Source organism: Aplidium turbinatum, chromosome 5, assembly GCF_918807975.1.
Source record: "Aplidium turbinatum chromosome 5, kaAplTurb1.1, whole genome shotgun sequence".
In the NCBI taxonomy this organism is placed as follows: Eukaryota; Metazoa; Chordata; class Ascidiacea; order Aplousobranchia; family Polyclinidae; genus Aplidium; species Aplidium turbinatum.
In genome coordinates this window covers 10329362-10393015 of record NC_137476.1, presented here as the reverse complement: position 1 = coordinate 10393015, position 63654 = coordinate 10329362, and the positions used below count along the sequence as shown (strand labels likewise).

The 63654-nt window shown below is 38.9% G+C and overlaps 2 protein-coding genes across 2 annotated transcripts; one reads left to right on the top strand and one right to left on the bottom strand.

Annotated features, from left to right (window-relative positions):
* Positions 1-5114: 5114 nt before the first annotated feature.
* Positions 5115-30425, bottom strand: LOC145770072 (DNA excision repair protein ERCC-6-like). Its single transcript, XM_082581660.1, has 27 exons — positions 30325-30425; positions 28462-28624; positions 27428-27535; positions 26868-26941; positions 26501-26681; positions 25937-26147; positions 22919-23049; positions 22430-22519; positions 22058-22195; positions 19205-19389; positions 17628-17719; positions 17260-17387; positions 14165-14269; positions 13765-13883; positions 13220-13339; positions 12547-12695; positions 11640-11737; positions 11142-11274; positions 10596-10657; positions 10395-10448; positions 9904-10020; positions 9493-9636; positions 9094-9219; positions 8524-8646; positions 7797-7905; positions 7271-7533; positions 5115-6900 (listed from the first exon to the last, which is right to left on the bottom strand). Exons 1-27 carry the CDS (start codon positions 30357-30359, stop codon positions 6712-6714), a joined length of 3447 nt encoding a protein of 1148 aa, XP_082437786.1. The 5' UTR covers positions 30360-30425; the 3' UTR covers positions 5115-6711.
* Positions 30426-54469: 24044 nt separating this feature from the next.
* Positions 54470-62277, top strand: LOC145770811 (synaptonemal complex protein 3-like). The gene is made up of 7 exons (XM_082582536.1): positions 54470-54606; positions 56311-56413; positions 57160-57295; positions 58185-58295; positions 58920-59020; positions 61514-61616; positions 62013-62277. The coding sequence occupies exons 1-7, from the start codon at positions 54513-54515 to the stop codon at positions 62067-62069; spliced, it is 705 nt and encodes a 234-aa protein (XP_082438662.1). The 5' UTR covers positions 54470-54512; the 3' UTR covers positions 62070-62277.
* Positions 62278-63654: the final 1377 nt, after the last annotated feature.

The following is a 63654-nucleotide window of genomic DNA, read 5'->3' as shown; positions in this document are numbered from 1 at the left end:
GGACAGCCATGGACGCTTACCTGTTTGTATACATGCTTAATTTTTTCTCTAAACACGCTTGTAAATATTTTTCTCTCATGGCTGATTTTACAGTTGCGCCCCAGTATTCAATTTCAGTTTCTGAATCCGCCTTGATCGCTTCACACGTGGCGTAATACAAGATGTACTTCCTGATACCAACAATCTAGTGTCGTTGTCAGCCACCCTTAGTCAGAAGCATTCAACTGGCAATCTCAGTAACGTTACAATATTTTCTCCATCTTTGAACCGTTCTGCTGGGAGTTCCTACCAAATGCCCACCTATTGGTGCACACCCCTGGAAAGGCAACTCAATAGGCTACTGAATCCGATGCATGTACATTGTACAATTTAAGTGGCATATGTTGCGGATTATAGTTTTATTTGAGAGGTGTCAATTATTATGCAAAAATTGCATTATTCTCTTGACTATCGTCAATATATCCTCCATCTTTGGACCGTTCTGCTGGGAGTTCCTACCAAATGCCCACCTATTGGTGCACACCCCTGGAAAGATAATTCAATACTGAATCTGATGCATGTACAATTTAAGTGGCATGTGTTGCGGATTATAGTTTTATTTGAGGTTTATTAGAGAGGTGTCAATTATGCAAAAATTGCATTATTCTCTTGATTATCGTCAATATATTCTCCATCTTTTGACCGTTCTGCTGGGAGTTCCTACCAAATGCCCACCTATTGGTGCACACCCCTGGAAAGGTAATTCAATACTGAATCCGATGCATGTAAAATTTAAGTGGCATATGTTGCGGATTATAGTTTTATTCAAAGATGTTTGGAGAGGTGTCAATTAGGGAACGTTCAAATATTACGTAACGCCTTCGAGGGGGAGGGGGGGGGGGGTTATGCAAAGCGTTACGTTAGCGTCACATCGGGGGGGAGGGGGTTCAAGCAAAACGTTACGTAACGCTTTCGAGTACGGAATGGTATTTTTTTGTGCTGAATTCGTAGTGAAAAAGCGTTACATGGGGGAGGGGGGGATTGGAAAAAGTGTTACGTTGGCGTTACATGGGGGAGGGGGGGTTAAAAATTCGGAAAAAAAGCGTTACGTAATATTTGAACGTTCCCTTATGCAAAAATTGTATTATTTTAATGTCTATCGTAAAAATATTCTCCATTTTTGAACCGTTCTGCTGGGAGTTCCTACCAAATGCCCACCTTTTGGTGCACACCCCTGGAAAGGTAATTCAATACTGAATCCGATGCATGTACAATTTAAGTGGCATATGTTGCGGAATATAGTTTTATTCGAAGATGTTTGGAGAGGTGTCAATTATGCAAAAATCGTATTATTTTAATGTCTATCGTAAATATATTCTCCATCCTTGGACCGTTCGGCTGAGAGTTCCTACCAATTGCCCACCCCTGGAAAGATAATTCAATACTGAATCTGATGCATGTACAATTTAAGTGGCATGTGTTGCGGATTATAGTTTTATTTGAGATTTGTCGAAAGTAGGTCGGGTCGCATTATATACGTCGCACTTATTCACGGATGAATTTTTTAGGCAGAAAGCGGACAAATTATTCTGCCAGAATGAAGGTGGTCCCATTTGCCACTGTGATTAACCAGCGGTGCCAATTGTTTTTCGCATTTCCAGTCTTCTAAATCAAAACTTCACTGAAGTAGGCTATGACGTATCCATACGTGACGAAAATCCTTGTGAACTTACAGTACTGTAGTTTCTAACTAAACCTTTTCTGACATCGTCGCAGCTACACCGTCACGAGAAAGAAAATCGATTTAAAGGGAAACAAAAAAAAGATTTGGTTGATAAGTATATTGTTGGTTGTTGCCCGAGAGAACTAAGGAAGCACGATAGCTCGGTTGGTGAACACCTGAATTTTTGCATTTTTATAAAACTAATGATTTTTAGAAGTAGCCTAGCAGACATAACACAGTACTTCTAGAAATCCCTGATTGACATGTGACAGGCATTTTTGATGGAACACTTCCATTCCATAGCCTGCATGCGAGTTGTAGCCCACAATTATAACTATGTTATTATTCAGCTGTTGAGTAATTTTCTAAGCAATATTGTACTGGTGAGAAAGTAATACAATGTGTGAATGCAGGATAAAGATATAAAATTAAGACATTGGATTCATGGTGCGTTCCAAACCTCATTTTTTGCAAAACAGCTCATTATCAGCTAAGGCTCAGATTGCAAGAAAAGCTATAAAACCTAAGGCAAATTTTTCCTGGGAAGCATGCCCCCAGACCCCCTACACTAGGGTGGTCCCCAAAATCGAATTTTTGAAATTGCTATGTCTTACCCTCTGAAAAGTCTCTAAATGACTTAAAACTAAACCTATAAAAAATTGAGACCCATTGGACTACGTTTAGGGGTGCCACAATGAACTGGAAAATAGAGCTGGGGGGTCGCGGGGAATTTTTGCTCAAATTTACATAACTCCAGAACCAGATGAGATAGAGAACTGTGCTAGGTGTCAAAAGATGCAAAGCAACCATATTCCTATTTGTGCTCAAGAGGAAAGTATGCTCTAACTGCTTTAATTTTTGAGAAAATGCAAATAAACTGAAAATAGGGTTAAAATCAAACTTTTTCGCCCTATGTTGCTTCAGTGAATTATCTATGCTTTACTGCAGGCAGCCTGTATGTGTCTGCCTGTTGCTGTAATTGTATTCATTTATTCAATTGCACCAATGCACATATTAAAGAAGTAGTTTCCTATATACGGGTTAATCTTCCAATCACAGTATGACACAAACATGTGGCTTCTATTCCTCAGCTTTCCATGACTTTATTTAGTATCAATACAAGACATAGCAGTGGCACTTGTTCACTATTTGGCTAAGAAAGTTGGTGTTTTTGTTATCAAACAGATATGTTAAGTTCAATGGGCAGTAGAAATTAGAAAGGGTGTTTCAGAAATGGAAATCATTGCTGAAACAGCCTTTCTAATTTCTACTGCCCATTGTTCACTGGAATGGAAAACTCCTTCCAGATATAACTGGTAACAAAAAAAGTTAAACGGTTACCACTAATTGTCACTGGAATGACTACTAACAAATTGCTTGGAGTGCCAAAGTTGCAGTCTTCATCAGGAAGTGCGCAAGCTACTGGACTAATGGTAGGCCTATGTGTTAAAGATTGAGGTGTTGTTGACAATGTAAGAGCAATGTGTTTTGACACGACATCCAGCAACACTGGTGTTTGGTCTGGTGCCTGTATTTGATTGCAAAAGAATTAAACAAGGACTTGCTCCATTTGGCTTGCTGTCACCATATTCTAGAACTTGTGTTGCAAAGAGCGTTCTCAACATTGGGCCATCATCTGGACAGGATATTCTTGTTTTCAGGTGATTTAAAGCAAAGTGGGATAGCCTAGTTTTGACAAAGATCGTTATGTCACCTTAGAAAATGATGACTTCTGCTGTGCTGATGAGATCATTAGTTTTTGCAAAGACCAGTTGGAAAAAACTCAATTAAGAGATGACCAACAGTTCCTTGAATTATCTATCATAATTCTTAATCGAGCACCACCACATGGCATTCGGTTTTGTTATCCCGGCACCCTTCACCAGACAAGATGGATGGCCACTGCCACTGCTAGTATATATGCATTGAAGATTTGGCTGTTCAGAATGCAGTTTGATTTGACCAATAAGGAGCAATATGGTTTCAAAAAAATTGTCATTTTTGTGTTAAAAGTATACTTCTTTCTTGTATTGCAATGTGCAGACGCATTGCTTATACTTCTAATCTTGGTTTACTGCTTCTCTAACAACGTGCGACCCACGGAATGATCTGCAACCCCAGATAAAAAGACTAAAGGAATATCAGCAACATGATTCAGCGGTAGCCAAAGAAGCAATGAAAACATTCTCAATGCAGTGATGGTACATAAGTGAGGATGCAACCTAATTCGTACCCTGAACCATTCGTACCCTCATTTGGTACCCTGAAAAAATCTAGAAAATAATTTAAAAAAGCCAAAATAGCACACGGATCGGAGTTTCCGCTCAACCCTAACTTTATGTGAAGAACTCATTGGCCTTGTATTTTTTGATGATGGTGTTTCAAGTATTGAAAAAGAAGCTATAGTTTTTGCCTTGACCCATAAAAGTATGAGTAGTCCACCATTGAAGCGTATTTCTTCATTGCCAGATGATGTCTGTTCAAAAGATTTATCAGACTTTGTCACATCCAACACCATGCGATTGTTTCAGATTCTGGATTTGCCATCTGACTTTCTAAAGCTGGAAGTTGTAGCATGGGATTTGGATGAAAGTAATAAGAGAACAAAAAGCGTTGTTAGTTAGTCTTCATGTGATCACCGATTTTGCTGAAAGAGGTGTTGCATTGATGCAAAATTTTAACAATTTGCTGACAAAAGATGAAAATCAAATGCAGTATATTCTGCGTCATCTTCGAAATTGCAATAATAAGAATATTGAGAACCACTTAAAGTCCACAGACTGAATCATATTTGATATACGAGACCTGTAAATGTGTCCACTCTAGGTGGGTGCGCTTATAAACAACTTATAAACATATTTAGCATATCATTACAGTATATTTTATAGCCCATTACAGACTGGAGTAGTTGCTACTGCCGGATTTAGCAAGATTGTTGCCTATTTTTCTTCATTTGTGTCTGCACTCTGCAGTGCATTGTATATTGCTGAGGTGTTGTTTTTAAGACATTTATTTAGGCGGTTTACCTATTTTGACAAAATTTTCGTATTTTTGTCATTTTTCACTGGTCATGTGGCACCTCTAAACCTTTATCAAAATACTTCAAACTTTTAGTGAACTGTTTTTTAGTGAAATGGAACCAAATGAGAGGGTAAGAACCAAACTTTTCAAACTTTAAAATTTTACCATACATTTGAGGACCACCCTACCCTACACTGGCTATGATCCTCCCCATTTTTTGCCTAGGGAAATCAACCAGAAAGCGCCACTACAGAACAGTTACATTCTTTTTGTTTACAGCTTAACTGGAGTAGGTCACATCAGTCGTTGTAGTTGCAGAGACTCTCCAGCAGTCGACGGCCAATCTCCCGCACTCGACTTAAATGACGATACAATAAACACATATGCAGCTTTTGCGATTTATTGAGAAGAGACACGGAAAGAAATATAAACTAGAACTAGATGAATAGAAAGCAAGAAATTGCACAAAGCAGCAGCGCGGGAAGATGTTTAAAACTCAAACAACGCTTTTGGGACGGGAAGAGGAGCCGGGACGCAGCTTTCCAAAAGGTACCATAAACAAATTCCCTACTTTGAAATTTGACCAATCAGAGCCGCGCTGATCAGTAGGGTAGGTATGTTAACAGTTTAACATTCATTACTTTGAACTTTCAATCAATCAATCATTTTATTTTTCGTCATTAACGCGTCCGGGACGAAAAAGATACTAACTACAAAAATCGATATAAACCTACCAGTACGTTAACTTTGTTTGGTAATTAAATAAGAAAAAACAGCAATAGCAGTGGTGAGAATCAAACCCACATCAATGAAATGACTACCATCGCCCTAACCCTCTACGCCAAGTCAGCCGATGCCAAACCGATGACTTAATTTAGCTGCCATTTGCGGTTTTCCGAAGTTTTAACATAAGAAATTTTTTTATGGTACCTTTTGGAAAGTTGCAGCCGGGACAGGCATACCACCAGAAAAGATTTACGACGGACGCCATGTTGGCACCTCGACGTTGTAGCCTACATGAAGCAGCATAAGACAGTTTCAATCGTGTCATTAACAAAAATCCGCATTTTTCTTGAAATATTTCGTAAGAGTGGGAAAATGTTCACAAACTTCTTCGCCGATCATAGCCTGTTACTGTATTTGCTTTCATCATATCTTTTTAATAAGGTTATTCAATAAATGTTCATCCTAATTTACTGTGTACCCTAAGCCAGTAAGCCTACTGCATCAAAAACAATCTGCATGATAAAGCAACTTTTCGTTGCGCCAACTGCTTCGATCGGCAGTGATTGAAAAAGTCGCAGTAGTCTCATGCTGGAAGCCGCTATGCAGTTTGCATTGTGGAATTTAAAAGATTTCTGCATTTAAGGATTCCAGATGGTGACGATGACGTCAGCAATGACAAACGTCACGTGATTGCAAATACACAAAAGATTGACAATGAAGATAAATACAGATGTAACAAAAAATCCCAAATAGCTTCAAAGTATGCAAAATAGACACCACTGTAGCCTACTACTGCAACAAGCATCGAAAACAACAGTTAAACCAGTGAGCTAAATGTTCCATTAGGTGCGAGTGATAAAAAAGCAATCTTAGAGCCTTCATGTCAAAGATTAACTAATCTTCATAGTTGGTGCAATATCGAAAGCACATGATTTTCGTTTACATGTTCAATGCAAGCGTGAATATGGAAGCTGAAATGGTGCCTTCTTGGGGAAAGAAAAAGTGCCACAGGCTGGTGACAGTTTCTGTTTTTTTGTTGCTGTTGTTGTTGTTGACAATTTAGAAAGTTTCGAGCGCTTGCATATCATCAGCTATTAATTTGCGATTTCTATTGTGTTTGTGACTTGATAACTAATGGCGTAAGGTAAGAAATTCAGTGTGGAAGAAGTTTGGAATGCAACTGACAAGAAAGAGAAGTCAGTTTCAGAAAGAACCTTTTTCACATCTTCAAATGCAAACCACAGGGTATCAGCTGAAACACTTCACAACTCGTCTTCAGAGCTGTCTCCAAGTGACAGCTTGAAACCGGTATTTTCCTGTTCTGTGACGTCAACGCCTGTGTTATCTCTTTCAAAACTGTCGTCGTCAGAAAATCGTGTTTCGTCAAGTGAGTGGTCATCCTCTGTTTCGCTGTTGATGTCGTCCACTTGATGTGATGAGTCGTTTGTCACCTGCAAGGATTGCCAAGCACAAGAAGAATTTTAGCCCAGTCTTTAAAAAGTATATGAAAATACACTTGCAAACTTTTGGATCACTGGATCGGCAGAAGACTGAATTTAAAGTATATCACTGTTCAACACTTTATGAAGACCAAGTTAAACTACGTTCGACCATTTACAATTTTACATACATATTTTGATAATACAGAATGCTATTTTCCATTTACAACAATAAACAAGTGGTACAGAGATTTTCAAACTAGAAGCCTGTGCTAGAAGCAGCGAACAAAGACTCTCGTCTACAGTGTCGCTATATGTTAGCATTGTTTGGAGAATTCAGTAACACAATGCTGAGTTGTTGGCTTCAATATGCGATACTTACAAAGTCATGGTTGCTTCTTTCACTGGCAGAGCTATCGTGGGTACTTGTCACGTCAGAATCCACAAGTTCGCCATTGCTGGCACTTGATTGAGCGTCGTCAGACAAGCGATTGTGGTCGTGTGTTGATCGGTCGTCAGCGCTATCTCGCGAATTCTCAAAGTCCAATGGTAACGCATTGAGCCCGTGAAAGCCTTCGTTGACACTTCGCCGCTTGTGCTTTGCGCTGGCCGATTCATGCAATGAAGGTGGGTGCTGGAGGGCAGCTGGGAGAAACATACAAAAACTTCACAAAAAAACCAAAGCAAAATCCGTCATTTCTATATTGATTCAACGTCTACAAACGTTAAATCAATGCAAAAATGACGGATTTTGTTGTCTGGGAATAAACTACTTTAACATTACGTGATGCAAGGTGCAAAAGTGCTGCGTGTTCTGCTGTGAGGGAAACGCAAAGCAGCCATAAAAACCCATGGCGTGGAAGAAGTTTTTCAAGATTTAAACAAACGTTTGAAAATGAGCAACTCACGTTGAAGCTGGGCCAGTTCCTCATCATCGGAAGAATCGGATTCGATCCTTTGCATCCTCCTGCTACCAGGAACAACAAGAGGAGAATCTTCTTCACAAACAGTCTGCGACTAAAATTTGAAAAGGTGATCGCCTTAAAGTCCTCACCTCAAAGATAGTTTGGGATGAAGATTGAAGACTCATTGAGTCATTGATAATTACACAGCTCACACACATACGCGTTCGGACGTGGGCCGGGGTAAATGCATAGATTGAACTCTCACATACCAAACCTCCATGCAGGTTGAAGGTTTCTAACAATAATCTGACAAGTAAATTTTCAAGTTTTTTTTTCTTTTTTTGGGGGGAGGGGGAGAGTGTGTGTTTGAAGTTTTACTTATTGGTTGTCTTTCTCGGTTTACGACAGTAACTGAAGCTGAAAAACCCATTCGAAAATTTTATCCAATGCATCAGAAAAGTTGGCTATGTGGTCAATCCCAGACAAACAACAGGATGAAGACCGCGTCGGTTTAGCCATCAAACATCAGCAGTGGTAGAGAGGTGAAGTGCCTGCCCTCTTGAGGTCACGTAGTTCATCTTGCCAACACCCAACCGACATAGCAGTGAAGTTGAGAGGTTTTGAGATCAATCGTAAAAACAATCTAACTTAAACTAAATGTTTAAGAAACTTAACGTGTTATATGTGTTACAGAAGACGGAGATCATCGCGCAGACAATGGAGAACTTACTGTAGGTTGGGCCACATTAATGGAAGAGATCGGGGATTCAGCTGAGAAAGCTTCCTTCCATGACTCATCATAGTGCTCCTCATCGCTCCCGCTTTCCGGAAAGAGTGTGAAGGAATCTTGAATCTGGTTACAAAGAAACTCATTGTGACTTGGATGAATACCATGTCGTAAGACGGCGGGGAGAAACCTATACGCTCAAATAGTACTCAGCCAAGAAATCAGCCCCTTTATGTTGATGCAATGTCTGCAAACGTTAAATCAATGTAAAAAAGGTTGAATGTTCGCTGGGGACAATATTGTAATCCATGCTTAATACTTTAACTTCAGATTTTTATAACTTCATGCTTTTGTGTTTTTAAAATAAAATCATAAAAATTTAAACAATAGTTCAAAAAATCAGACAAAGTCAGACAGCAAAAGTTTAAGAATAAAACGGCTGCTGGAAAATCGGCAAACCTGTGTGATGTGGCTCATTAGATAATAAACCAGAAATTTAGCACTTGTAACAGGTGGGTGGGAATATCATATGTAACAACCAAAATATATATCACAAATCAAGTGGTTGCTCACCTCAGAAGGAAGGTCATGACGATCGACCCCGTCCTCGTTCAATGGCTGTCTGTCTAGGTCAGGCAATGGTGAGTCTACGGCCAAGATCAAATTGTCGGCTTCCTCGTCGTTGTAAAAGCTCGAATTCTACAAATATTCACGTTTATTTGCAGCAGTCTACAGCTTCACCGATAGTGGCAGCTAAAGTTTTGACTTTTTTTTATTCTCTACTGATCATTCATTTTCACAGTTTGCAATGAAATAACCTGTTTCACAGTTTAAGTAGGTAACGCAGTCATGTATAATGCATATCAGAGCCACCCTTCTACTTGAGAAAGACATACTTTCCAGTTGATATGTCAAAACGCTATCATAACCGGATAAGATGCTAAGTTTAAGCAAAGCGACACAGTTCCCTACCTCAGTGCGCTGTGGCAGGCTCTCTTCAATGCGTGATTCATGAGAAGCATCGAAGACCCTGGAAGAACTTCTTTCTTCTGGCAAGACGTTGAGAGAGTCTGCAGCAAGCACAGCATCATCCAGTGAAGGGAAGTTTGGCTTATCCTGCGAAAAAAGCTAACGTTAAATTTTCAACTTTCCATGCAGCAAATCTAGGGATGGTAGAAGTAGTCCATTGTATAGTAGAAGTATTCCACTGTCCCTAAGCAAATCAGCCTTAACTACATTGAATCAACGTCTGCAGACGATGCTGGCTGGGTTGTGATGTCTTCAGTTTGGTTGCATTTGAAAAATGTCAAAACATTATGTAAAACTGAAAGCAACTTTGACGTTAAAATATGAAATGTTGATAAAACTGTGCAAGTCACTCACCCATGACGGGGTAGCTGACTTCAACGCAGGGGTATGGGGTGAATAAACCGGCAAAATAGCTTCGTCATCTGAATTATGTACATTCCATCCACCACGAGACGATTCTGCTACATCATTCTATAAATAATGATGACTCAGCAGTTAGCAAAAGAACAAATCGATGAAGGCACCAGCAAGCACAAGTTAAATATTCAGCCAAGCCAACAATTGGTAAAAGTGTTCGCTTTTGCTAGATGGGAACACATAACTCCGGCCGAAGTTTGAATATAGTTTATTACGAAAACTTGTCTACCCAGTACCTACCCTTTTTCAGAGTAGTCTTTATCGAAAGCAGCATACTACTTTTTTTGACATATTAAGCTATTGTAGCCAACACAAATATAAAGAACGATATATTGATAGTTGATAACCAATATCACAAACAATATAAATAACAATGTTTTATGTTGGTTAATGTGGGAAAATTTCAACACCTAAAATTTAGATTGTACCTCTAAGTCTGTGTCGCTCCCAGAGACGTCTTCCATTGGCTCAGGTTTAATTTTCTGAAACCAAGTGAAGTGCAGTTTTACTTAGCACAGCAATGGATAAGAAAGTATATCACAGAAAACAACAGCGGCGGCATGACAATTTCATAAGTCATAGCTATAGCAAACGGGAAAGAATTATTTAAATTGTCAAGCCTTCCTTACTTTGTCATCAGGCAGCGATAGAGCGTCCAAGCGTTGGTTGAGGCCCTCGATAGGGTAGATGGCTGTAAAAAAATAAAGTTATTACACCACACAAACGAATCTATTTTCACACGGGTCAGTTCAATCATAAGCAACTAAAAATCTATTTCGATCAGCTAGATCATCTTCAGTTAAGCTTATTCAAATAGAATCTGGTGTGGGTTTGAAACCTGCCAGAAGATATTTCATTTTCTTGAGTAATTACACGAACGTGACTAACCCACCTTATGAAAAAGATCTGCAGCTAGTACAAAAATAAATTTACATTTGTTAAGTCATAACAATGGAACTGCATAAAGAAACCCGCAAAATTCGTACAGCTCACGTTAGTTCAACTACTATGATAAAATATTTGCTACTGACAATAATGGTATGGTTCATTTATTGCCACTTTACAACGGCTAAGATGTTTTAGCGACAGGATGCTTTGTCAATTATTACCAAACCGCATTGCTTTACGGCCAAAGGGAAGTCACTGTGCCATGGCACACGGTTTGAGCAACTCACGTTCGTTTCTCAAGTTAGTGGGGTTGGCATCCTTGGGTCGTGACTCGTTGAACGCCCCCCACCTCTGTTCAGCCACATCCTGGCCGGTAAACTGGTCGGATTCCACACGCAGCCGGTTCTGGGCCTCTTCAACCTAAAGAAGAACAAGAATACATTGACGCGTTCCTGTCAGTCATGCAAAGATTTTGATCAAGTGGATAGAAAAACAGTGACGGCTCTGATGGCAATTTAGGGGAGGCTGTTTGATTGTTCGAAGACCAAAAGGTCATCATAGAACAGTTTGTTTCTTCATACAAGAAACTATCTATATGTGTAAGCTGAAAGGGTTCAGTTATTACTGTCATTCAATATTACGTCAAATCTTGTGCTTTTGCTTGGTTGCAAATCATGAAGCCAACATTCCATTCATAGCAAACAAAATCCGTTCTTTTTACATTGATGCAACGTCTGTTTTGTGTAAAAAAAAAAAAAAAAAAAACGATTCTGCCAAATGATCACCTTATTATTGAAGCACTGATCTGCCATTTGTTGCTCGTAGTCAAAGTCGTCCGGTTGACGAGTGAACATCAAATCATGATCGCTGATTCCAAACATTTCTGCAAAGTTTTAGCAAAACAACGTTGCAAGAACGTCAGCAGTGACACAGCGATAGAAATTGTAAAACGTCATTACACAAAGGTAGGCAAGATCACTACAAAATTACTTGATTCAAACATAAAAAATTGGCAAAATTAACGTTAAAACAACGTGTAAAGGGGTTTATCGAAGCACAAAGTGTTTCACAACAATCCTTTTCATTCTTCAACTAAAAAACATAAAACGTACACAATACAAATACAACAATGGTCTCAGATGATTGTTTTGAATAAATCTCAGATGATTGTTTTGTCCTAGCTCAGTTGCAAATTCTTGTCTTTTTTTCTAGTTTTTATTTTTAACAGTTTCCTGCCATTTCTTAGCACAAATTCTTTTAAAAAAATCACACTTTCTAATAGGCTGTAAAACTACGTTTCGCTGAGGTCCAACTTTAAAACTTAAATCCAGGCTCATTGTCTCACAACAATCACTCAAGTTTCAAATCATCATCTCAACCAACGCTTCAAGTTCAAGACAACTTTCACTTTACTACGCTGAAGAGATCGGAAGATCGAAACACTGGCCTTTGTCCGTAGTTACTTTTCGTAATGTCTTTTTAGACATTCTTTTTGAGTCAATAATACTTTTAAAGAAATAAAAAAGAGTCAATAGGCATGTAAATTTCACTCTGTGTGGAGCTACATGTACTTGAGAGGTTAACTGTTATTTTTTTATTCACAACAATGGTAACTTGAAAGTTTAAACTTGAAGAAAACAGGACAAGTTTGGGCTGAACCACAAACATACAAACAAACAAGACAGCACTCACTCAGAGTGTGCACAAAGTCAATGTGTTTCTGCAATTTTGCGTCCAAGTTCCGCTGACTCCCGTGCAAGTTTTCCAACTGCTGTTGGGTGGCCGACGTTGTGACGTCATCAAGACTAAACAACTCGGCTAGATCCTGGCGCGTGAAATATCTGGAAAAGCATTAGTGGTACACCATCATTGAATCGTTTACAAAGTCATTTGCCTAAAGCTGTACTCTGTGGTTAGAACTAATTCTTTAGCAAACTCTACCAATCAGAGTTCAACCGTTCACATGTGACTCTGGCAGTCAGCTGATTCAGATTCTTTTACTATTCAACAAGGCAGCAACAACGATACGAAGACACAGATTACCATGAGGTGAGATTACAACAAAATTAGATGGCGAGTGTGGTGCTGGTATTATAACAACAACGATGACCACTGGGTCGAAGATCAGAGTCAATGTCAGCTGCACACACTTGATCAGAGTCACACTCGTATTCGTACACGGGAGCTTTCAAGTGAGTGATGTGCACTTGCTGACTGCCTAAAATCTGAAATATTTACAACAGTACAGTCACAACACAGTTGACTCAAAGTAGTCTGCCAGGTAAGGTCACTGCAGGATAAGATTAGAGATCACGGGAATGCTTTGAAAACAAACCCTTTAATAAGTAATTCTTATCCACCTCACCTGTAAGGATCTTTGCTCTCTCCCGTGCTTTGTTGAATGACAGAGTTTTTGAAGATTTGTCTCCGGTAAATTTTTTCTTCCACAGATCCACAAGTGATTAGTCGGTACACAGCGACATTCCTGGGATACCACAACATCATAAGAATCAAAATTAAATTCTGCAGTGGGGCCTGCTTCACAACGGTAATAGATCGAGTTTTAAGTTTCACAATTTTGTCAAAAAACTGATGTTAAGACTCAAAAAAGTAAGCAAGTAATTGAGGATGAGACGGACCCACATTTTCTAAACCGATACTCCAAGCAAATCTATGTTTCAATGTCGTCGTCAAACTGACAGTCACATTGAACTTGAAAGCTACTGCAATTGTTCTTTCGATCTTAAGTGAAAAATTTGAAACAAACTGGTCAGTAACGTTAATAAACACTAAACAGTTGTACGAGAAGACATGATATTCTTGTATGATTTAATTTAAAGTTATGAAAACAACACATGCATGTGAAACTCCAACAAACAAACTGAGGTCATGAAAACGAAATTATTTTACTTTTTTTGTCCAATCCTGTAGATGCGATCTACCGCTTGAGCGTCGGTGGCCGGGTTCCACGAAGGATCGTATATGACTACCCTATCGGCCCCCGTCAATGTGAGACCCACACCACCAACCTGAGTAAAGGAATAAAAGTCTTTTGTTTGTCAGACCATAACAATAATTCGCATGTCGTTGTTGATTAAAAAAAAACAAAAAAATTGTCTTTTGAGTGGCAAAAAAGCACAAAAAAAGAAGCTACAGTGTTTTTTTCAAATTTAACAAAACTGCATCTAGCCGAACCTAGTTCAATGAAATGAGTAGGCAGAATCTAAAACGTTTGCAATCACAATGTAAATCCACAATCGAGTGACACTTAAGTCTTCACATAAACGGAAATGTTTCCCATCCAGCTCACCTGTGTCGTCAAGAGGAAGATGTTGTACGAGGAGTCTTCTTGGAACAAATTGACCCGTTTTTCTCGCTCGCTTAACTTTGTAACGAGGCCATCCAAGCGCATGATCTAACAAACAATAGCTGGCAACATTAAATAAAAAATATAAAAATATCTGCCTCGTATCTCCAAGCTTGATATCAATAAATTTAGATTTATAATGAACATGAAACCAAATCAAAATTTTTGAATTAAATGAAGTTTTTTTTATCAGTCGCCTCGAATAAACCATCCCTCAGTTACACACAACCAATCGGTCGTGAATTGTAAATTACAGGTGGATAGACAAAATAGTAGAAAATTCAGTTGGGATCTTACTCCAGATCTTAAGAAAGTGAAATTAACAACCGTTGACTTAAACTAGTTTAAAACATGCACAATCAGAAAATATGTAACGGTAATTTTTCTCTGAAATTAAACAGCATCTGCCAGCACTGCTCAAAAGCCATCAAAATTAAATATTTTTCCAAATTTCACAGGTTAATTCCAAAATAGCACTGGTTAATTTCCTAAACTTCATTTTTACAAGCAAAAAAATCACAGGTGCTGTGACAGTGAAAACCATTCGCCACCGGTCAAGACCAACCACAACCGGTCAAGACCAACCACAACCGGTCAAGACCAACCACAACCGGTCAAGACCAACCACAACCGGTCAAGACCAACCACAACCGGTCAAGACCAACCACAACCGGTCAAGACCAACCACAACCGGTCAAGACCAACCACAACCAGTCAAGACCAATCGCAACCGGTTAAGACCAATCGCAACCGGTTAAGACCAACCACAACCGGTCAAAACCAATCGCAACCGGTCAAGACCAATTGCAACCGGTCAAGACCAATTGCAACCGGTCAAGACCAACCACAACCGGTCAAGACCAACCACAACCGGTCAAGACCAACCACAACCGGTCAAGACCAACCACAACCGGTCAAGACCAATCGCAACCGGTCAAGACCAATCGCAACCGGTCAAGACCATAGGCGTCATTTCAGGGGTGCGAAGGGTGCTTGAGCACCCCAAAATGAAAATCTGAGGTAACAACATAAATGCGAGAGCACCCCTGGGCCCTGGTTTGCATACAAAATACACCGATTCAAATGGAAATTTGCATTGCTAAATAACGTTTTTTTTTCTTTCTCGAAAGTCGTTTCACCAAAGTGCAATATTTTCAGTGTTTTACATTTGTGTGTGGCACGCAGCGCCACACATATCAAGGGCAGACATGATTGTACTATTGCGTAACAATTAAGCACAAACACGCGCACTGCGTCAAGAAGTGCCGTTCGAGAGAAAACAATTTGTCTGGCTCGAAGAAAATTGCTGTTTTCTACTCAAACGTCTACAAAAACATTCTGCAAACGGCGTCAGATGTAATCGTTAGCCGTTTCCCTTCTTCATCATACCGAATGGCAGACTTGCTACTAGAGCTGCTAAAGAATCCCACAATGAAAGACGACGAAATTGCTGAAGACGAAATTGCTGTTTTCTACTCAAACGTCTACAAAAACATTCTGCAAACGGCGTCAGATGCAATCGTTAGCCGTTTCCCTTCTTTATCACACCGATTACCGAATGGCAGACTTGCTACGAGAGCTGCTAGAGAATCCCACAATGAAAGAAGCCGATGTTACCAAAATAAGCAAATTTTATGATGGTGACTGGGAACGCAAGGATTTGCTGCGTAAACGCAAACAGTAGTTCGCTTGTTGCAAACGTGACGGTGATGTTGTGACAGTGAATACGCTACGTCAGAAATTCATTGCACAGCCGTCAATGGTCGATATAATGCCAAATATACGCAGCTTTGGTAACTTACATTGTTATGCCGACTTCTTCCTGTGAAGCCGAATGTTCCTTTTCGTTATTACGACGCTTGAAGACCTACTTTCGCAGCACTCAAACGCAACAACGACTGAACAATTTGGCCGTTATAGGTAGTCATCGCGAATTGGCGGAGAAATTAAACATGGAAGAACTTGTCACGGAGTTTGTTTCCAAGACAACGACCCGCATAAACAAATTTTTGGATGTGATTAATTTATAGCAAGCCGCATTATAAGGCAGACGTGAACAAATTAAAGTCGAATATATTTCAATATTCAATGTAAGATCACTTTCGCCTCGCATGTAATACTTGTTTTCATTTCTATCTGATCGTTTGACATACCGCTGCAGTCTATTCGATTACACATATGACAAAATTATCTTCTTTTGTGTTGATTCGACGTTTCATGACGTAGGCTAAACATGGTTGAATTTGCTATTAGATTGAGTCATTTGTTTTAACATTTTCCATCGGTCAGGTTTTCAATTGATTAGCCTATATTGACAATTTTCATAAGATAACTTAGAGCACCCCTAATTTCGACAAATTTTTTAAAAAAATTACGCCAATGGTCAAGACCAATCGCAACCGGTCAAGACCAACCACACCCGGTCAAGACCAACCACAACTGGTCAAGACCAACCACAACTGGTCAAGACAAATCGCAACCGGTCAAGACCAATCGCAACTGGTCAAGACCAATTGCAACCGGTCAGGACCAACCACAACTGGTCAAGAGTCAAGACCAAGCGCAACAGGTCAAGACCAATTGCAACCGGTCAAGACCAACCACAACCGGTCAAGACCAACCACAACCGGTCAAGACCAACCACAACCGGTCAAGACCAACCACAACCGGTCAAGACCAACCGCAACCGGTCAAGACTAACCGCAACCGGTCAAAACCAACCGCAACCGGTCAAGACTAAGCGCAACCGGTTAAGACCAAGCGCAACAGGTCAAGACAGACCGTAACCGCTCAAGACCGATCGCAACAGTCCAACACCAACCACAACTGATCAAGATCAACCGCAACGGGTCAAGACCAAACGCTAACCGGTCAATAATTCTATCATTGTTAAAAAAGTTGTGCCAAACGCTGGAGAACGTAAACTAATGGCATCAACACGCCGCATGAGGAAAGTTACAGTCGACTGTAAAGCTAAACAACACGTCACTAGAAATCTTCGTTTTGATACGGTTATTAAAAATAAGACCAGGTTCTACCTTGAACTTCTTGTTCAAAAGAATCCGTTGAATAATATTGAGCATTTTTCTCGACATTGAAAACACGAGAGTTCTGTGGCCTTCCTCTCGTAACCGGAGAAGTAACTCGATGAGAAATTGAAGCTTTCCTAGACATTAAACGCATTGTGAGCTATCTGAGAGCAAGAAAGAGCAGTTCTCGTGCACTTGTGGAAATCCTTCCACTTGAAATGATATGTTTCTTTGTAACCTCAGAAACTTTCACATTTAACTTTAGAGCAGTTTTGGTGAGAAGGAGAGTCAGACATGTACAAACTGAGGTCGTGGATTTAACGTAAAAAAAATACATGTGGCTTGCTGAGTTGGCGAACAGTGTATTGAAGCCCTACCAGATTCTTCAATCAAGGTCTCGTCAGAGATGCTATCGATACGGTTGGCTGCACAATCTTCAGCGTCATTGCTGTCTTCATCTTTTGAAAATCTATAATACGTCAAAGAGCAATAGGAAAACGTGTAGAACTCTTACAAAATAAATGTTTTAAATTCATAGATTAACAGTACTGCATAAATTATTAAATTTGCTACATGTGATAGTTTTTAGACTTAGCATGAGCCACACGTGGATGCACGGCTTAGTGGGCGGCAAAGCGAGTTACACTTGCAAGACTGAACGTTGGAATTGATTTACTGAAGTGAAGCGTGACATTGCAACTACGCTTAGGAAATTTGCCTTCCTCTATTTCATCGACATGACGAAGAAAAGTAGAAGAAATTCTAGTTGCGCAGAAATACCATTTTAACGGGTCCACGTCTTTTAGGCGCAGACAGTTAGGCGCCGGCCAAATAGGCGCGCACACTGTGACGTCTGGATATTTAGGTGCGGAGCACTGTGGCGCCTGTTCATTTAGGTGCTATTCCTAGTAAAGTCTGCAGATTGTATCAGCTTGGCAGGTAGGGCAATGCTTTTCACACAAAATGTTATATTGAACAAAAAAATATGTTGTTTTGTTAATGCGCGTGTGGAGATGTGCGAGACAACGCTCTACTACTCTTGATATTAGCACATCTCCACAAGACATTTGCTATGCATCCTGAACACAGGTTTCAGCCAGATGAACTTCACTTAATCTGTTATCTTTTGCAATTACTTCTACTCAGGATGGATTGGTCGGGTAGCGAGTACATGAGGCAACGCTCTACTACATGAATTCATTTCTATAAGGCATATGAACCCTGGTTACAAGTTGCAAGCATAAGGTGCGACTTTGCTCGTTATTAACCCTAGTCAAGGTTTTGACGGAAAACTAAGTTACTCTTCACTCAAGCCTACCGCCCGCTTGAATATAGGCTACGGTATATTTTTTACTGATGTTTAGCGTAGTTATTATTTGACTTAACTAAAAGTGAACTCACTCATGTTCGGAAACTTGAATAATTTATTGATGAAGCTTTCGCCGACACAAACCTGGACTAACAACACATAAATGCCGAACACGCGCATTAAAATACAATATATTTTTCTGTTCACTATACCATTTTGTGTGAAAAGCATTGCCGGTTTAAGCAGCTTCACTCACGGAAGCCATGACATATTTTTTTGTTCAATATAACATTTTGTGTGAAAAGCATTGCCCTACCTGCCAAGCTGATACAATCTGCAGACTTTACTAGAAATAGCACCTAAATGAACAGGCGCCACAGTGCTCCGCACCTAAATATCCAGACGCCACAGTGTGCGCGCCTATTTGACCGGCGCCTAAAAGACTTGCTCCCATTTTAACCGACTTGGTAAAATAAAAAACAAGACCACCTTTAATCAAAAGTTACTTTCTATCATTGAAACTGCAGTTTGCACTTGTCATCATAACAACACAACAATTGCATGAGACTGTTCGCCGGGCATTTAACTTTAAAACATAGTAAGTTCTTCTCTAAGTTCTTAAAAAAATCATCTGCTGAAACATACGAATCATTTGACTCCAATCCCAGTTGACGACATGCTTTGTTCGACAGCAAGCGAGGATGGTCACATATTTTTTTTAAGATTGTCAGGTAAACCAACGGTGACCGATGTGATGACAGCAATTCCTTCACGCTGTCAAGTTGGATGAAGTCCTTGTAAATCTTCTGCTGTATCTCCGACAAGTACACCTTCAAATAAATTGATAAATTTTTTGATCTGATAACTCAGTTCTGGTTTTTTTTTTCGGTCATTTGTCGGTCATGGACCGATTTTTTAGCAAAATGTCCGAAAAAAATATAGTCAATTCGGTCAAAATGTCCGAAAAAATATGTAGTCAACGCGTGCAAATCGATTTCAGTGATTGCAAAGAAGCTTCTTGCGCCACTCTACAATTTTTTGTCAATCGGAAATACAAGACATAGACTTAGTCAAATTTCAAATGGCGTAGAATTAGTGTTTGAACGTTGATCCAATGTCTTATTATATGTGATAACGCAAATACAGATTACAGAAGTAACATTTCCCAAACGTGACTTTCCAGTGTGACGCAATGTTGCGTTGCCTTGGAAAGGTCAAACCGCTTGGTAGAGATTGATCGGTCCGTTCTGTCAATCGGGACATTTTCTCAGCATGTTGCATTATCAATTTTTGAGCTAGTGGTCAACCCTTTCGAAATGTTATTAACCAGACCTGGATAAACAACGAAGTATCCCTTTGAACGTTGATCCCCTTTGAACGTTGATCCGCTGCTACTTGGTGCAGAAGTGCCCATACTGACCTTGTCGATGTACCAATCAACAACTGCCTGCGAACTGTCACAGGTTGCCTCCGCCCAACTCCAACTGACTGTTTGCCTGTCCTTGCAAGCATTGAGCCAGCTGCACTACGGCGCCAACGTGCTGTTCTTTCCCTGAGCCGTAAAGCCCTAAACCCTGGCCATCCGCTACACACAACCACGCTGAGATATCCACCAAAGCAGCGGCTAAAATCAAGAAAGCCATTTGTACGCGCTGCACAAGACCTTCTGGCAGCCTCTGGTGGAAGCCCTAGCAAACAGTGGTGCCACGCGGCATGGTGTGAACAATGGTCAAGCAGCACGTCCCCACTTCGCCAAGTATTCAGATCCCCGTCCGAAAACCAGCTGGGGCATGGCCTCTCTAGACTTGCCTCATCAAGGCGTAACCGTTTGCTCACTGGTGTTGGACGCTATGGTGCAGACATGTTGCGCTGGGGCTTGGCAGAGAGTGCTGCTTGTGAGTGTGGCGAAATGCAGACGGCAGCCCACATTATCAAGGATTGCCGGCTATACAGACCACCCCATGGTATGGAAGGCCTAATTTCCATCGATGACGACACCAGGCAGTGGCTAACCAACGAATGCCCTGACATATAGCGACAACACGAGAGAAGAAGAACGTTGATCCAATGTCTCATTGCTTGTGATAAACGCAAACATGAAAGTAACACACTCAAAGACTTCAACTTCCTAGAAATGCCACTGTATTTTCAAATCTTTCCTTCGAGTCGTGGAAAAGATTGATCTGTCAGTCGGGAAGTTATCCCAGCATGTTGCATAATGTTGTTAACTTTTGAGCTAGTGATAACCTCTGTGAAATGTTTGACTCCACATCGATAGATAGTGATTTTGTGTGATGGTTTTTGCAACGTCGTACTCCACTCCATTAAAAATTTTAAATTTGAAGTAATGTGTAATTGCGAACGAGGTGACAATTGGCGGAAAGCTTTAACAATAGCTGCAAAGCGTGGCACAGATTGGCCAAGTTTGGCAGCTAATTGCTAATGCTTTGCTGACTTTTAATGAAGAGAAGTGAACGCAACCGTAGAACGTGGATTCAGTTTGCATTCTCGGTTGCGAACTCCAACAAGACATCGAAGCGAGCACGCTACAACGTGAGCGGTGAAATTGTTGACGAGTTAAATCACTTTGTAAATACGAACCATTAGAGCGTAACGTGTTTTTTTATTTGGTCATTCTTACTTGTTTTTATTCCTTTCCGTTGTGCAATAAAAGATGTCTGCGGTCGGGTGTTGCAAGGTTGAATTTCGCTGATGAACGTTGAAGAAACGTTTGTCTGTTCTAACTTTTCTCAGATATAACACGACAACGTTTCTCAGCGAAACTTCATGTTGTAGCTAGTCAGGAAGTGCAAATTTTGGTTTGTATCAGCTACTTGAAAGGAAATATTTTCATCAGAAAAAATGACCGAAATAAATAAAAAATGACCGAATTTTTTGAAGTCATTTCGGACAAATGACCGAAAAGTCTCAGCGAAAAAAAAAAAACCCAGGCTCAGTTAACCTAATAACCCCATAGATAATCCCAGCATCTGATAACTCCGATAGCTGAGCTCGTTAAGCACCCGACTTTGCAAAAGAAGATATCACACGATCAAGCGGCGCTGGTTCGGCTCTAGGCTAGGGGTGTACGCTTGAGCGACGCATTTTGAGGACTGTTCACCATTCGGTAGCACCTAGTCCAGCAGTTACAATAATTCACAGACAACAAACACAAACTTTACACTGTCAATCTTGGTGACCAGTTCTATACCCTAATGTCAACCATACATTCTACAATCTACAGGCTCGGCCTCGTTGTATACACAGTGTACAGACCATATTAATAACCTCAAAAGTTTTCACACATAATATCATAAACACACATACTATACTTGAAAATCAACGTGGTTGCACTTACAGATTAAACCCTGTGTCATAATAACGAGAATGAAGATATAACCACATCGAATTAACAGGAACATTTAGTTAGGTTAACCTCCTCATGCAGCTGTTAAACAACTTAGGGGTGAGCGGAAAACCACTAGTTAAAATGATTACCCAAACAACAAAGTCATTCTTCGTTGAAAGCTTGGGAAAGGAAGGCTGAGTCTTTAACACGGTCTTGTCTTGAGTTTCATCAACAGCGACTTTCTCTCTTTCAAAACGGTTTTCCTTATTTTCGCACATCAGTTCATCCTGTATAAATGGCAACACTTTTATTGAAAAAAAGAATAAAGTAAGTCCGAGTAACGCTTGATTTTAAAGAAAATCTATTCCAGAATAGATATATAAAGTGGCAACACATACGAAGCCATGACATTGTAGGAACTCCCAAACGCTGCTGTTCTGTATGTGTCATTGGAAGTCTTTCCACGTGACTGTGGGGTTGCTGATCCGACAAACTGCTCTTTATTAATGCATGAATCATACCTTGGTCCTCCGCAAGATGTAAGGACAAGTCAACTTCCTGAGACTCTCAGCCATGTGGTTCCCGAGTTGGATTTCAGCTGCGGAAGCATCCTGAAAAGGGCAACATGGAATGAAGATGAAATAACTAAGTACTATAATAACTAAAAATGTTCTGCCGTTAAGTTGCCAAGTACCTTCTCTAGAGACTAATAGCAACCATATAAAAGCGCTCTTGTGTTAATGTTCTGGAAAGCACAGTTTGTGATGTTTATGGAGTAACAAACCTACTTTTAACCTTTTCAAAGAAAAAATCTAATATACAAGCAGCTTTTAACATGTTAGATTGATTAAAACTGAACTAACAACCTTTTTCAATTCAAGCTTGCTAGTACATCACATAGTAAGGTAAAATTAAAAAAGCTTACATTTTAAATCAAACGCCACATCTCTACATATTCAACTCAACATAATATAAAGGTAGATGTTAGCTTAAGCAAAAATGGTTCTTACCCGTTGGCGAGCTCGTTCTATTGGGAGCTCGTAATCCGATCGAAAAGTTTTCTTGGTGCCTAACAGGCATCCCTGCGTGACCCAATCCAACAGCGCCCACAAGTCTCGTACACGGTTTTGAACGGGCGTACCTAAACAGAACGAACTGAATGCGTGGCCACTTTCAAAGAAAAAAACGATTGGAAAAAAGTTATAGCGAATCTTTGTGGTAAAGTGCAAACCACAAAAAGTTAGATGTAAACAAGAACTGTCAACCTGCGAAACAGCAGGTGTAATGAGACTTTTCAGTAATAAAAAGGACGTGAAAATAGTGAATTTATACAACGCTGTTGCTGATAACAATGTCACGTAAATCAAATATAATCAAACCATGCTCCCAACTGATTATAGCATAAAATAAAAATAATCTATTCTTGCATTCAAGATCTACTTGACCAATACACAAGCTGAAATTAAAAATGCAAAAAGTACTGATCATTTTACCATAAATAGGCCACAGGATTTTACATGTGCACTGTGTACATCAGGGTGGTTCAAAATCAGGGCTAAATTTTTTTTTGAAATTTTTATGGGCTACCGTCTCAAAACCTTCTATTTGTTGAAAAAACACCTTATGTAAACTATTTTTGAAAAATATTAATGTTAAGGAGTGGTCCAAGGCCCTAGAATTTTTGACTTTTTTGACAAAAACTGAAAATTTCAAATGGTCGTATTGTGAAAAATATTGATGTAAACATATTATATACGTGTTGGGACTCAGCATTTTCATCAGCAAAGTGAGCACTGTCGTTTGGTGAAGTCAAGCAATTTAAATTTTATATTTCATGTATTTTCAATATACAGCAGTGGTTCTCAACCTTTTTGTCTTGGTGGACCCCTTTTGGTGCCTTCGAAGCGATCGCGGACCCCTAAAAATTCTACTTGAAATTTTGGTATATTGTGTCTCCTTATGGAATCATAATATTATGTTACTACATAAGCAGTGGCCGAGTGGTTAGCGCGTTGGGATCGCAGTCGAGAGCCTGCATGTTCGACTCCAGCCACCCGCACTTGCTGTTGTTTCTCTGGGCAAGAAACTTTACGATAATTGCCCCTACCCAGTGATCGATTTCGAGTAATGGGTAGTACCAAATTTAAGTCATAAATAGAGTAGACAACCGGAAACAGACATTGCAGTCGGCTGCAGCGTGGGTCAGGTGTACGTCGGAAGGCGTACACCGATGCATAGCACTCAAGTCCGCTTTCCCGCAATGCAGGATAAAGATATGACAAATAAACAAAAAACATAGCCTACTTAGAAGAATTTGCTAAATTCGCAACGCTTTTGACGATTGATGAGATGGACTGATGAGATGGACTTATGTTATGAGCTAGGCTATATGTTGACACACAGAATCAAACATCAGTAATCTGTATACTGATTTAAATGTTTTTTCTATAAATTTTATCAAAAGTTAATAGAATACTTGCGACCGTTACAAAGAATTTTTCCCTTTTTTCATTTGTAATCAATACTAATTCGTTATAATCGCAGTCATTGCAAAACTGTGAGTGGTTATTGACTGCTGACTAACTGTGAGTGGTGATAGAAATGCAAACGTTAGACAGCAGTCTAAGTTAATCATATCAACAACCTGCTGTCTCAAAAGAATTAAGTTGAACATAGCCAACAGAGTATAAAAAAGGTTTAAGTCAGTTAGATGATATTTTTAGTTATAACCAAACCAAACCTTTGTGCCACGTCCTTTGCAATTTCAAACGACGCACCAATGCGTTGCGACTTACAATTTGAGAATCACTGTAGGCTAGTACATAAACAAACCACAAACAATTTTTAAATTTCATAATTTATCAATCATGCCAAAAACTCGGAAACTTTTGCGGACCCCCTGAAATCGCTTCACGGACCCCCAGTTGAGAACCACTGATATACAGTATAAGTAAAACCTTTCAGAGGAGGGTTAAATTCTGAAATTTAAATACTGTAGCTATATTGAAGTGAATCAGCTATTTCCACAATTCACACAAAATTATTTGGGTCACTCCCACTCGTTGTTTCACAGTTTGCAATGTCCGGTCAAACGTGTCCGGTCTGAGCAGCTATCTCGGCGGACAAATTAAGTCTCACGGCGGACACACCAGTTTTAACGTCAATCGTCATGCTTAATTACTTCATCTTGATACTTCTTCGCCATTTGAGAACTATAGCTACAGTTTAGAAGGCTTTTTATAATTTCAGCGAAGTCACTCTGAAAGGTTTTCATCAGACCAACGACGTACGCTTGAAGAGTCAAAGCGCCGTGTATCTGCTTAATACGCCGCATAACTGATTAACTTCCACCGAACGAGGTCGTGTGGTTTCTTGCGTCACAATGCTCTTGTTACGCTGATTCAATATCATCAATCGTTGAAGCAACGTAAAAATAGAAAGTTTTCCTGCTCGAATAGAAGTTAAGGGATACAGTATTCACATTTTCTAGATGCGCGCTAGAATGCGCGGAAAATTCTATTCTCGCAACAATTGTTCGTGCTATGCAGTGACGATTTGTATCGCTAGCTCCTGCGTTGTTTCTCGGCGGACAAATACGACCGATCTAGATGGTACTTCCAGCGGACATCACATGCTGTGACGTCGGACATGTCCGCCGTGAATTTCGAGGCATGCCAACACGTATATGTTTGCATCAATAGTTTTCACAATACGGCCATTTAAAATCTTCAGTTTTTGTCAAAAAAGTCAAAACTTCGGGGGCCTTTGGCCACCCCTAAACATTAATACTTCAAACATATTTCACACAAGATGTTTTTCACTAATTGGAAGGTTTTTGAGGGTAAACATTTCAAAAGTGAAAAACTTGAAATGTGACAACAAAGTAAAATTGTCATTAATTTAATAGAAAATTTTGTAACAGGAAATCAACTGTCTTCTATTATATATTATAGATAGACGATTGTAGACTAATCACTGCTCAAACCTCCATCACTAAACGTACTTCTACCTAAACTTTATTTTATTACCTGTAAGAATGAGCCTATTTTTTGAAGGAATTGAATGCAAACGTTTGGTTGTTTTAGATGGATTTTTAATCCTGTGCCCTTCGTCCAAGATGATATAATCCCAAACAAATTCTCTTCCACTAATTGTTTGGCCCAATGCCTGCCACTGTGTCAGGATCAGACCATAGGTTGTAATGCATACACTTCGCTTGGTCATGGATTGATGCAATGCCTAAATGGTCAATTGAAAATGTTACTGCTTTCAAGCAATATCCAAGGAAAAATTAGAGGATATTATATGTCTAGTTAGAAATAGAAAATTCCTGTAGAGTTGTACATGCAAATAAATGAGACATGTGGCAGAATAAAGTACGACTTCAATGGTTGATAAGTGAGCATTTTAATTGTCTTAAAGTAGTATGGAATGCAAAAAGGTGTAATAAAAATGTAAAAGTAAGAATTCATATAGGTACTATAATAACATCTACAAATGACTGTATAATTATGAACACAACAGCCAGTAGCTACCAGTGACCATTTAAGGTCGCCATTGAGCCACATAGCACCAAGTTCCCTCGTGCGTACCGCTTTTCTTTTAGCTGTTGGTCCGGAGAAGCATTCAACTCTGATACCAGGTGCCCAGTTTTTGAATTCCTCAATCCAGTTTGGAATGACAGACAGTGGTAACACCAAGAGAGCATTTTTGATTTGCTTCATGTCAAACATGGCGGAAATGAATGAGATGATCTGTATCGTCTTGCCAAGACTGAAATGGTGAGATAAATGACTACTTCACAATTTTTTACCAAACACTGTCAGTCAATATTTAGAAGGAAATCCAACTCAAAAGGTTGCTAGTTCAAGAACTACCATAAGCACATGGTTTTGTCTCACAAAATTATTCAGTGATATGCTTGATAAGTAGAAACAAATGAAAAAACCACAAAATTACCCCATGTCGTCTGCAAGAATTCCACCTTTCTTCTTTGCTGTGTATAAATCATATATCCACTTGACTCCTTCAATCTGCACTCCAAAAAAAAGAAAATTGAACATTAAGTTTATTAGTCACACATTTAGTGATGAGACTTTATTTATTTCAAATACTGAATATAACTTTGAGCTACTCACTTTAATTCAAATCCAATGAGAATTAATGCTATTCTTAACAATTTAATTTTGGTAAAAAGGTGATTTTCTTGAACCATTGACAATTTTGCCATAAAGATAGTTTAATTACAGGAACATTTATTCTAAAAAGTTATATATACTTAAAGGCTTAAAGCATTTCTTTTGTTTTAAGAAGCCTGAATTTTTGTTCACCGACATGTTGTTTTGGAAGCCAAACAGCATACAAATGAATCCTTGAGAAACTGAACTTTGTCGTTTTTGACACATTGAATAACTTATTCTACCACTACTCATCATACCTTCGTTAAAGATACAAATTTTAGCATTTAATCAAATATGTTAAAAAATTGACTTCATGTTAGAATGATAGGTGATACACACCTGGTGTGGATACAATCGTTCGACAAGCTTCTTATATATGACCAAGCCATTGTCAAGTTCAATGAAACCAAAATCTTCATCTTCCTCCTCCTCTTGACTGATGGCTTCCTGGAGTAGATATTACACGTGGTTTAAGTTCATACAAATTGTTTTCATTATTTAGTGTGTGTTTTGAATAATAATTTAAAAAATCTGCATCATTTCAACTTGTTTGTTGCAAACAACTATTTTTCAACTTGTTTTTAAACTGACACAACAACACAGTCAAAGTAATATTAATTGGTAAAATATCTTCTAAACTTTATCAACGTAGCAGAAAAAACAGTTACAAAACTACTAGCAAGTGTCAAGTATAGGCAGAACAGGTACATAATTGAATGATGTACGGAACGATTTGGATAATAGATTGTGTATCTGAATACTGTACCTACCAAAATATAAAGCAACAGGAAGCTTACATATATAAACATACCGTATAAAAACAAGGGTCTGCTACTATTTGGTGAGTCCGATTCGGTGAGAGCTTTTTTTGTTGAGAGCCTTTTTTGGTGAGAGCCCTATTCGGTGATTTTTTTGAAAATTATCGGGTACCGTAGCCTAATTATCATTGCCGCTTTTACATCGTTTTAACGTCGCTAAACATTGAAATAAGACCCTAACTCCTACCCTTAACCCCTATCCCTCTAACCCCTATAACGGCAATGATAATTAGGTTAGGGTACCCAATAATTAAAAAATAAATCACCGAATAGGGCTCTCACCGAAAAAGGCTCTCACCGAATAGGGAACTCATCGAATCGGACTCATCGACTCGGACTCACCGAAACGGGCCATTCCGTAAAAACAAACAGGTGAAAAGAAACAGAAGTAGCATACAATTCACTAACTCTGTGCAAGAGGCATGTGCTGGATTTACAGCTTTTTACATTTTTTAATATACAATAATTTTTTAATAACAGATTTGAACTTTTATCTGAATCCAATAAGCTAGCCTAGTAAAAAAGTCATACCAAGTCCTTACTTTAAAACATTACCTCAAGAATTTTTATTCTACTCAAAATTTTTGCTTTTGGAAAAAAATTGTATGCTTTCTTGAAGTACTTCAGGGATCGATGCAGTTCACCTTGACTTGCCAAGAGTTTTCCTTCATCAACAAGCTTTTTGGCTTTTAACTTGTCTACATTGCTAATGTTCTCTCTAAAAGTAAAAACATTGCAAAATCAAACACTTATTAATTTAATAAGTTAAAAAAATCCTTCATCCATAAACAAACTATATACCAAATTAAAACAAAATAAATAATATATTTTATTGATTGAATCTACATCGTCAGACTGGGAAAGTTTCTTTGAGAACTTAATCCTGAGAGTTTTGCATGCTTGTAGAGGCTTTGAACCACTGACCCAGGCCCAGTCACCAAGATTGACAGAGTGAAGTTTCTGATTGTTGAAGTGTTGTTGCCAAGGAATTATTCCATCCATTCTCTCTCATCGGACTACTACCTTAACGTGGTGAGACAGTTTCTGTGATTCAGTGACCTCTAGACATGTACTGGAGGGAGCTAACTGCTCCCAGAAGGGTCATCCATGCCAGGTTGGTCGAAAAGTAGAGGCCACATAAAATGTAGTCCAAAGTATACAAACCCCCAACGGCGGAACAGGCGGATGAAGTCAATCAAGCTCAGCGATTGTGAAGGCGGATGAAGGCTGCAGCATGTCACCAGCTCCAATCGCTTTGGATTGCCATTGGACAAAGCTGATGATCTTGTCAAGTTTATGTGTGCTTGTTGAGTGTACACCATCAAGTTCACATTAATCAACCCACGCAGAAGCGTATTCGCAAGACAAATTTTTATTGCGAAGGCCGAAAACCATCATCCTCGAAGACGAGGGATAGCCATCACATTCCATCTATTAGATGCTGCTGAATGGAGACTTGGAGAGCAGTCCTCAACATGTGTTGCTCAAATGCACACCCTGAGTGTTGAACCAGCGCTGCTTGATCTTGAAGCTTCTTGGTTTACGAAGTCACGCATCAACCAACTGAGCTATCGCCATCAAGAACTTCTACTGTTGATATGTGAACACAGTTGATGCAGTTGTGTTTTTATTTAATCGTGCATAGTTGAAAAAAAAACAACTTGTTAAGAGCTTTCAAACCTCAGCAATTTGATAATTAAGTTATGAACAAGTGTAAGAATTGCACATTTGCAGTAGTGACTCCAGATGATCATTGTTTACTTCGGATCATAACAAATTTTGATGCAAATTATGAAATGACACAATTGGCACATATACCGGTACTGCAATATATTCATGGGATTTGTACAGAGAATATACGTAGTTCAATACCTTACAAAACACAACACCATCACTTATTTTTATACATAAATTCCAATCATTAAATGACTTTTGTTTCCATTTTTAATTCTACATTTGAATTGCAAGCAAATCAAATTAAGCAACCACAGAGCTTAGTTTTATCCAAGTATGATTCAACAAAGTTACCTTTATAGTGAAATTGCTTAACCCTACATTTTTTTATAATAATTTAAATATTACTGACTAACACTAAACCTTGTTGGTGATTACTAGGCCAGTAAAAGTCTTTGGAGTAATAGGTTGCACCCCAGACTTTCTATCCTACAGTAAATCTAAGATCAAGAAGTAATAAAAGAAAAAGGTCCACAAAATGTTTTCAGGTTATCTTCTTACGCCATAGATAAGTTACTCAAATTCAAAAAGAATGTTTAGTGTACAATTTGAGTTTAAATTGTTTGGGTTTACGTTTTAGATTCTTAAGCCATTGCAATCAACTTTATAAGTTGGGCCAAGCCTGAGCACTTCTCATCGCTACTGCATATGTGTTATAAAATTAACAAAATTACTATTACTTACTTGTTGGACAAAACCTTGGATTCTAACTCACTCATTGTTTCGGTGGATTTGTAAATTCAACCTGGCACTCCACAAGATGCTGTAGTTAAATAATGGCAGTGTTATATAACTAGAAGCACTAATCAAACCTCTAAAATCAACAACAATCTTTTACTTAGTGTAAACTGAATTTTAGATAAAAGTAGCCATGTTGCCGTTTAATTACGGTACCAACAGTGATGGGCACTATCGGCGATAATTTACCGGCGATAAATTTTTATCGCCTATCGTTATCACTCAATTGTTGCTTCAATTATCGTTTATCGTTATCGCCAAAGACAATATTTGATTATCGCCGATAAATTTTATTTCGAATCAACACACAAGTGGAAAGACCATGAAAAGTAATCTTTTTACTAGCCACCTAGTTAATGAAACTAAAATTGAATCCAGATTCAATCTAAATACAGTATAACCTTTCTCATTTACCTATGCAACATAGCGTACCTCAATCAAATATTTTTATTCCCACTAATACAGTGCCTATAATTATATTGTAATTCTTATCTCAACAAACAGTGTTCTGCCATTGCTTTAATGATAGTGTTCAGAAAGAAAACAAAAAAAATTATCTGAAATTATCAGTAAATTACGATAACTATGTTATTGTTCTAAAACAAACACGACTAATTTGACAAGCTTGATGGATTTTACAGTATGCACAATTTTACTACCAATAACGCTTAAGATTACTGATAAATTTTCAAGCATTTTGCGTTTTTTGGAATTTTTTCAATTATTGCTTACTTTGCTGTAAACAGCCCTTTAAGCAGAAAGCAAAATACAAAGTTTGGAATTTTTTATGGTATTTTCATTTGATTTAATTATTTTGCCTACTGCACGTAAGCGGCAGCGTAACTCAATTGATAAAAGCATCCAACTGGTATCTGAAGGTATAATTATAAGCACAGCGGTTACCTCAGTGGTTTGATTCTGGATCAAGAGGTTGAAGATTCGATACCCACTGCCGTTGTTGCGACTCTATTCATGCATAACTTGCAAAAAGTATATTACTTTACGCAAGATATTACTTTACGCAAGTATTAGTTTACTTTATGCAAGTATATTACTTTACGCATGACAAAAAATCGAACATAATACCTTTACAGTATATTATGTTCAATTTTTCGACATGTTGATGAAAACAGTTCGTGCTGCATGGGATGGGGCAGCGCTAATCAAAAGAAAAAAAATTATCGTTATCGGACATTATCGGCGATAATTTTATCGTTGATCATTATCGCTTAACTTTTTTTGATTTATTGTTTATCGTTATCGCTTTAGGCATTTATCGATTATCGTTATTGCTTAACTGAAAAATGAGTTATCGCACCCAACACTGGGTACCAATTACACACAGTTATTTTTGAGTTGAGTTTAGTGACTCAGAATTAAAAGCATTTCAAGCAAGTTCATTTCGGCATAGCCCCACATTCATTTCAATATACAACTACAATAGCACAAAACATAACATATTACTTTTATCGCAAAGGCACTGGGCGGTGGGCGCATCCACGTTTGAAAATCTTTCAAAATACACAAACCAAGATTTTGTAAACTTAATAAGAACTATAGGCAATCGATTGTTGTGGAGACTCACGGTCACGGTAGCCAGTGTTGTACGCGTCAATCAAATAAATTGACGGCGTCAGCACGAATTGCTTAAAAACTTTACGGCATAAAGTACTGCGTCAGCTCTTAAAGAAATTGACGGCGTCAGCGCTAATTTCTAGCGCTATTTTAGCCAGGGTCTCACAAAACGGAAGTATTTCAATTAAGTTTAGGCTAACAATAGCTATAAATAAAGAGCAGGTGTTATGTTTTGAGACCGTATTGTAATTAGCTGCTTAGCTTATTAGTTATTTACTTGTAGAAACACAATTAGCATTTCAATACGTTTGTCTGACAATCTGCTGTGTTTGGGACGCATAATGTCTTTTCAAAGTGAAAACATGCGTTCCATAGCAGCGCTGAATGGTATTGGTGTGTTGTATTTCAAAAACAAGTCTTGAAAACTTTTACTCAAGGGACAGAACTTTTTCTAAGTTATTCATGAATAGAATCGCAACAACGGCAGTGGGTATCGAATCTTCAACCTCTTGATCCAGAATCAAACCACTGAGGTAACCGGCGTACCACTGAGGTAACCGCTGTGCTTATAATTATACCTTCAGATACCAGTTGGATGCTTTTATCAATTGAGTTACATTGCCGCTTATGTGCAGTAGGCAAAATAATTAAATCAAATAAAAATGGCAGTGGCTATTTGACCGGCTCCGGTCTTTGAATCTGAAACACTATTTGACCGGTCATGACGTCACTACATAAACGCTTTTTTCTTTTTCTCTTTCAAAGCAACAGACGAGAAGCGCCGATATAAGATATAACTTCAACACGTATTCTTCAACTCAGTCCGTGGCGCGTGCGATACGTCTCCGGCTGCCAATCTAGAGGGGATGAGTTCGATACTATCCGGAAGCATTCTTTTTTTTTATCTAAATTTTGACCCAAAGCGCATTTTTGTGGTCAATTTTTAATTTGAGTAGCCTACAGCCCATTTTTTATGTCTTTTCAAATGTGAGTAATAATGTTAGAGTTTTTTTAATTTGCTGGAATTTGAGAATTTCTCTTGGTAATTTTCCGACCGTCATAAGTGAACGTGTGTTGCCGAACGACCCTACATTTTTCTCTCAAGTTAGTTATATACAATACTTCTTTAAAAAATGGTTTTACCATTATCATTTCTTTTAAAAGAAGTATTGTATATAACTAACTTGAGAACTATTAACTAACTTGGACTGTAGGCTACTCAAATTAAAAATTGACCACATAAATGCGCTTCGGGTCAAAATTTAGATAAAAAAAAAAATGAAAAAAAGAATGCTTCCGGATAGTATCGAACTAATCCCCTCTAGATTGGCAGCCAGAGACGAACCCTGCGCGCCACGGACTGAGTTGAAGAATACGTGTTGAATTTAGAACTTATGTCGGCGCTTCTCGTCTTTTGCTTTGAAAGAGAAAAAGAAAAAAGTGCTTATGCAGTGACGTCATGACCGGTCAAATAGTGTTTCAGATTCAAAGACCGGAGCCGGTCAAATAGCCACTGCCAATAAAAATACCATAAAAAATTCCAAACTTTGTATTTTGCTTTCTGCTTAAAGGGCTGTTTACAGCAAAGTAAGCAATAATTGAAAAAATTTCAAAAAACGCAAAATGCTTGAAAATTTATCAGTAATCTTAAGCGTTATTGGTAGTAAAATTGTGCATACTGTAAAATCCATCAAGCTTGTCAAATTAGTCGTGTTTGTTTTAGAACAATAACATAATTATCGAAATATACTGATAATTTCAGATAATTTTTTTTGTTTTCTTTGTGAACACTATCATTGAAGCAATGGCAGAACACTGTTTGTTGAGATAAGAATTACAATATAGGCACTGTAGCCTATTACTTTAGTGGGAATAAAAATATTTGATTGAGGTACGCTATGTCGCATAGGTAAATGAGAAAGGTTATACTGTATTTAGATTGAATCTGTATTCAACTTTAGTTTCATTAACTAGGTGGCTAGTAAAAATATTACTTTTCATGGTCTTTCCACTTGTGTGTTGATCCTAAATAAAATTTATCGGCGATAATCAAATATTGTCTTTGGCGATAACAATAACTGAAAAAATAATTGAGCGATAACGATAAGCGATAAAAAGGCCGGTAAATTATCGCCGATAATGCCCATCACTGACAGTACCAAAAGTTATTCAATAAAGTTTTAACCAAAAAGTCAAAAACCAAAGAAGATTTGCAATTTCCCGCAAATGGAAAACAAAATACTACTTTAGAGTTTCCATTCATTTTTTAATGAATGATGAATTGAATTGCGCAAGGATATGTGCCCTGATGTGCCAGAGGATAAAAGCTGTGGTCCAGTTTTGATCTTTTTCTTTGGATTGACAAAGCCTTGATAGGTTATTCCTGGTAGTTTTGCATACTTTTTTGACGCAGGGCCGGTTCAGGGATATCTAAAGAAGGGGATACGAAGGCTTTTATTACGTCTGACAATAGAAGGGCTTTAATGTATCGTAAATAATCTCTGTTTATCGTAAAATAACGATTGGCACCGATAATAGTTTAATCAATCTTGTCATGATAACCTGCATTGCGCTATTAGCATCAGGCCTGGAAACCAGGGATATCTATAACTACGGGATTGGAAACTCTATCCAGTGCTATACATCAGTAGGGTCATCACATTACTACGACTACAGAAAGATTAACAAAATAAAATATCGACTAAAAGATATACAAAATTCGATTTTACAATAATAATACAAAATTTACACTCACATTAAAGCTTAATTGATTATAAAAGTACATTTACGCTGCTAGAAAAAAAAATGATGAATCCAAAAAATGAAAGAATGCAACTAGTCCAAAAACCGCCTACTGTTGTTCTTTAGCATTTTGGTTACTGCAAATCGGATCAGAAGTAAACGAGGAGTGTTCAGCAATCAGTGAAATATGCTGTTGTATCATCAATTTGTTCACAGACCAATCCAGTACGAAACCAATCCGTTTACGATGTCATCAGAACTTAAACCAATAGCCATTCTGGAAATTTTTTAAGCACCAAACAAAATACATCATGACTGCACTAATGGAATACAAACAAATAAACAAACCAGGCAAGCGTGGTCCTTACAATTTACTGCATGTGAATTGATTGTTACACTTTTGGTTGTTTGTTAACCTACTACTTGCTGCCCTTTGAGGTCAATTTATGTGATTATTTATCAAAGCAGCGCCCAAAGAAAAGTGACCCTACTGGTGTATAAAATGGTTTTGAGTTCCACATAGTTTCCAATCCCGTAGTTATAGATATCCCTGCTGGAAACTCACTGCATGTTCATGGATACTTGTTATTTCATTTTCCTATAGGCTAGTCATTTACTTGCTATAGCCTACTGTTCCAGACGGTTGTTCGCCTGGTCAAACGTCATATAAAAACCGTTCAAGTCTACTGAATATTACGTCATGGAAATTCCTAAAACATGAGCCAAAATTGCGCCATCGTTCGTAAGACCTGTGTCAAACCTGTTGAAACCTGTTTAAACATGAAATATTGCGTCACACGAACTGCTGATGTGCCTTTGAGTTATCACAAATTTTTCTGATTCATTCTTGAAGTTGTGTGTTGGAAGTCGGTCGCACATTTAACTGGTTTATTTGGTTCTTGTTAGCTGGTAGGCCAAGAAGCACTAGAAGCACACATAAAAAATAAAAGACGAGTTCTTGTTAGCTGGTGGGCCAAGAAGCACTTGAAGGCATAAAAAATAAAAGACGAGTTCTTGTTAGCTGGTGGGCCAAGAAGCACTTGAAGGCATAAAAATAAACGACGAGTTCTTGTTAGCTGGTGGGCCAAGAAGCACTTGAAGGCATAAAAATAAAAGACGATTTTTGTCAGTTGGTAGGTCAAGAAGAAATTAAAGCAAAAAAAAATAAAAGCCGATTTTTGTTAGCGGGTAGACCAAGAAGCACTTGAAGGCATAAAAATAAACGACGTGTTTGTTGTCAGCTAGTGCAGAAGAACTACTTAGAAGTACAAGAAATAATAAAAGAAGATTTGTTGGTTGGTAGTCTACACTCTTACAGAAGCAAAGAAAAGTAAAGACATTTCTTCTCAGTTTGGTACTGAAGAAAAATAACTTTGACATTCATTGGCAAGAAAGAAGATTAAAAGACAATCCATCTGTGCTTGTAGATTCAAGTGGAAGAATCCAAGCAAGTTTTGTGGACTTTAGGACTTCATACTCGTACAGCTACGGTATCGTGCATTTAAATTCTTTTTTGTATTTTTACGGTCTTTGCAGTTAAGTTTTTTATAACTACTGTAGCCTAATAAATTTGTGTGTTTGTGTAACTTAATTTTTGTTTTTTGTTAAATTTAGCCCCAACATTTAATATGTCTACACTCGGTGGCGACAAGGACTCGACCGCCGTAGACTCGACTGAGTTTAATCCTGATGATGTTCTTTGCGGTCGGGCAGGCCATTCTGGGGAGGGACCCAGTAACGATGAGGCTAAGTCAGTTCGAGAGGCCCGGCATCTTAGAAGGGATATTTTGACTGAAATTGGGGAACTTTCTGTAGCCCTAGGTTCTTTGAGTGATAAGCAGGAACTGTTAAATTTTAGATCTAAGTTATCTACTTTAGAAGAGGAATTACGGCATTTCCATGCTCTTTCGACTAAAATCTTTAACTCTGCAATCTTGGCAGAACTTCGTGATAGGGTAGATCCCGAATTTAACTCGTTAAAAAATAACTTTGAACAAAAAGAAAGTGAGTTCTCAGATATGTTGGATGCTGACATACATCCTGAGGATAGCGCCTCAAATGTAAGCACTGGGATGTCTAGGACTTCGTCTCGGATAGTGGCACAAATTAACCTGCAGCTAAGACGAGAGGAGCTCCAGATACAAGCTGAGGCCATTCGAGCTGAGGCTGCCGCGAGAGCTGAGGCCGAAGCGAGAGCTGCTGAGGCTGCCGCGAGAGCTGAGGCCATACGAACTGAGGCTGCCGCGAGAGCTGAGGCCATTCGAGCTGAGGCAGCCGCGAGAGCTGCTGAGTTCGCACTCAAAGACGCTCAGTTGAGGGCTGAACAACGTAAAGAGGTAGTTTTAGCTGAATATCGATCAGAGGTGGGCTCTCGGCGTAGCTTTAAGAAGGGCTCTTCTAGGCATTCCAGAAATGAACATCAATCGCAGTTTAATTTACATAACCTTTTCCAAACGCCCGTTCAACCTGTGAGTGGACCAGGGCAATCCACACGTTTTCCAGCTGTTTCAGGAGGTCTCGGGGCCGCGGCTAAGGGTCTTCCGAATGCTGTAGAGCCAAGGTCTGCGAATTACAACCGAACTCCTCCCCCCAGAGCGTACAGGTCACGGGGCCGCCATTAGTAGTAATGCTTTGCCCCCTTCACAGTTTTCTGCGCCGCTAGGTTTTGATCGCCCAGCTACACGTAATTTGGGTGGTTGTGAGAGGCGTATCGCGTCTCCTGATTTTAACGTGTGTGAGGATCGTGATCGGGCTGTGCACGTGACTGAGCCCACTCAGCCCCTTAAGGGATATAGCTTGTCTTCTCCGCTAAATCGAGTTCTCAACAGCAGGATTGCTTTTTTGAATACCAAAATAGTAGGACCTTTTTCGATAAGGCGGCCTTGATTGGTTACGATGGTAATAATATGCCATTTATCTTCTTTAAAAATCGTGTTACGGCCTTAATGGCAGCTTCGCCCTTTAAGGGGACTCGTTTGACTTTGTTACAAGCAGCTTGTGTTAGGACAGCTGCGCAAACGATTGCTAATTTGGTTTCTGACACCCCTGGCTTGTCAGAGGAAGACAGGATAGAAATGTCGTTAGCTCGCTTGTCCCAGCGTTTTGGGGTTCGTGGAGGTCTTTTTGCAGAACCGGAAATTAGAAAGTATCGCTATGGTAGCAAATTGACTTCGACCTCTTCCAGTGATCTGAAAGAGTTTAAAGATGAATTATCGCAGTGTTTGCTTTACGCGCAAGCTTATGGTCAGCGTGACAAATTGGAAGGACGTTTTGTTTTGGATTTGGCTAAGCGACTGCCGTTTGACGCTAAGCAGCGTTATCTTGACTTTTTAGGTGATCAGTATGGTGGCACTGATGAGCCTACTTTTCAGAGTTTGTTTGAATTTGTAGTACGGGAGGAAACGCGTAAGTCGACTGATTTTAGCATTATGCTAATGGGCGATTCTGGTGAGTCGCAGCAATTTAAAAAGTTTGGCAAAGGAAAATTGCCTTCATGTCCGGTTAGGCAGACGTCCGTAAAACCCCATGATGATGTGATCTCAGGTAGTTCGCAGTACTCGACTGTTGTTGGCGCACCGCGCGGTGGTGAGGCTAGACGTAAAGACCTGCCGGCATGTATTTGTTGTTCGTCACGTGGTCAAGTTGAATATCATTTTTTGTCTAATTGTAAAGAATTTTTGCGCTTGACACCTAAAGATCGGAGAGATGTCATTGTGAAAGCTGGCAAATGCTTGAATTGTTTGCGCCAGCATATGGTTAGGGATTGCGTTCATGCAAATAACTGTCGTAAGTGTGGGCCTAACAACGATAGGAAACACTATTTTCTTCTGCATGATTTTTATGTGACGTCACATGATTCTCTGGATTCTGTTGGGAAAGATGATGCTCGTGCCAGAGTTCCTGTGCGTAATGTTAAGATTGGAAATGTTAAAGCAGCCTTTAACCGCGTTACTGCTGCTCGTGTTTTGAATCCAATGACTGGCAAATCGAAGTTGGTGTATTGTCAGCATGATCCTGGTTCGCAGTTGACGTTTGTTTCGAGTGATTTGGTGTGTGAACTTGATCTTAAACCGTACGATAAAGCGTCGTTTAAAATGGATACCCTGGCTGGTCAGAAAGCTACTTGTGCTGACCTTGTCAAACTCAACATCCAGTCGTTAGAGACAGATGAACTGTTTTGTGATATAACTTCGGTGGTTAACCCAGCTTGGGCTGACGATGTTAAAACTTTACCGCATAAACAAGATTTAAATGGTTTCCGTCATTTTCATGACGTGAATATGTTTCATTTGAATGATTGTAGTACTGTAGATGTACTGATTGGCAACGACAACGCTTATTTGATGTGTGCAAAAAAAGAGCGTGTTGGTGAAAATCGTAGTGAACCACATGCTTTGCTCACTCCTCTCGGTTGGTTGGCTTGTGGTGGTAAGTCACCCTTAGATGAAAGCGTTGCTAAAGTGTGCAGAGTGCAGACGTCTTCAGAGTCGGATGTAATCTCTGGCTTTCAGCATAAAATTGAGTCTCGTGATATGGAAATAGCAGACCTGAATAAAGTCATTCAGGATTTGACGTTGCAAAATGAAACCTGTGAATTGTCTCGCAATGATAAGTTGGCTAGAGAACTTGTTGAACCGAATATTGAGTTGAAAGATGGTCGATTTAAGATACCTGTTCCGTTGAAGGAAGATATTGATCTACCTAACAATTTTGTGTTGGCGTCAGATAGAGTTGCTGCTTTAAGGAAGAAGGCTTTAAAACAACCTGAACTTCGTGATTTCCTTACTGACACCATGAAAGATCTTAAATCAAATGGCTATATTGAGCGTACTGGTGAAGCAGGAAATGTCAAGGGATTTGAATGGTATTTACCATACTTTGTTACGTCACAATTAAAAAAGCGCATTGTTTACGATGGCAAGTCTGAATTTCGAGGAACTTGTGTTAATGATGTAATGTTTTCGGGTCCTGACTTGTTAAACCCTCTGGTAGATGTCTTGGCTAGATTTCGGCTTGGTAGATTTGGTCTCATGGCTGATGTGACTAAATGCTTCTTTCAAATAAAGTTACCTGAGTCGCAAAGGGATTTGTTTCGTATATTGTGGTTTGAAGATGATGACCTTGAAAATGGTAGGATGGTACCATTTCGTTTTTGTGTACACCCTTGGGGAATAAAGAGTAGCCGTATATCGCTTGCTTGGCTATAAAGAAAATGATCGAGCAGAATCCCAGCAGTGCTGGTGAATTGACTCTCTGCAATATTGCAAATAATATGTAGGCCTACATGGATGATTTTATATTTTCGGCTGATAGCTTAGAGGAAGCTCAGCAAATCACTCATGAATCAATTGCTTTGTTTGATAGCCGTAGGTTTAAACTTGGTAAGTGGAGTGCTAACAAGGAGGCTATGATTGTCTTGTCAAATTTGGATAATGAGATGCTTTCACCTTTGATTCGTGACATTGACTTTCAGACTGAAAATATGACTTTGCCATCAGCGAAGACATTGGGTTGTGTGTGGCAAACCGAGTCTGACGAGATGCGTATCGCATGTTCCTTAAAGCCCTTAGCTAAACACACGCGCCGAAGTATGCTCAGTCAGCTTGGACAAAATTTTGATCCGCTAGGCTTTGGAGCGCCATTTTTTCTAAAAGCACGCCTTATACTTCAGCAATTGGCGATAGACAAGTTTGATTGGGACACCGAGGTCCCTGATAGCTTTGTTAAAGAGTGGGAGTCGTGGCTTCGCTCTTTGGACCTGCTTAAGGATTTTTCGTTACCGAGATGGTATTTTGCAAACTCTGGTGTGTGCAGTCCGGATGATATTGTTTCATATCAATTGCATGGGTTTAGTGATGCTTCGAATCAAGCTTTCTCTTCTGTTGTTTACTTACGTAGACTGGTTAACGGAGTTCCGAGTGTGTCTTTCATTCTGGGTAAATCTACCATTGTTGTAAAAAATCAGTTTTCTTGGCCGATAGCTAGGAAAGAGCTTGTTGCCGCTTTGAATACAGCAAGACTCGTGAAGCAGGCCTACGAGGCATTGAAGATGCCCGACTGCCTTAAGTATTTTTGGTGTGATTATCGTACTGTGTTGCAGTGGGTTAAAAACCCTGATTTACGTTTGAATAAGTTTATTACGCGTCGAGTTAAGCATATTTTATTGTTGTCTGGAGCCCAGGATTGGCGTTTTTGCCCTACCGATATGAACCCAGCTGATGTTGGCACAAGGCCAAATCTTATTACAAAGAAAGAATTTCGAGAGTTGTGGTTAAATGGTTCTAGTCTTCTCTACCAGTGTGAGGAAATTCCATCTGTAGAAAATGCCACTCCAGTACCTGTCCATAGCCTATATCTTCGTGACGAAGAGGAGTCGCTTGACGTTGGACAGGGTGGTCTTCACAGATTGATCGAGGCCGCACCTTCTTTGTATGTTATGAAAAAGAGAATCGCTTATTTGGTTGCTTTTGTTGAATTTTTGTGCTGTAAAACGAGAAAGCGTAGCTTTGTGAAGCCAAAACTGGATGCATCTTATCTTAACAGTGCTTCAGAGTTGGCTGTGAAGTTTGTTCAGAAGAGCGTGTATGGCGATGTGGTACATTTAATGACCAAACGATCGCCGGGTGCCCTTGAGGAAGTGATAAAGCGAGGTAGTGTTGGCGCTTCGCAACGTGAGAAGGAACGCTTGAAAGAATTACGTTCACTTAAAAAGTACACACCTTGTGTAGATGACGCTGGTGTAATCCGCATTGAAGGGCGCTTAAGTAATTCTCCCGAGATCTCTCTTGAAGCAAAGCATCCGATTGTTTTGCCTTCGAAGCACCCCTTCACAAGGCTTGTTGTACTGTCGCATCATAATGGAAATGCGCACTGTGGAGTACAGCATACTTTGTTGTCTACGCGACAGAAGTTTTGGATCGCTAATGGTAATGCCTCCGTGAAGAGGTATCTTAATGACTGTGGTGTATGCGCGATTGAGAAAGCTCGACCTATAAGGCAGCTCATGTCTGATTTACCTTTGTCTCGCACAACTGCGCATAGGAAACCCTTTTTTGATTGCGGCTTAGACTATCTTGGACCTTTAACCTTTGTTGAAGGTAGAAGTCACAAAAAAGCTTGGGGACTCTTGTTTACATGTATGGCATCTCGCGCTATTCATGTTGAGCTGGTTACGTCATTGTCGCTGAGTGATTTTTTACTTGCCTTTACAAGGTTTACAGATTTACGTGGGCAGGTTAATGCTATCTATTCCGACAATGGAAGTACCTTTCAGGCAGCATCTAAGAAGTTACCCGAGTTGATAGAATCAGCTGAATTTTACAACGCCCTGAGACAGAGAGAGATAAACTGGGAATTTATACCTCCGTATGCTCCGGCGCAAGGTGGCGCCTGGGAGGCAATGGTTAAACAATTTAAAATTGCATTTTTTCACATTTTGGACTCTTCAAGTCGTAAGCCCAATTTTATTGAACTGCTTACGTACACAGGCAGTGCCGTTCGGATCGTGAACGAACGCCCTTTGGTACCTTTGAGTGACGACCCTAGGGATTTTACTGTCATCACCCCTGCCTCACTTTTGACCCCATACTTAGACCCATACTGTGCTGTTGGGCAACCACATGATCGTGACCAACTAAGAAGGGATTATCGGTTCAATTTGTCACTTTCTCAGCAGTTTTGGAGTAAATGGATCGATTTTTACTTGCCAGGTCTTCAGGGCCGGAAAAAATGGCTAAAAATGGCCGAGAATTTGGAGCCTGGTCAACTTGTAGTGGTAGGTTCTCTCCAGGACATTGGTAAACGTGGGAAGTATCAACTTGGGAGGGTGCATGAGGTAGTTCCACAAATTAGGAAAGGGAAGCCTGTGGTTCGTAGAGCTAAAGTTGCCGTCTGCAACTATGATGAGAGTACGGGGAAAGTGAAAGTAGACTATGTGTTGAGGGATATTTCGTGCCTCGCCCCCGTAAAGAACACCTAAGTGTTAGGGTTTGAGCCTGGTTTTGTCTGCGGTGGCCGACCCTTGTCTGAGCCCGGAACAGTCGGTTATTATCGCAACCATTGTATATAGCATCATTTTTTGCGTGTACCTACTACCTATGGTACCAATTTCATGTATCGTCGTGTTTATTCTTATTGCTGTTCATTCTTTGCATGCCCTTTGTATTTGCGTATTAACTTAAACGTGAGTGATTCAAACAATTTGTGTATCATGTGTTTTTATTCATTGGCTCACAATTGTCGTCAATTCTTTTTTAGTTATGCCATGTCAGACTGTCATAACTAGGGGCCGCTATGTTCCAGACGGTTGTTCGCCTGGTCAAACGTCATATAAAAACCGTTCAAGTCTACTGAATATTACGTCATGGAAATTCCTAAAACATGAGCCAAAATTGCGCCATCGTTCGTAAGACCTGTGTCAAACCTGTTGAAACCTGTTTAAACATGAAATATTGCGTCACACGAACTGCTGATGTGCCTTTGAGTTATCACAAATTTTTCTGATTCATTCTTGAAGTTGTGTGTTGGAAGTCGGTCGCACATTTAACTGGTTTATTTGGTGCTTGCTAGCTGGACACATTCTCCGTCTTTTATCCAAGTAATCTGTATCGTAGTGACAGTTTTTTAGAGGTGTAAGGCATTGCATCTCGATTTCGATAGCCGCGGGCTAATTTTACAGGAATACACTTATTGAATAGACGTTTCAAGAAGTGTTTCTTTCTCGGTCGATACATACAGACGAACGGATTCGGGAATCTTATGTTACAATTTTCCCACGAAGAGATTATGGTTTACCGCTGTGACCACCTACATCTAGCCTACTGCAAAGGCTTTTTTACGAAAAACAGCTTACTGGTAACTTTTCAACCTTCTTTCCAAACAAATATTCCTTAAAAATATGCTTTATGTAACATTTACTAACTGTCTTCTGTAGCTCACTGTATCAGCTGCACGACAAAACTTTCTGCAATTTTAAAAAGAACCGCATGTTTCACGCGCTACAAACTACCGCCCTGGTAGTGTCATAAGAATAAGGAAATTGCTGTGAGCCTTCGCATCTCCTTCTTTAGATATCCCTGGGCCGGTTACCTAAATTGACAGAGTAAAGTTTTCCGATTGTTGAAGTGTTGTTACCGAGGAATTATTCCATCCATTAAATGTCGCTGAATGGAGAGCAGTCCTTAAAATGCTTTTCTCAAGCACACCCATGGAGAGTCGAACCAACGTCCCTTGATGCTTCTTCGTTTACGAAAACACGTTCTAATCAACTGAGCTATCGGGGCGAGCAAACATGACACGGTCAAAGATTTAACAAACAAAAAATATAAGCAGAAAAGAAAAAAACTAATGTGGTTTAAAGGGATAGGTTACTAAAGGAAAAACCTGACTTGGCGATTTTCCACGTTCTTTGTGTTTAACTTGCTACCATAAAACGATTTTCAATAAAATTTTGCCCCATTGCGGTGTGATCAGCATTCCGCGCGTACTTTTGTCAGAGCTTTCAAAACCAGAACAGGCCTGAGCAGCGAAGCGTGCGACTGTACAGTCTACGTCACAAAAGACGAGCAACCAGCTGATCACGCAACAGTTGTTACTGCCGGCGATTTAACTGTAGACTATGTATGTATGTACATCAAAACATCAGATTTAAACATCAAAACATCAGACATTTTGCTCAAAACCTCAGATCTGATGTTAAAACATCAGATGTGGTAACGTGGCTTTTGTTATTGCTGTCTTTTGTGACGTATTCTCGAGCAGTGTTTGTACTTTTTGGTCATTTTGAAAAAAAATGAAACTAAATGAAATATTGGACTTTGGGCCTTGCCAGCGCCATTGAAAACAATTTTTTTTCGGTAATTTTTTTGAAATGTATTCTTGAATGTTCAGTTTACGCATTTTAATGCTTAATTCCGGTTTGAAAATTTCATTTAGTATGCCTTTAAAAAAACAGTAGCCTATACGGCACAAATAAAAACTAACAGTTAAGATTCAGAAAGTGACCTTTTTATTATCTTGTTTCTGTAAACCACATCATTTTCACTCACCGCTTTCGTTTTTCTTTGTTTAACTTGTAAACATGTTAAACTTTCACCGTGGCAGAGAACGAAGACTTAAGTGAAAGTTAAAAAAATAAACAGTTTGTTGTTTGTATTATTTCGTTGTTTTGGATATAGACAGCTTGGTCTGATCTATGGTCTGATGCAAATAAATAATAATAACAATAGCTTATATCAAGAATTGAATTTTTTTGTTTGCTTGAAAATATTGAGGCGACTATTCTGAAGGTAAATAAATTATTAATAAATTTTCTGGACTTTTCGAAAGGTTTATTTTTAAAATGTTTTTAGATATTATTATTATTACTTCAGATATTATTATTAGTTAGTCTATTGTTATTATAGCTATTAAATAAGAGATATTAACCTAATTTGACAGCAACTGACGTCTTATGTAGGCTACATCAGAATGATGAAAAAACACCTCGGTGCTTACATCTAATATATGATTATTATTATTTTACTCTAAAATTTCAAACACTTCCTATAGGCTATAAAAAGTAGCCTATCTTTTGGACAAAAGATTCATTTTTTTAGGTAATTTTTAACCAATGCTCCCATTCGTTTTTGTGGTTGCAAAATTTTCCGACATGGGTTGGTGTTGGATTCGTTAAAAAGTGTAGCTGCAACTGAAGTTTTTCACGACATAGTATCAAATTTACAAAACTTTCACTTCAACAGTGCATACAGCTTAGAAGTGTAGCCTACAGAGTCAGGTTTTTAGAATCCTGCTCTACTCCTTTTACGGACAATTTTTAAATCAAACGTCACATAAAACCGTTCAGGTCTACTGAATCTTGGCGTCTGACGTAATGGACTGGTAGCCACTTTAACAAGTCGAAATTCTGCCACTGAAATTGACTAGAATGCAACCGCCAACCAATCATAAGCTACGGTTTAAGTGACGTAAAAAATGGCGAAAAGAAGATCATAGAAAGCAAATTAGGTGATGGATTTTTTGTCAGCTGGTCGGCTTAGGGGTTAGGGTTAGGGCTAGAAAGTAGTCATTTCATTGACGCGTGTTCGATTCTCACCACTGCTATTGCTCTTTTTCTTCTGTAATTACCAAATAAAGTTCAAAACAAGCATTAACTCTCTGGATGAGTGCTAGAAGGATCACAATTGAACGGTAGCCTCTTATAACACGTTCTGATTGGTTGGCGGTTGCATTGTAATCAATTTCAGTGGCAGAATTTCGACTTGTTAAAGTGGCTACCTAATGGACTAGCCTATTGCTAGAAATTAGCAAAGATTGCATCACTGGTCACACCTGTTGAAACATTACATCATCGTTAAAGTGCCCCTGACAGGTGGGATCCAAGCATAGTAACTTTTTAAAGCATTTCCTAGCGCAGAATTACACTTAGCGAACTTTTAATCTTAACCTCGTAGCTCGACTGGTTAGGGCGTAATTTAATCAAACGACTGCTCCGCAGCGCCACCACAGGCGAAACTCTATATTTCACTGCTCTGGGACGACTTTGGTGGTATTACGTCATCCTAAGTGGACGTCGTTAGCAACGGATGAAACAAACGCTTCCTAGATGTAATTGGTGGATCACAGTTTGGTCGGAGTTGGTACAAGCGGTTGCTTTTTTCGAAGATTTATTGTTTTTTGCAGTTTAATAAAACTGTACTGGATACGTTCCTACAAAACCTAACATATACTTTAAGTGAAAAATGAAGAAATCGTACGAATTATCATTCATATTTAATTCATCATCACTATTCAAAAATAAATAAAAGTTCTCTCTCTCTCTCATAATGTGCCTTCAGTTGGCCATTGAAATCCTGTGTAACGGCCATCTGGATCTGGAAAATTGTTTCGGATTCGCCAAACAATGCATGACGGCATCACAATCCGATTGTTGCTTCCGAGAGCATCACCTTGTAGTATACAATCCAACACATGCCTGTAGGCATTTTTACTTTAGTGGTATTAACAAAATCATCTTCAGTGAAGTGAACATATACGACTAGTTTTGTATGGCCCATCCCACTTTCGAACACTTGAAGAAAACTTTGATCATTTTCTTCTCAGCAGGCTACCTTGTTTTGTGGAAAAGTGGGAAAAGAAAGCACACGGTCTTTGTCACTGACAATTTCACATAAACAGCAATTTGTAGGCATTGCCTCAACCATAAATCAAAGGTGCTGTTTGTGAAATACTGTTGTTACACTGCAAATGGCTATAGCCAGATTAGGACAAATAAAAAAGTATGAAAATTGTAGCCCTATGAAACTGCAATTTCAATTGAATTGAGATGCTGTTTGATAAAAGTAAACTCAACCTATTTGATCGAAACCTGATAGTAATAATAAGTTCACTTTTTCATTTCGGTAATTCTTAATTTGCGCATGCTTTAGATCAGGGGTTCTTAACCTTTTTTCTTTCATTACCCACTTCCGCTACTTAATAAACCTATATTCCCCACATACTTTTAAAACTGACTGAAAAATCAAAATGAATCCTAGTAACCTGTGTGACATATCCCAAAGCACAATGGTATTTAACAAAAAGAACAATTTCAATGAGAAGAATAACATTAAAGATTGTCCATTAATGTCAATGCGATTTTTGTTCTTGGTTGTCAGCGACGATCGAGTCAATGTCAGGCTCTATTTTTGAGATTGCACAACGCAAATCTGATTCCAGATGAATTGTAAAACAATGCACTAGGACTCGGTGTTTGTTAAAAAATATTACTTTTGTGACTAACTAATCAGATTTACTTCCTTGGATATTCGAGTAAAACTTAAAACAATTTCCCACTTCCAGACCAGAAAGAATTTCCCACTGCATGGATATTCAGTAATTTCCCACTGGTGGAAAATTTCCCACCGTTTAAGAACCACTGGAGTACACATAGAACAACAAACCCAACTTCAAATTACCCACTTGAAATCCTCAAATTCCCCACTAGTGGGTAATTACCCACAGGTTAAGAACCCCTGCTTTAGATCAACAGAGCCCCACACATTCACGTTTTGCAGTAGCCGTACCATACTTTACCAAGTCATCACAGAGAAAGAATGTATCCTTCCCGCTTACTGTGACGTCACAGCGGTGTTGCCGTTTTTATTTTCGCAATTGAATGAGTGCCAGATTCGCCGATGTCAACGAAAGTTTGCAAGCGTGTAACTTAGTAGCCTGTTGATATTTTTTACGATTTGCTGGTCAGAAAAGTTTGTTAGTGTCATCTTTTTGGTATCTTAGGTAAATTTAGCGAATTTATTTTCCTGTCAGAGGCACTTTAAATCTTGAATTACGAGATATGGTGTAAGCCAAATTAAGCCAACAGGTGCTGGAATAGCTTCATAATGCTTATCATTATTACGTCACATAAGATGGTTACGTGCGTTTGGAAGATTGCAATCTATTCTCGTCATTTTAAACTTGTTGCTTGAAAGGTTGGTCGCATATTTAACTGTTTTGCTTAGTGCTTGCCAGCTGGACGAAATTTCCGTCTTTATCTCAGTAATTTGTATTGTAGTGACAAGTTTTTAGTGGCGTACGTACGGTGTTGCGTCCCAATTTCGACAGCCTTGAGGCTAATTTTACAGAAATACATTACTTGAATAGACGTTTTCAGAAGAGTGTTTCTTTCGGTCATTACATACAGACGAACGGATCCGGGAACTTTATGTTACAATTTTCCCACGAAGAGATTATGGCTTACCGCTGTGACCAACTCCTGCTTCAAAGTCTGCCTCTCCAAATCCTCAGCTGCTCCGAACATTTTGGGAAGATTGACTCCAAAATCCAATCCGAATCCAAACGTAAAGCAGAAACCACAATTTAGATTTTTTTTTATAACCTACTACGTATAACACTTACGCTTGTAGGCAACCTTCCCTATCTTCTGTCATGAAAAGAAAAGCGTATTTTTAAATAAATGAATCACTGCTTGAAAAATACAACCACCGATACAAGCAAGGCTATTACATAAAATAAAAAGTGCACCAAGCACACTGTAAATATTACCCACAAGACGAGATAGGTAGTAGCGCGCTACTTTTGTAGCGTTGCTACTTGTACGCTACTTTTTTGGTAGCAATATCGGTGCCAAATTTTGTTTAGATGTAGCGGCTGCAATAGCAAGGTTACTTTTTTCCAAAGATAGCGGAGAGGCGAGAGCTTTGTTTCAGTCGAAATTCTGCTACTTTACAATTTAAAGTAGAAAAAAAATCATTTCTAGAAATTTTCAAAGTAGGCCAGTAGTGCGCTACTTTTGAAGCATCGGATGCCCACAAGGTTTACCCACAAGCTTCATAGCAAATGTCTATATATACAAATCTTGAAAATATTTGCTAAAAGTAGGCTAGATGGGCTGATAAAGCTATAATTATAATAATAATCGTGTTTTTATAGCTTGGATATATGTTGTTGTTTTTATTTTTGTTTGTAATTGACACACAACAGCTCACACGTACGTTAAAGTCAGGCGCCCTTTTTTAAACACATTGTAGCGCTACATGAAGATCACTTCGACCTCATGCAGTCATGGAGAGACTGCTGAAAAGCACACTGCGGCCTGATCAGCTTCAAGTTACACCAGACACAAATGTACCACCTGGCTTAGACCTGCCAAGAAAAGAATGGAAAATTTTAAATCGCGTCCGTACTGGTGTTGGTTGGTTCAAGTACAATATGTTTCACTGGGGTTAGTGTGACTCACCAGCCTGCGCTTGTGGCGAATCGCAAACAGTACAGCACATTGGACTATACCAGGGGTTCCCAAACTGGGGTACATGTACCCCCAGGGGTACATTTCGACTTTTCAAGGGGTACATTAGATTAAGTATAAGGATATTCTTTCCATAACTTCTAATCTGCCTTAAAATATTTTTTACACCTGATGATGTTAATAATTTGAAGACCTGACATTAAGAACTCCTTAGTAAATCACATTTTCACCCCAGTAGAAGCTTTAACTACAACTACAGTAACTACCAAGTTCACATGACTTATTTTGTCCAATCATGACTTATTTTGTCCAACTTTTCCATGTTTAGTACTGTAACAGAATTTTTGTGTCAAAATCCCCAATTTGTGATCACAAGGTTCTCGGAATTGGTCACTGAACATTTTATGAAGTTGGAAAAGGAAATTGACGGCTATTTTCCAAGTCTTGGTGAAGTCGAAGTTGCATATCTTAGGAATCCTTTCACCGCGACCGCTCAGACACTGCAGGTTGGGACAGGGATGCAAGAGGAACTGATTAAACTCCAACATGATGGCTTTGCACGCGATGTGTACTCTGAGAGAAATTTAAGTGATTTTTGGTTTACGATGTGCAAGTCGTGCAAAAAGATTGCGGAACCTGCTATTCATGCATTGTTGTTGTTTCCATCAACATGGTTGTGTGAGTCAACATTTTCAGTGCTGCTTGGAATCAAATCAAAAAACAGATCACAGCTCAAAACACCTGAATATGATCTTCGTTGTGCTGTTGCCAATGTTTCACCTCGTATTAATGAGCTTGTTGCTAAAAAGCAGGCTCATTCATCACATTAGCTAAGATTGCTGAGCTTATTCAGCCGATATACTGTTTGTTTGATTGATTGTAGTGTTTGTGTAACCTTGGATTACATTTTTATGAATAACTTTGTGTGCTTTGATTGGTACAAAATATCATGTATGCAGTCTTTTAATGCAGCTCTACTGTTAATTTGTTGCAATATTTAAACTTTCTAAAGCCAAAAATATGAGACAATTTCGGGGGTATCCATGAGCGAATCTATAAATTGACCAAAGGGTACCGATGAACAGAAAGTTTGGGAACTCCTGGACTATACAGTAGGCTACATCACTGTTCAAATTGTCGACCTACAAGACATGTGGACCAAATAGATCCCAATACTGACCAATGCACTTGTTGCAGCAGTTGAAAGATGTTGCTTGAATTACTGTCTCATATGCAAGAAGAAGAAAAAGAATTTTTTTATTCTCTTTTTTATCCTAAATTTTTCTGAAGGTGTTGTAGGCCTACCAATTTTCTTTTAATTTAATTAGGCTACTTATTTCGATTTCAAACACAATATAACGTTCACGTTTTGTCGCTTTTATATTGTTTCTAGACCTTAGCTGTGTTGACGTGTATTGTTTTTGCTGTGATAGTCAAAAATAAAAACAACTAAACTGATTTATACACTAAAGTACTAACTAAAAAAAAATCGGACTCCGGCTCCAATCCGTCTCCTGTTTTTGGAAAGAATCTCATACTCACGCTCTACTCCGCTTACGGCCGAAAATTGAGACTCCGGCGTCAAAATGCTCCAAAATTCCGACTCCTGTACAGTGTAGCCTACAGCTCTGATACAAATCTCCATTTTAATATTGAAACATTGTTTGAAAGCCAACAAAGCAAAATTTTGCAATGGCAGCATTAGGGTGGCTCGTTTTTTGAACTTTTTTTTCAAATTCTCTCGGAGTAGTAGAGAAATGGTGCCAATGAGTAAGAAAACAATCATGATAAAATTTGAAATTCGTGAAAAATTGTCTTCAGCCTCCTCATGGGGCCCAAAAATCGAAAAATGGGGTCAAAAACGCAATTTTTTTCAAAAATGTTTTTAGCAGGGATGGTTTTTAGTTTGGGTAGATACAATATTGTTTAGATATATCTAAATAACCTAAAAAAAAATTGAAGTCATTTGAACTATTCCTTCAGCTTCCTCGCAGCTTCTGAAAATTTTCATTTTGCTGAAAATTTCGCATTTTTGTTAGTGGTTACATAACTACAAACTTCGTCAGTGACGTAAATTCAAATAAAAGACGTCACTTTTTCCTACCAAATTAACCCAATTTCATTAAAAAATGACGCAACAGCTCAGGGCAGGTCTATAAAGAGAAATACAATGACGTTTTATAGTTGGCAAAATGTCTAACGCGATTACGTATCATGTAACCAACCACAAAAATGCAAAATTTTCACCAAAATGGAAATTTCAGAAGCTGTGAGGAAGCTGAAGGAATAGTTCAAATGACTCCAATTTTTTTTCTTAGGCTATTTAGATATATCTAAACAATATTGTATCTACCCAAACTATAAATATATTTTTGAAAAAAAATGCTGTTTTTGACCCCATTTTTCGATTTTTGGGCCCTATGAGGAGGCTGAAGACAATTTTTTACGAATCTCAAATTTTGTCATGAGCGTTTTTTCAATCATTGGCACCATTTCCCCACTACCCCGCGAGAATTAAAAAAAAAAGTTCAAAAACCAGCCGCCCTAGGCAGCATACATTTTTCGTTTTCCCGCCAAAATGTAGCATAACTCAGGCAACTGGATCGATGTCGCATACCGGTACTCGCGTTGCCTCAGGCAATGATGTCATTGTTAGGACATAGCTCTCACCAAGCTGGTCAAAATTCCATGAAGGTTTTCTTCTAGTCGCGACAGATGTGTAATAGCTTTATGACTTGTTTGTGAAGAATGAAAAGTCGATTATGATATGCGATTAGGTTTATCAAATACCATAGGTTTCAAAAATGACTACTGGTACCTTATGATGTTGCAAAGCCAACCTTTTGACTGAGTAGACTAAATGTAGCTTAATTTTGATTGAGCTTGTTCGGAAAAAGGGATTAGTCAGGTCGCAAGGTATTAACAAGATAAAAGGTCATCATCATATAGAGTCCATGAGAGTAATTGAGTCCACTTCACAAATTTGTAAATATTTTGCAATTTAATACAATTTGGGTAGAGAGGTAACTTTTTTAAACCATAAACAGATGTAACCCAGCAACAACACTATCGTACATTAACTTACATGTAGTGTTGTTGCTGGGTTAGCCTACGTCTGTTTATGGTTTAAAATAATTTGACAGAACAAAATTTTCCAGTTTATTTATCAATACTGTTAGTCTATCACAACATGTAAGTTTTATGTTTTTACTCTAACTACATGACTTGTTTTTTGATTTTTAAATAATGTTTTTAGAAAAACTCTTGTTTTTTATAAAACAAATAAAAAATGGCATCCTGACTTTCAAGCACCATGAAAAATAAATAGGCTATGCCATCGAAAAGTGCTTTTATCATGGTTGTATCAGTAGTATGATATTTTTAAAATTCCTCTGTAGCACTAAATCAGAGGCATACGGTGACCATTTGTTCGGGTGTTCACTTTTTCTGGAAATTCATGCTTAATTTGCACAGTGATTCTATACCGGTATATCTTAGACTTAGGTTAACTAGTTATTTTGATATGATCTCAACAGCCATTGAGCAAACTGCAAACCAAGTGTGTGTTTGAAGCCTGCTGAAAAAAAGTGAACACCCAAAGAATGATCACCGTATGCCACTGCAATAAAGTTAAATAACATTTTTGTGAATTTCTTTGGCAAAAGTCCAACTTTCGCTGCTAGGTATGTCATATTTGGTTTTGCATAGCTGTAGTTTCAGCTTAAATTGCATATTCAGATCTATTTTTAAAAATGTCTGAATTTGCAAAAAGCAGCTTTTGCTTGACCCAGGCCTCAAAATTTGTACTTTTTTCCGGCGGTCAATCATGTCCTACCGGACTGGCCCTTTCAGCGGACATTTAATATCTTAACCGGACATATTTTTTGCATGTAGATTTTGCACAAAATCACACTACAGTGTAGTCGTGTTTGTAGAAGAGATTTTTTACAACAGAATAACCCTGCAATAGTTGATGGCTTAATTAACCGACCCTGAAGTATACATACTGAAGCAGATCAATCATGAATAAGATCGCCACATTTGCCTAAGCACGTGCGAAACCCAGCTGAGATTTGCTTCTCCGTGACGTTTCTTTTTAACAATCGATCAATGTAACGCAATAATCCTCATTGTTAAAATTATAATGCACACTTACACATCCTGTCGAAAATTTCAGACAACTTTATTTCAAGGCAACATTGCAAGGCGTTGAAATGATGTAAAAATGGCTACTTTTGCCATCAGTTCGTTAACCACGCCACTCTAATGTGATCTTTAAAGCAATTGCCTGTACTATTATTGTTTCAGCTCTGCATTTGTTTGCGTTAAACAAACAATTGTAACAATTTAAATTTAAAATATATTTTTGCTGCATTAGCTCTATTTTTGTAAAGAATTTTGCGGCGGTCAACTGATTTGTTTCTGCATTTGTGTAGTTTTTCTTCTGTGTCAGCCAGAGTGATAATGTTATCTCTATAGCATTTGTTAGCCTACTCACTGTTGTTGTTTCACACAACTCATTTGCTAGCCTATCTTGTTTATCAGCCTTGCGATGTTCTGCATTCACTCTTCTCCCAATTGTTTAAAATGTTCTGCAGACATTTCATCCGCTCTACTTGAAAGGGGACAGTGGGACACCCACTAAAAATATTATCAGTTTGCTATATGCAGTTGTTCTTGCCATATTATGGTTTCTGCAAAAGAAACTTGTTGATGCAATACCAGCATAAAGCATGCTCATTAATGTTTCTACCCTGTATTGGGTTTTGTGGCCGTACTAACTACAGACATATAGCCTACTACATGATCTACTATTCAGGCACGTTTTAAATCTTTCAAGGTTTTGCCACTTTTTCCTGTTCATTAACGTGCTGGTAGGCCTATATCCACTATTGTAGTTAGTAGTATCTTTTTTGTCCCGGACGCGTTAATGACAAATAACAAAATTATGAATGAATGAATTGTAGCCTACTATGGCAGAACTTTTGTTAAATTTGCATAAAATGATACCTTGCTTTTTTCTTCAATAGATATTTTATTATTTAATATATTGAAAAAATAATTCTCAGTTATGCCTAGAAAGATCAGAGCAAAAAAAGAAACATATCAATCCGATTTTCTTGCTGATGAAAACGATGACAGTCAACCAACTAATAATGAAAATGGTGAGTCACTTCTGTTGAGACAATGTATATAATATTATATTATGCACATTGCACATAGCATATTTTGGCTTGAGGTTAAAAAGCTAACAGGCTCTAAATTTTTTACCAGTACCTGTACATTTGATCTTATGCAGAAGCCCATTGTTTCTTGAATAGAAAATGTTTATTTTCTATAAGAAGGTGCCAGTATTGTGAAGAAGGGGGCGTTCTTCCCGGCTATCAGCACAAGGCTGAGCACTCACTAGTACAGCGAGCAGCTGCGATTCGCCAACCATAACGGTGTAGCTTCCACGCTAGCCATTCAGACCATCCAATCAACAATATGTTTCTCGGCAGCCAATTTGTAGCAAAAATTGACAGCGATAGACACCGTGTTTCGCCCATGAGGCTGGGCTCGTCAGTATTGCACCACTAGTGTTAAACTGTTTTATTTGCATCAACAGCGCACGAGTACAAATAATTGACACGGCAAGAGAGCACAAACAAACATAGCCAGGTCGAAGACTTTAGAAAACCGGCCTGCCACACCCTGCGGCGGCCGGGAGCGGCGTGATTTAGGGGTGACGATGCACCCGGAGGGGTAAGTCCACCAGCTTAGGTCGCGGGGGCCAGGCTGGGGAGTCGAGGTACCTGTGGAGGGAGAGTGTGGATCGAAAACGTTACATGACCCGTCCGCAAATTTAGAATGGCGGAGCGGGCCAGGGAGACAGGCTCTTTCTGCATTGCCCAGAAAGATGGCCTGCGACGGACCGGGCGACCCGTCGCGTGTGGACGCTGGAACCGGCAGTAATTGACCGCCGGGCGGCGCCCACGCGACCTCGGCGCAGGTACTTGACTCTTATACCCGGTCTGCCAGTAGGCAGAGCGGATAAAATTGGGGTCTACCACGAGGAAGAGAGTCAACTATTTAAGGATAATTTGGTTCTCGTGGCAAACAAAATTCAAATAAAAATGTGGAGCAGAGGCTCGATTAATCAATAGAAACAAAAAATATAGGTGGGATTGTAATACATACTCACTGGAGAAGAGTAAGCTTTGATTCGGCGAGCACGGATGTGCACTGGCCAGACGTTGACGCAGGTTCGCCCAGCTGGGTCGGGGAGGCTAGCGATTGAAACTAGAGGCACTGATAGGCTACATTACCAGGAAAAAGTAGAAAATTGGGGTGGAAATTTTGAGGCTGCATCGAGTTGATCAGGGGATCGTGTTGATCAATGCGTTGAAAGCAGAGCGAGGTTGATCCGAGCGGGCAAGAACAGCGTTACAAGGCGAAGGCAGCGTAAGATAATTCGAAACAATTGATTGATTAATACATAGAGACCACCGCTTTACCAGTCAGTTTAACTCTTATCTTTGTGGAAACAAAGAAAGAGCCAACAAAACCAGCAGGCGCCAGGGCAGAGGACATTGTGAAGAAGGGGGCGTTCTTCCCGGCTGTTAAAGGTGCCAGTAGTCGTTAAATTGTAATTAATCATTTAGATTATAAGAAGGGGTGACCTGCAAGTTAAATTTCTTGAATACGATTTCCTGACATGACTACAATATTGACCTTGAATTCAAAACAGCTACTGAATAGTGTTCCATCCTTCAGACTGCAAATATGTACATCCTTAGGATAGTGCTTGTGCATTTAAAATCTTTATAAAGTTACCTACATAACTTTGTCTCATTTTTATTTTATATATTGAACTTTGTTTATCATAGTTCAACCTACAACTGATAAAAGAGCATCAAAAAAGAGATCTAAGGAGTTTCTTTATGAAAAACAGGACAGTGAAGATGATGATGAAGAACAAGAAGATGAACAGTAAGACATTTTTTAGCCACTACTTTTTTAATATTAGTGATTTGTTGAAATACTACTCATTACACATTTGATTTCTTGTATGTATTGTTTATAAATGCTTAAATTAGATGGAAGTTGCATCAATGGTTGAGATATAACCTAGTTCATTTTTGTCCTTGTAGATTTGTAAAGGAGAACAAGAACACGCTTTTTATTTATTAAAAGCTTCTGAAGATATTGTTGTGTTGCTTACCCCTTCACTTGGAAAATAATGACCACCCCTGACACTCTTCTAAAGTTGAAAACCGCTGGTGTAGAGCATCACTCGCAAGATTTGAGTTACCCCATAAGCACATACTAGTACTTGCACTTTTTAATTAAATATAAAATCTTCAACTTTTGTGGAAGTATGTTATGCTTTGGTGAAGGTAGTACGTTAATAAATACTCTGTGGCTGCATGGTCAAGTGGTGAAATCATTTGAGTGATGCATCACAGAATATCTGTTTGATGCTTATCAAAAACACTTGGAAGAGCAAAAGTGACATGCTCGAATGTTTACAGAGTCCCTTTCACATAGAATTTTTAGTAATATTAACCAGTATGTATATTTGTAGCCAGCTTTGTTTCGTTTTCAATGAAAATGAAATGCAGTTTGATAGTAGAAATTGTACATGTACTATAAATACTGTAGAGTGTTTGCTTTATGCAATTGATATTGTTAACCTTACTTTGATATGAACAATCCGGTTTGTACATTTTCTGCAGGCCAGTCACATCTATCATACACCAATTTGGAGCTGAGATTAAAAAAACTATTGTTTCTAAGCGAAGAAAGTTAGAAACCTTTGCCAAACAATGCAATGTTTCTAGAGAAAAGGTTGATGCAGTCATTGAAACTCAGGTTGAGAACTGTAATTTATATCATTTTGTCCTATTGTAAACAAATTCTATTTTGTAAAATACAACTGCCTGCTGTACAGTAGTTGATATACAACTAGCCTATTTAGATTTTCAATCTCTTTAATTGTTTGTTACGGGTTATATGGCTCATTAAAAGCGCACAAAGCGGAAAATTGATTATTATTGTCATAATTGACGTTGTTGTTTTTTTATTTATTTATTACGATGTTTGCGTTTCTTGTAACACAGTTCTGATTACTGAAAAGTTTGGGTGTTCATCAGGACAATTATCGTTTCTAGCACTAGTTGCAACGTTCATCTGATGATATTGAAAGTAAAAGTAACAACAAAGAAGATGGTTTATTGCTTCACTGACGTTTCGCGCACCATGACAATGGGCATCCTCAGAGCGAATAACATACATAATAAAATTTCACAAGGTTATATACTGCAGTGCGATTGAAGTGCGTGTTTTATTTTTTCTTGCCTTCAATCGCACTGCAGTATATAATCTTCATCATCATCATAATCCATCGTCGGTTTGTTCCCCACTAGTGGGGGTGGCCGATTGTTTCCGCGCAGCAATTGTCTTAATCCCTTTTCTCCATTTCACCCTGTCCCTTGCATCTTCCTCCTTCAGTCCGACTTTTTTAAACTCATCCTTCACTTGTTGTTTCCACGTTCTTCTTGGACGACCGCGTTTCCTCTTCCCATCCACCTTTAGATCTAGTTATTCGCTCTGAGGATGCGCATTGTCATGATGCGCGAAACGTCAGTGAAGCAATAAACCATCTTGTTTGTTGTTACTTTTACTTTCAATTTCATCAGATGAACGTTGCAACTAGTGCTAGAAACGATAACACAGTTCTGGTGATTCTATTGTTTAACAGAAAAAGAGTCGACAGCAGCTGTACGAAGAATTTAAGAAGCAAATGTCAATACTTTTGGGTCAGTGGGAAAATGATGTTGAAAGAATAAAAGAAAGTGAAGAAAAGTTGAACGTGAGTACTGAGTATAATGAATGATTTGTGGTGATGCAACAACTTCCGGCTCCCGCCAATCTCCGGTTATTTTTTTTCAACCTTGGCTTTGGACTGGAGGTGATAGTGGCTCCGGCCTAGAGCCGGAGGTGTCCGACGTACGTGCAAGCTTACCACCTTATGTCTACTAACTCTAAAACTGTAAACAATAAAATGGAATATTAAGACTAGTCAGGTATCACTTCATTATCAGTGCTGCCATTTTTTTTCAAATTTCCAACCCAAATGCTAAAATCGAGTCTAATATTTGTATGAGCATTAGGGTAGTCCAAAATCTCGCAAAGACTACATTAGTGAACTACTGCTCAGACTGGCAATTTTGACTGCTATCAAGCGTAGCAGATCGACCACCTGCCAAATTTGAAGCTCGTACGTTGGCATTGCCTGTCTCCAATCTCCATGGTATGTAAGTTACAAAGAAAAAGTGCTATAGCATGTTCAAGCAATTATTGCCAAACAGACTTTGATTAAGAGGATCGTTTTCATGTGCCAGCGTTGTTCGTACTGTATAAAAAACTAACGATTTACTGTAAACTAATCCTGTTCGTAGCGTGAATGGTTTCGTAAATTTTACCTTTTGTGTAGTCTTTATGGAACCAACAGATGAAACTTTTGTCACAAGTTCGTGTTGTGCAATCACAGCGTTACAAGTCTATGAAGCAGCTACATGATCAATATAGTAAAAGGTGAATTGTTACGCATTTTAAGGTTTATTTCAGTTACAGCAGTTTATTTAGCACACTTGTAGTGGTAGTCAGAACACTTTATTTTGAATACTAGTAGACGGAACAAACGTAAAACATATATCGATTAAGGCAGGCATGTGCAACCTTTTTCACTGGAGGGCCAAATACAAAATTTTGAATGATAACGCGGCCACTCGATTTTTTCAGAAAAAAGTACTATCATAAAGCTACTTTCCTTGGAAAGTAGTTTATGTAGTTAAGAAATAGATATAATGCGGTCCACGAAACACTTGTGCGAAGTTTATTGAAAAACTGTGAATAATTGTCGATGGAAGATGAGGAAACTAAATTCAGTCAAGCGTATTTAATCACAGATTAATGTGATTTTTGCTGTTGCAGATCTTTACAAACTTTTGGAATATTTGCTTTCACAGAACTACAAGCAATTCGAAGTTGACTTTTCAAATGTTGGTCCGATAGTTGGCCTCTGCTTTCCTTTGCAATATTTCATTTTAGAGAAAATTGCTCTCAGCAATATGTGCTTCCAAAAAGCGAAATGGTTAGACATGGTCGACAAGATTCTGATGCTTCCCCCTAACATAGTTTTTATAAAAGTTCACCAAATCGTTTTCAACAGTAGACTATCTATGTAACACAAACACTCCATCAAGTATCAACTTCGGTACTGTACAAAGTGTACATTGTACAATGCCACACATTTTTTCTAAGTGGTTATCTCGCATTGCGAAATTATGCAACGCAGTATTCTTGCATCACAAAGCGCAATATTTCTGTGCACAGCGTGCGAAAATTTCCATTGCTTTGATGTAAACTGCATCAAATAGTGATGGCTGGTATGAACTTTTAACATTTTGCTGAGCTCCACGCGGGCCACTGGTTGCACATGTCTGGATTAAGGATTAAGACCTCAAAGGATGTGATAAATTGATTGAAGCTTTGTCTTTGACTTTTATGTGACTATCACACACCACGCTGAAGCAAACTACTCCAATAGTCGCCATAAAACGTCTCACCCTTGGGACTATTGAATGTCCTCGATCAGGTCAATTGTTTTTAAAAAATGTAAGACGACACGTCGACTCAATTTAGATCTACTTTCTCCCGGTTTGTTGTTGGCTATTTCGGCTTGCTCGAATATAGCTTTTCCATCTATGCCAGGGGTTCCCAACCTGTGGTACGCGTACCACTAGTGGTACCGTACGCGAAGGTTTTTCAGGTGGTACGCGGTAGCTTCCGTTTTTTTTTTCACAAAAACCTGGATTCACTACTTTATATTTTGTTTATCTGGTTTTGTTTACAAAAAAAAATTCACCGAAGCCTATTCTTATTGTTACGTAACTATTCGTGTTGTTTCATATCCTTACGATCTTCAAAATACAAGTCATGTCAATTGTCAACAAGGAGCACAGTTGCTTTGAAAAGCCGTACAACGCTGTTGGACAGTGGGCGTTAATTATGTCAAATGATCAGTACTCTTGATAGATATCATCTACTGTTTTATAGCTTAAGCTGCAAATAGCGTTGAATAATGCTAGTTGTAAGCTAAAAATAGATCGGAATAAAATGTTCAACAACAGTTACAAGGAATGTTTTCCAATAAACTTCTGGCTCATTACGGCCTCTTAATATTCAACGTTAGCTTCCTATGCTGTTCCGCAGCTAGCCTACTGATTTTCCCTTCCACGTGGAAATGCGAGCAGGGATTTTCAGTCATGATCAACATCAAGTCAAAAAATCGAAACCGGATAGATGCGCCCGGAAATGACTTTCGTTGCGCTGTTAGCAAATTTACACCGCGCATCGACCAATTGGTGGACAGCAAACAAAAACTAAAATCTCATTAAATTTAGTTGTGGTACTTTAGTGTTATTTTAGTGCGCCAATATTATTCTGCTGAATAAAATATGACTCGATCAAATTAGTTGTTCAGCAAGAAGTGGTACGCTTGGCAGCGGAATGGCCCGTTTCGGTGAGTCCGATTCGGTGAGTTCCCCATTCGGTGAGAGGCTTTTTCGGTGAGAGCCCTATTCGGTGATTTTTTTTTAGTTATTGGGTACCCTAGCCTAATTATCATTGCCGTTATAGGGTTAGGGGTTTGTGGTTAAGGGTTAGGGTTTGGGGTTACGGATTAGGGTTAAGGTCTTATTTCAACGTTTAGCGACGTTAAAACGATATAAAAGCGGCGATGATAATTAGGCTACGGTACCCGATAATTTTCAAAAAAAAAATTCAAAAATATTACTGATTAGGGCTCTCACCGAAAAGGCTCTCACCGAATCGGACTCACCGAATAGTAGCAGACCCGCTTGGCAGTACAGAGCGTCCAAGTGGTACGAGACCATAAAAAGGTTGGGAACCCTGATCTATGCAAAGCAATGTGGTTAAATACTTGATTTTAGTTTGTTAAATTGGTAAAACATTATTATTTTCAAGATTGCCACTCATCTTTGTGTTTCGATTGTTACCTTTCAGTGTCACTGACATTGAAACTTCTCACAAAGAACAACACAAGTCTGTCACCGATGACCTGCATAAGGAGCTGGCAAACTTGCAAAAGAAGTTTTTGATGGATACTGTAAGTTAAAATTGCTTCAAACCAAGCGTTATTTGGTGCTCCAAGGTATTGCCATACTGAATATACTTCTAGTTTTCAAAGAGTCATTGCGGAGGCTATTGTAGCAACATATGGTTGATTGATTTGACCTTTGTCCTCGGACTGGGAAATCTTCTTTGAGAGCTTAATCCTGGCAGTTTCGCATACTTGTAAAGTAGAGGCTTTGAACCACTGAAGCAGGCCTGATCAACGAGATTGACGGAGTGAAGTTTCCAATTGTTGCCGGGTATGAAATATCTTCATGGCAAAAAAATGTTTTTGTTAATGTTTTTGTAGTGCTGTGCATTCAAACTTAGTCATGGGGCTACACCGCTACAGGGTAGTTTAAATTATCTTCTTCTTTTTTTTTATGCGTAGAGAAGCCAAGACATGGCAAACATGAGGAAGTCTCTACATACCATGCTTTATCAATAGGACTTCTTTGATTGTCCAGCAAGGTACAGTGTACTGAGTTTCATGTCATCTCAGATGGATATTGATATCGTTTCCATTGTCATTATTTATCAACAAATACTGTTGGTGCTTACGAAGCCAAGAATTGTGAATTCACTTGATTCAACTGTACATGTGTTCTTGTTTCGAGTTTTTTGATTGTTTATTAAAAATTTTAATCGTTTCAAAATAGCTTGTTTTCTGAGATTAATTCGTTATGTTGCTTTATAACATTGGGTTCTTCATGTGTGGCCTTCAAGCAATGCTGAATTTTGTTTTTTTAAATCAGTTGTAGGCAACTAAACGTGGCGTATGCAGGTATGCTGGACCGGTACCCGGTCATTTGGTCGACAGGACGTTTGGTCGACAGACATTTGGTCGACAGGACGTTTGGTCGACAGGACGTTAGGTCGACAGAACGATTTATTTTAGGGTTAGGGTTAGTTAACTAACCATAACCCTAATCTAACCCTGACTCTAACCCTAACCCTAACCCAAAAATGAATCGTTCTGTCGACCTAACGTCCTGTCGACCAAACGTCCTGTCGACCAAACGTCCTGTCGACCAAATGTCTGTCGACCAAACGACCGTGCACCGCTGGACCTAACACCAACTTTTGAAATGGTTTGGGATTCGTGCCACCTATACCCAAGTAGCCAATGACCCCTGGGGGTCATCCGTAGTTCAAATTTTATGGAAATCCATTGAGTTTTATCCATTCAGTTTTATGTATGCTACTTCACTAATAGGCTTCTCACCAATACGTTGCAAGACTGCAGCAAATAGGTTTATTATGATGTCCCACTTTTAGGCGACTTTTTAGGAAAATTAGGTTCGGGTCACATTCTGACTGGATTTTCGTCACTGATTTCAAAAATGACGTTATTTTTTATTATGACGTCATCTTGATGTGCCAGCTAGCGGATTTTTGCTATTTTGGCCTTATCACGAATATGGTAAGAGCCAGAGAGCAAAAGCAAGCTTACAACAAATGAAACCCATTCTTTGCAATAAAAATATCTCCTTTAAGACAAGGTCTAGAATTTTAAACTGCTGTATTTATGCTGTTTTTCACTACAACTCTGAAACTTGGAATATCTCAACAAAAATGGCTGAAAAAATTAATACTTTTGAAATGTGGTGCTTCCGTAGAATTCAACGTATTTCATGGCTTGCAAAGACGAACAAAGAAGTTTGTTTGTTCGTCATATCTTTATCCTGCATTGCGGGAAAGCGGACTTGAGCGCTATGCATCGGTGTACGCCTTCCGACGTACACCTGACCCACGCTGCAGCCGACGGCAATGTCTGTTTCCGGTTGTCTACTCTACTTATGACTTAAATTTGGTACTACCCATTACTCGAAATCTATCACTCGGTAGAGGCAATTATCGTAAAGTTTCTTGCCCAGAGAAACAACAGCAAGTGCGGGTGGCTGGAGTCGAACATGCAGGCTCTCGACTGCGAGCCAAACGCGCTAACCACTCGGCCACTGCTGCCGACACCAAGTAAACCAAACCAGATCTCTGTTACAAAATATGAAAACCAGACGATATAAATTTCTCGG

Excerpts from the sequence above, each read along its gene's own strand:
- LOC145770072 (XM_082581660.1), bottom strand. The coding sequence starts at position 30,359 with ATGAGTGAGTTAGAATCCAAGGTTTTGTCCAACAA. Across the intron at positions 11,275-11,639 it reads ATCAGTGCTTCAATAATAAG|GTTGAAGAGGCCCAGAACCG; the intron begins GTGATCATTTGG and ends GTTCTTCTTTAG. Across the intron at positions 7,906-8,523 it reads TTAATGTGGCCCAACCTACA|TCGCAGACTGTTTGTGAAGA; the intron begins GTAAGTTCTCCA and ends TTCAAATTTTAG.
- LOC145770811 (XM_082582536.1), top strand. The coding sequence starts at position 54,513 with ATGCCTAGAAAGATCAGAGCAAAAAAAGAAACATATCAATCCGATTTT. Across the intron at positions 54,607-56,310 it reads ACCAACTAATAATGAAAATG|TTCAACCTACAACTGATAAA; the intron begins GTGAGTCACTTC and ends TGTTTATCATAG. Across the intron at positions 59,021-61,513 it reads CATGATCAATATAGTAAAAG|TGTCACTGACATTGAAACTT; the intron begins GTGAATTGTTAC and ends GTTACCTTTCAG.